At 41.6% G+C, this 72,089-nt stretch overlaps 3 protein-coding genes across 5 annotated transcripts in view; all 3 read left to right on the top strand.

The window, feature by feature from the left end:
• tbc1d13 (TBC1 domain family, member 13) overlaps positions 1 to 2,198 on the top strand; it is a 19,195-nt gene extending 16,997 nt beyond the window's left edge. Inside the window, exons 10-12 of the mRNA XM_028601747.1 lie at positions 1 to 46; positions 1,396 to 1,453; positions 1,565 to 2,198. The exon at positions 1 to 46 is cut by the window's left edge and continues 115 nt beyond it. Coding sequence (XP_028457548.1) covers positions 1 to 46; positions 1,396 to 1,453; positions 1,565 to 1,630 — 170 coding nt within the window. The 3' untranslated portion in view covers positions 1,631 to 2,198. The remainder of the gene's footprint in view (positions 47 to 1,395; positions 1,454 to 1,564) is intronic.
• A 10,856-nt stretch (positions 2,199 to 13,054) lies between these two features.
• thnsl2 (threonine synthase-like 2) lies at positions 13,055 to 49,698 on the top strand. Of its 3 annotated transcripts, none has more exons than XM_028602574.1 (9): positions 13,055 to 13,129; positions 19,022 to 19,255; positions 21,818 to 22,012; positions 24,337 to 24,489; positions 24,579 to 24,818; positions 45,241 to 45,389; positions 46,490 to 46,615; positions 46,756 to 46,910; positions 49,277 to 49,698. In XM_028602574.1, exons 2-9 carry the CDS (start codon positions 19,033 to 19,035, stop codon positions 49,500 to 49,502), a joined length of 1,467 nt encoding a protein of 488 aa, XP_028458375.1. In that variant the 5' UTR covers positions 13,055 to 13,129; positions 19,022 to 19,032; the 3' UTR covers positions 49,503 to 49,698. The 3 variants fall into 3 exon arrangements, with proteins under 3 accessions (XP_028458375.1, XP_028458372.1, XP_028458374.1); XM_028602571.1 differs by having other exon boundaries at positions 13,060 to 13,169; XM_028602573.1 differs by having other exon boundaries at positions 13,088 to 13,165.
• A 6,689-nt stretch (positions 49,699 to 56,387) lies between these two features.
• dqx1 (DEAQ box RNA-dependent ATPase 1) overlaps positions 56,388 to 72,089 on the top strand; it is a 23,068-nt gene continuing 7,366 nt past the window's right edge. Inside the window, exons 1-4 of the mRNA XM_028601457.1 lie at positions 56,388 to 56,745; positions 62,071 to 62,461; positions 66,748 to 66,941; positions 68,561 to 69,014. Coding sequence (XP_028457258.1) covers positions 62,120 to 62,461; positions 66,748 to 66,941; positions 68,561 to 69,014 — 990 coding nt within the window. The 5' untranslated portion in view covers positions 56,388 to 56,745; positions 62,071 to 62,119. The remainder of the gene's footprint in view (positions 56,746 to 62,070; positions 62,462 to 66,747; positions 66,942 to 68,560; positions 69,015 to 72,089) is intronic.

Raw genomic sequence — 72,089 nt, 5'->3', positions numbered from 1 at the left:
AGGACAGATTCCACTTCCTCATCCTGGTCTGCTGCGCCATGCTCATGTGAGCTTTTCACATTATCCTCCCTGTAGTCCTATAGCATTGATAACCTCCAGGGTGTGTTTTGTGAAAAAAGCAGGGGGGGGGGATGTTTTTTTTTGATCACGCACAACAATATAAAACATGAATTAAATCCCCCCTTTCAATACCATCGAATTAATGAATTGTTTATTTTCATGTCTGGCTGTTTACACAGCCCATCCATAGAGTTCCAACAGTTTGGTTCCGGAAGTAAAAATCCCATTGATTTTCTCCATAAGGATTTAAATTATCAGCCATAATGTCTAAACCATTCGAGGTAGACTGACCACGAGCTACGTGGTTGTGAAACGGAAGCTTCTGCTTCTGTAGAAGCTAGAAATCAACCTTGTTTTAAGAAAAACATGTCTTATCCGCAATCTTATGGAGAAATACTACACTACCCACAATCCTAAGCATAACAGCAACGTCTCTGAGTGGTCCAACTCGCTGTTACCATAGAAACGTTTACCGTACCTGCGAAACTGCGAATGGCTAGAGCGACGCAAGCTTCTGCCATTGAAGTCTATGATAGTTTCTGTACACGGTCTTCTTACCTTTCCCTTTTTGCCGTTTTTTTCAAAAACTGGTTGGCTTGGTTCCAGAATTCAAACTCTTTTATATAAGCAATATTCAAAACATCAATGAAACAATTGAATGGGGAAAAACACATCTGGAACCAGAGCCATTAAAAAAGTGGGCGGTCACTGTTGAGCTCTATTATAGGATTGTTCAGACACATTCAATGAACTTTCCTAGTGCTGACACTAACAAAATATATACAAAAAGGTTACAAGTATAAAACAAAAAAGATAAAGAGTAAATACAGGTAGGGTACTAACACAAAGTTAACATTTCAACATAAAACCCTTTCAGACCAAAATAAATTATAGTAGAAGTTAGGGCTGCGCAATATTTTGTATTATTTATTTTTTTAAATCGTCGTCAAAATATCAACTGGCGCACCAAACACATGGCAAAAGTCTGCGACACACCCAGAGAGTTTCTGCGTCAGCCAAAATCAAATATCCAACATCTGCTTAACGCAAGTTATGTCGTTATCGCGGTATTAAACAACGTTATAGCCTATAACATAGTTTTCTCATATCGTAGCAGCCCTAGTACAAGTACAAAATAAACAGATTACGAAGATACTGTAGGTATTCCAAATTAGAACTAGCTTTTGTCCCCACTGGGGATAAAAAATAATTCAGCAGAGACAGGGATATATAGACCAGAAATGGAGAAATCTCACCCCCGGAAAAAATCGGTACCCTGGATACCCCTGACTCTTTATGTCAATCATTGTTTCTGTTGTCTTCTCCTGTTCACAGATTAATCCGAGATAACTTACTGGCAGGAGACTTCACAGTCAACATGAGATCACTGCAGGTAAGGCTTTTTTTATTTTTTATAATACACCGTGAAACATAAAAACCCCAAAGCTTCATATGTAGACATGCAGCGGTGACGATGTTCTTATCACGATTTTTGTTTCTTCAGGATTACCCTATCTCAGATGTCCACACCATCCTGATCAAGGCCAAAGATCTGCAGGACAACTCCTAACCTGTTCCCTTTTTTTTTTTTTCTCCTGCCTTTTCTGCTCCGATGTGGTAGGTGAGAGTTTAAACATTACAAAACATTGTCACGTCAAACATGTACCATGGAAGGACTTGATCGATGAAGAGCTTGGACAGAAAACCCAGCATACTGCTTTGTACTTGATGTCTGATGATTGCTCAGTGGGGGACTGCCATGAAACCTTTTGAGGACAGGCTGAAACTATTCCTTTCTTGAAGCGAAGAGAAGATGCCACTTGCTTTTTGATGCATTATGGGAAAAGGCTACCTTGGTACGTGGTCCTCCTCCTCCTCTCACAGCCATCTCTCCCATGGAGACTTGTTGTGTTCAGATAATGATGATTGCACTGAACATCTGAGGGAGAGGGAGCCACATAAGTCCTACACTACAGATCTTAGTTTATCATGAAAACCTAGCAGAAATCTTTAACAACAGAGCCAAGGAATCAGATGGAGCAAATGTTTCATTGGGTTGAGCAAAGTGTTGTAACGCTGTCTGACGGCTCCACCGGTAGCTTAGCCTAGCACAGAACCTGCAGGTCACTGGTTCCAACTAGCCTACTGCTCCGAATAAGTGACAAAATAACGCCAACATGTTCCTATTTACATGTTGTGATTTGTAGAGTCACAGCGTGTACAAAAAACAATGTAACATGAGACAGACATCTTCTAACCGTAAACAAACCGGGAACTATACTCTCAGACAGGCTTGCTGCAAAGCAAATCATTCCGCCCAAGTACTATATTCTTCCGCCTGAGAATATAGTTCCCGGTTTGTTTACGGTTAGAAGATGGCTGTGTCTCATGTTACGTTGTTTTTTGTACATGCTGTGACTACAAATCACAACATGTAAATAGGAACATGTTGGCGTTATTTTGTCACTTATTCGGAGCAGGAGTAGGATTGCTGGAACCAGTCGCCTGCATGTTCTTTGCTGGCCTGATGCCGCTGGAGCCGTCAGACAGCCTTACAACACACACGGAGATGAGAAGGGTATGTATCAACTTGTCTAACTCTGGGGGTTACGGTGAATAAGGTCAATTCCCAATAAGTCGGTGTGTTCCTTTAAGATTTTTTTTAGAAGTTGGACGTTTTTAATGTAAGAAACTTGTATGCCTTATCTGTTTTAATCATGTGAAACAGGAGACAGTATTTCTGGGTACATTTTCTGTTTGGATAAAATAAATCAGAAGTGATGGGCCTGGCCTATCGAATATTTTATTATTAACATTATGTATCAACAGAATGCCTTTTGTCCCATTGGAAATTTGATTTGATGGATTTCCTTGTAAAGTCATATATTGCTTTGACAGAACAAAGTACAATTTCAAAGAACCATCTGAAGAGATTGTTGCTTTTCACACTGAACATTATTTACTGAGCTTTTTTCTCCAATCTGGGGTTACAAGTATCTCTATAGTAGCTTCATTACAATACTTTGTACCAAGGCCATGGTAAATCATTCCTTGTGATTGACCATAGGGGGTACGCTATTTACATGTGTGGCATAGCAGCACCATCTCTATTCATAAGTTAACTCCTAGTTGCAAGGCTGCTGGTTTCTGCTGTTCCTAGCCTACAGTAATTAGGCTCAGTATTGTTTTGAAATGTAGCAAATGTTAATGAAATACAATGCGGTTCCAACATTAGCACCATCTACTAGCCTAATCCTGGTAAAATATGCAAGTGGCAGGTAGATCTTCTTCTTTCACCAGCCAAAAAAACAATGTTGATCTATTGAGTGGCTGGTAAAATTTGAACATACACTAGCCATTTGGCGGGTGGACAAAAGTAAATTTTGGACTGGGTACCAATGCACAAATGAGTTTTGGTACAGATACTACAATTGTACTTTTTTTCATTACTATGAGAAACATAACTATGTTTTCCTACTATGACAAAAGACGCCTACATTTTAAAATGTTAATATGTCTAAATACAAAGCAGCTGGCTAAGAATTGTGCCTAAAACTTTGATTGACATTGGAATTATGTAATAAAAGAATTAAAGAAGCAGAACAGATCACTATTCTGACCAGACATTCAATGCCAACTGTTGATGCCTGACCGTTTTCAATCCTCTGTGCTAAGGATACATTTCAGTCAGTAACGTATAAATTGACATTTGAGAGCCGCTAATGAATCTACAGTTTGTTGGGGAAGGAAGTAGCATTTATTTTGTTTCCAACAATTATGTCAACACCACAAAATGTCCATTTAATGGGATGTGTTGAGTCAAATATTTGATCACTGGCAACATTGAAAATGGCCTAAGCTAGATAATTCCTTCACCCTGTGCTATTATAAAAACAACAAACACCAAACATAGGCTTAAACACTTAGCAACCACAAATATACATTATAATATACATTATAAAAAATGAGTGGAAATTGATTTTAAAGTAAGTCATAATATTTGCTTGTATATTGAAAGCTAACCTATGTTCAGATGTGATACCATAATACTAATTTGATGATGTTATGGTAGCTACAAAAGGCTACCATGACTGAAAATTGGGTATCAGTAAGAAAAATAAACAGAAATTTGGCCCAAGACAGCATGTGTGTATGGGGACTAGAAGATGTTGTATGCATGCCTCAGCAAAATGCATATTGTTGAGAAAAATGTGGTCAACTCTCTTATTGCTTATTTTAAATGTGAAACTTGTCAATCAGTGTTTCCCAAAGCCCAAGATACTAAAGATTTTCAGTTCACTGGCAAAGAGGATGGAAGAAACTAGAAAATATTTGCAACCAAAAATCAATTATCAAAACCGTTGGCAGTGAATTGAATAGTTGACAACTAATCAAGTAATCGATTAAACTTTGCAGCTCTATCTTATTGTTTAGCTAGCAGCATTTGTTGGAACAAAGGACATAAAAAGGACCGAAGTGGTAATGTTAAGCGCAAAAAAAGCCTCTTAACATGATTAGGACGAAACTCCCACTCTTTACCCTTTCCCTTTTTATCGGTTAGCTTACATAGCAAAAACGTAACAGTGGAGTGACAAGCAAGCTGAAGGAGCATGACTGAACAACATTTCAGTTCTAAACTCCTGTTTCACACTGGAAACAGGGCTACACCTGGTTGTTTTTTGAGGCAGTAAAAAGCCTTGTTAACCTGGAGTTAATATCTTAACTACTCCAGGGTTAATGGTGCAGCTTAACCTTTGGTTAAGCGCCATAATGTTCAGTAGGAACACCAGCACAGCTTGACAGTGTTTTGATTCCCATCCCTTGTATTATTGGATCTTGTTTTGTTCACATACTATATGATCTATATGGCAGACTGCTTGTGGCTTGATTAAGTCTAGATTATAATTTGAATGTAAATGTGTATCTGCAAATTTATGTCCAGTCACAAGTTTGGAACATGTTAATAAGGTTAAGGAGTTATTTTGCTGATTTAAAATCCAGCTCTGTGCCATGGCAGTGTTGGGAGTGTGTGCAGATGAACGGTGTTTAGCTTCCTCCTGTGGCTGCAGCGCACAGAGCTCAGTGCAGCCCAGGTCTGCCGAGATCTCCTGGGTGATTTTGGCAGACCTTGGCTGCTCTGAGCTCCGTGTACTAGCGCCATGGAGGGAAGCCACACATAGTTTGCCACACCAGGAGGACACAGAGCTGGATTAAAAGTTGACAAAATATCCCTTTTAATCAGTGGGGAAAAGGACAAGAAGTCTTCTCAGACAGCTGTGTTTAAAATATGATGATGCTACTTTGGTTTATTGAATCATTGAATGCATACTCACATGTTGGCATGTAGATTGGTAATGAAATGTTTCTCCATCTTACATATGAAGAAGGATGTAACCAAAATTGTTGCTGAAGAGGTCGTTGTAACTCACTCAGTGTCCTCTCATCTTGTACAAAGTTCAGGATTTTTTAAAATATGAGCCTTCACATACAGGTCCAAAATGGTAACATACAATTTCCAGGGCAACTGAAGTATTTCTCTAATGTATCATTGTAAAATAACCTTTATAGGCACTTGGATGGGGCATTAAAAACTATTTTCCCTGTCTTGCTTTTTCTGCTGCCGAAGATGGCATCAAATCTTACTTGATCATTGTAAATCAAAATACACATACACTATTGAAATGTTCTCTTTAATATTGTTGAGGGTTGTGTATGTGGAAGCTCTGTTTATGTTTAACAAACCGTATGGGACAATGCAATGCTTCTAATTGTGTTAATAAGCTGCTCAAAAAGACAAATTTTTTTGTGTTTTCTTTCATTACAACCTAAAAGGATATTCTTCTAAATTGTGTCAAGATTACTTTGGATAAAAGGCTTGGGGATAGACTGGATCCTCTGTGAGTCCAAGACTAAAACAAATACTGATAGCTTGAACAGATTTGAATATAATTTAAAAAGATAAGTGACTAAAAACCCTTACCACTACAATTAAGACATTTCCCAGCTTCTAGAGCCTTTCCTCAAAAATGCAATGTCTGAAATAACAACCTTTTCAAGTTGACTTTAGCTAGATATCTATATCAAACCACTTAAAAATGTCCAGAATATTATGTTCAGTTTGAAAGAGCAAGACTGCATTCTGAGACCAAAACAAAGACGTTTTGCATTTGAAAGTTTTTTTTTTTTTTTTTTTTTTTTTTTTTTTTTTTTTTTTATCATGTGCAAAAGTGTTTGGGTGAATATTTTTTTGATTGACTGTTATAGTTGATGGCCAACACATGCTTCTCTTTTTAATCTGTATTTATTTCTATCCTGGTGTGCGTGCGTGTGAGTTTGTTGGGAGAGTGATGTTCACTATACTCTTTGTCTTATGTTAGTTATTTGCATGATTCCAATTTTGTAAGCACATTTTTGTAAAGTCTCCAGTGTTAAAACTTGTATGTTTTTACATGTTTGAAGAGTGCATTAAAATGAAAGATGGTATGAATCAAATGTCCTACTTTTGTGAAGTGGTGTTACTAAACAGCAATAATAACCTGAGAGGAAGTATTCCCGTCTCAGTGGTTTAATTCATATCTGAAAAAATGCCTCAGGAAATGTTTCAGCTCCATATTGTTCCAGGATGGCTTGAATTAAATGTATAAATGTATGTACAGCGAAGCATGGTGCATGCTTCTCATCTTTTTCAAACCTTAGGACACATAACACATTTACTGTCAAACACAGGTGTAATTGTAATGGCTAATGGCTGCATTCCATTCAGGTGTGCCAAGTCATGGTATTGTGCAACCTGGCTTACTGGGCTGACTTAGACGTCCGGTATATTCGCCGTTCCCAACCTGTCGCGCGCCAGTATGACATCATGGGAGCGCCGTAACTATTTGTAGTTGCGCGTGGTGGTCGCTGTCACTACCCGATGTGAGTCGAGTGCAGATGTGAGTCGCGCATGCTCAGATTTAAACGGTTTACGGCATAACTTGTCCTACCCGACGTTAGCCGAGTCAGACCGGCTCTGGTCGAGTGCAGACGTGAGTTGCGCATGCTCGGATTTAAACTGTTAACGTCATAACGTGTCATACTGAAATTTGTGAAATACATAAAATAATACTTTTCTCTTTACAAACAATAACAGAAGATGGAAATCATGGAAGTCACAAAAACGTTTTAGCTATCTATGATTGTTTGATTGCTATCGTTAGCTCAAAACGCTATTCAAGTGACGGCCTTTGTTGTGTTTGATTGCTAACTTGTAGCTAGCAGTCATTTCAAAAACGTTAGCAATCTAGCTCAAAATGCCATTCAAGTGACAGCCTTTGTTGTGTTTGATTGCTAACTTGTAGCTAGCAGTGAACGAATTTCGTTGTAGGTAAATTTTTACTGTATTGACATTAGCATCTTGTAGGCTACTTGTCGCAAAGTGACGTATGCGCGACTCACATCTGCACTTGACTCACATCGGGCAGTGACAGTCGCGACACTAGTTGCAGTCTTTTCCTGAACAGAGGTGGCGCAACTCAGGAAAGGCTACCGACTTTGCTATTTCTACGGACTAGAAGAAGAAAAAGGTAAACAATGGCGAAGAGAAGCACTTTGAATAGTTCAGAATGTCTGCACAACGATTCAATGACCTACTTGGTCAAGTCGGATCAAGCCTTTCATTCACCAAAAAAGAACTCCTCTTAACCCAGTAGGTTTACAAGAGAGACTTAGAGTCACTCTGAGTCCTGGCATCATGTTGCCCTCAAACTCATCCATGCTTCCTGTTTCTGCTTTGTTGTGCACTGCTGAAAAAAATAGAGTGGTGCGCGACCTCTGGTCCTGGCGCACTAGCGAGATCCACGTCATTTTGACGACAGGTCAGGTGCGGCGACTGTAAAGAGGCCTTTACCGGGACATGCCTACCATACACTAGAAGACTCTGAAAAGTCTTTGAAAAGACTAAAGTCTGAAACCATCTCACGTCTAAAGACAATCTGTCATAATGTCACTGACTTAAAACTTAACAATAATATCACACACGTTTGATTTTGTTGGAACGTCTAGACAGAAAAAAAAAATGACAGTTGGAACTGAGTTTTATGACCACCTCACACCGCATCTATTTTGCCTGAAATGACAACTGAGTGCAGCAGAGAGACGACGACTTTAAAGGTCCCATTGCATGAACATTTCACTTTATGAGGTTGGCGATAGGTGTAAACCGAGCCCTGGGTTGTCAAAATTCTCTACATGCCATCTGTTGGTGATTTTAGTTAAAGGTCCCATGACATGGTGCTCTTTGGATGCTTTTATATAGACCTTAGTGGTCCCCTAATACTGTATCTGAACTTTCAGCCACACATGTGTTCTGTACACAATAAGCTTTTAAATCAGACAAATCGCAGTTAAAATCCCTCCGATTCAAAATCAATAAAAAGTTTATATAAAACGTCATCATGTTGAGTTGATTCTGAACAAATCAGCTGTTCGATCAGCTGAGAGGCCGGCGTTTCCCAGCATGCACCGGGTCCGCCTGGCTCCTGCAGTTGGTGAAAAGCAACTGCGGCCGCCTTGATCTCATGAGGTCATCGTTGCCCACGTGTGCGTGATGTCAGAGTCAAGTCGAGATCAAGTCGGACACAAATCTAACCGGCGTGCATTGGGCGGCGCTCGCCGGTTATCGATTCTGCGCAGACCTGTCTCATCTCGAACGAGCCTAATGAAAGCTCAGATGGGCCGATCTGGAACAGTATTAGGGGACCACTAAGGTCTATATAAAAGAGACTTCAGATACAGTATTAGGGACCACTAAGGCCTATATAAAAGAGACTTCAGATACAGTATTAGGGGACCACTAAGGTCTATATAAAAGAGACTTCAAATACAGTATTAGGGGACCACTAAGATCTATATAAAAGAGACTTCAGTACAGTACAATTGTGTATCCAAATACAATACTCATTTTCTATGGGCTCTTAAGGCAAAATATCGGATATGTGGAAATATTCACTGGTCATGTGACAAGGACTGGGAAGATTTTTTGTCACAAAAATGTATAAAAATAATGTGCAATACACTTACAATAAACTTGCCTCAAACTTCAACCAAGAAAACCTTGCTGTACACAGTTTCAGATAATAGGAAACAGAACAGACTTAAAGTGCATTCTTAACAGATGCCCGAACCACCTCAACTGGTTCCTTTCGACGCGAAGGAGCAGCTGCTCTACTCCGAGCTCCTCACGGATGACTGAGCTCCTCACCCTATCTCTAAGGTAGACGCCAGCCACCCTCCTGAGGAAACCCATTTCGGCCGCTTGTACCCTGGATCTCATTCTTTCGGTCATGACCCAGCCTTCATGACCATGCCTTCTGGCTCAGCTCTCTTTTCGTCACAAGGTGCGATACATTGAATGTAATACCGCACCTGCTGCGCCGATTCTTCGACCAATCTCCCGCTCCATTGTCCCCTCACTCGCGAACAAAACCCCAAGGTACTTGAACTCCTTCACTTGGGGTAAGGACTCATTCCCTACCTGGAGTAGGCACTCCATCGGTTTCCTGCTGAGAACCATGGCCATAGATTTAGAGGTGCTGATCCTCATCCCAACCGGTTCACACTCGGCTGCGAACCGATCCAGTGAGTGCTGAAGGTCGCAGGCCGATGATGCCATCAGGATCACATCATCTGCAAAGAGCAGCGATGAGATCCCCAGCCCACCGAACTGCAACCCTTCCTCACCCCGACTACGCCTTGATATCCTGTCCATAAATGTTACAAACAGGATTGGTGACAAAGCGCAGCCCTGGCGGAGGCCAACCCTCACCTGAAACGAGTCCGACTTACTGCAGAGAACCCGGACACAGCTCTGACTTTGGTCGTACAGAGATTGGATGGCCCTGAGAAGAGACCCCCTCACCCCATACACCCCTTTTCCAGATCCACAAAACACATGTAGACCGGTTGGGCATACTCCCAGGCTCCCTCCAGGATCCTTGCGAGAGTGAAGATCTGGTCCGTTGTTCCATGACCAGGACGGAATCCGCATTGTTCCTCTTCAACCCGAGGTTCGACTATCGGCCGAACCCTCCTTTCCAGCACCTTGGAGTAGACTTTACCAGGGAGGCTGAGAAGTGTGATACCCCTGTAATTGGCACACACCCTCTGGTCCCCCTTTTTAAAAAGGGGAATCACCACCCCGGTCTGCCACTCCTTTGGCATTGTCCCAGACTTCCACGCAATGTTGAAGAGGCGTATCAACCAGGACAGCCCCTCCACACCCAGAGCCTTGAGCATTTCTGGATGGATCTCATCAATCCCAGAGGCTTTGCCACTGTGGAGTTGTTTGACTACATCAGTGACTTCCGCCTGGAAAATTGACAAAGGATCCCCCATCATCCTCCAGCTCTGCCTCTAACATAGAGGGCGTATTAGTCAGATTCAGGAGTTCCTCAAAGTGCTCCTTCCACCGCCCTATTACCTCCTCAGTTGAGGTCAACAGTGTCCCATCCTTACTGTACACAGCTTGGATGGTTCCCCGCTTCCCCCTCCTGAGGTGGCGAACAGTTTTCCAGAAGCACCTTGGTGCCGACCGAAAGTCCTTCTCCATGTCTTCTCCAAACTTCTCACATACCCGCTGCTTTGCCTCTTTCACGGCAGAGGTTGCAGCCCTTCGGGCCCTTCGGTACCCTGCAACCGCCTCAGGAGTCCTCTGGGATAACATATCCTGGAAAGACTCCTTCTTCAGTCGGACAGCTTCCCTGACCACCAGTGTCCACCACGGTGTTCGTGGGTTACCGCCCCTTAAGGCACCTAAGACCCTAAGACCACAGCTCCTCGCCGCAGCTTCAGCAATGGAAACTTTGAACATTGTCCACTCGGGTTCAATGCCCCCAGCCTCCACAGGGATGCACGAAAAGCTCCGCCGGAGGTGTGAGTTGAAAGTCTGTCGGACAGGGGCCTCCTCCAGACGTTCCCAATTTACCTGCACCAACTCACCACCAGATGGTGATCAGTTGACAGCTCCGCCCCTCTCTTCACCCAAGTGTCCAAAACATACGGCCTCAGATCAGATGAAACGATTATAAAATCGATCATTGACCTTCGGCCTAGGGTGCTCTGGTACCAAGTACACTTATGAGCATCCCTATTTTCGAACATGGTGTTCGTTATAGACAATCCATGACTAGCACAGAAGTCCAACAACAAACAACCACTCTGGTTTAGATCAGGGAGGCCGTTCCTCCCAATCACGCCTCTACATGTGTCTCCATCATTGCCCACGTGCGCGTTGAAGTCCCCCAGCAGAACAATGGAGTCCCACACTGGAGCCCCATGCAGGACTCCAGTCAAGGTCTCCAAGAAGGCCGAATACTCCGAACTCCTGTTTGGTGCATATGCACAAACAACAGTCAGAGTTTTCCCCCCCACAACCCGCAGGCGTAGGGAGGTGACCCTCTCGTCCACCGGGGTAAACTCCAACGTAGCGGCGCTCAGCCGGGGGCTTGTGAGTATCCCCATACCCGCCCGGCGCCTCACACCCTGGGCAACTCCGGAGAAGAAAAGAGTCCAACCCCTATCCAGGAGTATGGTTCCAGAACCGAGACTGTGCGTAGAGGTAAGCCCCACCAGATCTAACCGGTAGCGCTCCACCTCCCGCACCAGTTCCGGCTCCTTCCCCCACAGAGAGGTGACGTTCCACGTCCCTAGAGCCAGTGTCTGCTGCCCTGGTCTGGTCCGTCGAGGCCCCTGACCTTCACTGCCACCAATGTGACAGCGCACCCGACCCCAGCGGTTCCTTCCACAGGTGGTGGGCCCATGGGCTGGAGAGATGGGAGCCACGTAGCTTTTTCGGGCTGTGCCCGGCCGGGCTCCGTGGCAAACCCGGCCACCAGGCGCTCGCCCGGCGAGCCCGCCATCTGGGCCTGGCTCCAGACGGGGGCCCTGGGCTTCCTCCGGGCAGGGTCACTCCATCTCTACCTCGTTTATTCATTGGGGTTTTTGAACCATTCTTTGTCTGGACCCCCCCCCCTGAGACCACTTTGCCTTGGGAGACCCTACCAGGAGCACACAGCTCCAGACAACACAGCCCTCAGGTTCACAGAGACACACAAACCTCTCCACCACGATAAGGTGATGGTTCACGGAGAAGGTTCACGGAGTTCAATATATTTATTCTTTTAAACTGGCCTCAAAAACAAAGTACACAGTTGCCATACAATGTGTGTTTAAAGTATACAGTATACCCATTAACCAAACGGAAAGGCAGCGATTGGCAGAACAGGCAGCAAAGTGACAGAACTCTGATCCAATGGAAATCAAATCAAAATCAAACAGCACTCTAGGCCAATGGAGGGGGGTGCCACCTTGCTGTCTGACAACCAGGTTGTATTGTGTGTTTATTTTACAAAATTAAAACATGTCTTAACAATTTATGTCTTGCTGCTTCCTGTTGCTCTGCATGGCTTTTTGAGAAAGCTTATATGTTGCTCTAGCTGTCTTTATGGTGTCTCATATGGTGTCTCATAGCCGGCTGGCTAACACTGGAACATTTACAGCAATGTTGACTAATGTGCGTCGTCTCCGTCTTCATATTTGTCACATACTTTTGAGCCAGGTTTATCTGCCCATTTTCTGAAGCCATTATATATTTTGCTTGGAACTTTTGGAATAGCTGACATTTTCAGTGGTCTGGATACAGAATAAAAAAAAGTTGAGTTGTTTTCTCATAGTCAACCAAGTTCTCATTAGCAACTAATTGAAAGACATTAAAATAGATAATGAATGGACCCATTCATTCATTATCTATGTTAATGTCTTTCAATTTGCTTGGCTTGGAAAGGGTAGCCCTTTATGGGGAAAAAAAACTGTTGTATGAATTGTACTCTATATTCACCCAATCAGTGTGTCCCTAATGTTGACTCTGTTTAGGAAAGAAGTCCCGCCCCCAGCCTTTTGAGCCAATGGAAACACGCAGTAAGACAGAGTCCTCTTAGCCTAGAAATCTAGACGCACCCTAGCGGCAGCAACATTATTTTGCAGCCAGGGGATGGGTCTGGCTTGTCAGGCTACAGTCCTCTGCCACTGCGAGGTAAGCTGGAAGCTATCAACAGCAACTCGGCAAAAGGCAAGTGAGTCATACTGTAGCCTGCTTTCTACTTTCTTCGACCACTACTAAAAGCTCATTACGCCTTTTCAGAGATGTAACGAGTCCCGAAAAGAAGTTGCCTGAATCATTCAGCACATTACCTCCGATATAAACCAACTAGCACTCAAACAGTGGCTGAACTAGCTAAACGCTAGAACAGTAACGTTAGGTCGAGCTCTGCTGTGGAGCTTTCTATAGTTGCAAGCCTCTTTGCAATTGATAAATACACTCCATATGGGTAGACACATTTATGTAACTATGTATCTATGCAAGGAGCACTGAACTTGGCACTAATATGCTGATATCAGGTATTCAACCAGGGGTGGAAAAAAAACGGTATTGTGTATTTACTCACGTAACGTTACTTGTACTTGAGTATTTGCATTTTATGCGACTTTATACTTCTCTCCACTACATTTCACAGTGAAATATTATACTTTGTACTCTTTATCTGACAGCTTTAGTTATAGCTGTTGGGGTTCTTGACTGAGTGGGTGAAACACTGCTGTTTATTCTAGAATAACATTATTAAAAACCAGTCATGTAACAGTGCTCTAACTTGACAGAGACTTTTAATTTATTTGCAGCAATTAATAAAAGAACTGTGAGTAGCATGTAGAACAGATAGGTGTTTAAGCAATATTTTTAAAAACGCTAACATGATCAAATTCATGGGAACCAAAAAGCTATATTTTGACTATCCATAGAGAAAACCAGCGGCATGTGGATTTTCTATGAAATGAGAAAATAATGCACTTATGGATTAGTGAGAAAATCAGGGGGCAGGTAAATCATGGATGCATTTGCTTAAAGTGCTCATATTATGCTGTTTGGCTTTTTCCTTTTCCTTTTATAGTGTTATCTTTTTGTGCACGTTATAGCTTTACAAAGTGAAAAAGCCCAAAGTCCAGCCCAAAGGGACTTACCATCTCCAACAGAAAACACTGTTCACAAACTGCTCCAAACAGCTCTATTGGAGTCCAGCCTTTACTTCAGAGACAGACGTGGTCACTTTGGAACACACGTTATAATACTCGCCTAGCTGACAGCGTGGCACGCCTTCATACTCTGCTTCTGACTGAAACAGCAGCTAAAACAGAGAGCTCAACACACAGGGTGATAAGAGGAGCTGCAGCAATGTGCAGTACAACAACAATATTATGTTTTTTGAAAATGAAAACATGTAAACATATTCTGATATAACCTCTAAATACAATTATGAAACTGAAAATGAGCTTAATATGAGCACTTTAAGTAAGATAGCTAGTAAGCCATTAGGTAGCCTAAGTAGTTCTCTGGGTAGGTTGTTCCAAAGTTCAAGTTCAACTTTTATCTTCCTTGGGACAACAGCTTGTCAATAGAGCTATCCCTTGCAGTGTAGACAATTTGGCTGGCAGTGTGTATAGATTTGTTACCTTTAAAAGAAATTGAAGAGGAAAGAGATCTTTTTGAATCCATTTGACTTCATAGTGGTACGTATTACACTCTGTGTGGTAGTATAATAGATATAGTAGTAGCCTACATACTGTCTGTGCTGACTTGGCAGGTATGATACGATCATGAGTCATGGGCTCGAGTAAAGTGACATTTCAGTAGTGTTGAATGTCCAAATACAGTTTTGAGTTGTGATTGTAAGGGGTCAGTGGTGGAAGAAGTATTCAAATCCTTTACTTAGGTAAGTACTATTACCAGACTGTGAAATACTCTGTTACAAGTAAGTCCTGCATTAAAGTATTAAAATTAAAAGTACTCGCAGAAAAATCCTCACATTTTAGAAACTGGAAACGATCCAAACAGTTCTGTCAATCAACACAGTGTTTAATCGGCTAATGATTTCAGCTGGACTTGTTGGAATATATATTGTTGGATAGTTTAATTTATAATAAAACATCATATTTTATAACTTACATGTGTTTTGTGTGCAAACATCTTAATTTGTAAAGTAACTAGTAACTAAAGCTGTCAGATTGATACAGTGGAGTAAAAAGTACAATATTTCTCTCTAAAATGTAGCGGAGTAGAAGTAGAAAGTGGCATGAAAAGTACCTCAAATTTGTACTTAAAGGGGCTGTAGGTAGGATTGTGAAGATCCAGGACTTACCCAAAAAATTTGAACATCAACAACTCCTTAGTCCCTCCCCCCTTTCTGCTAAAGCCCTAAATGGTCTCCTAAGCCCCTCCCCCCACAAGGGAGAATGAATGCGTGTGCATGAGCAGTGATTGACACGCAGTTAGACACACCCCCTCGCCCTGATTGGTACATCTGAACTAAGGCATGGATACCCGACCAGAATCCGACGGGACCCGCCGGGCCGGGTTCGGACAGATATTTAGAAATTATTGTCAGGTTCGGGTCGGGCTCGTTCACATCAGCGTGATAAGGCATTTGTTGTAAAATGGTGCTGCGGCTCCTTTAAGAGAGCTTGGTGTGTGTGTGTGTGTGTGTGTGTGTGTGTGTGTGTGTGTGTGTGTGTGTGTGTGTGTGTGTGTGTGTGTGTGTGTGTGTGTGTGTGTGTGTGTGTGTGTGTGTGTGTGTGTGTGTGTGTGTGTGGAAAGTGGGCAGAAGAGAGATAGAGAAAGAGGAAGCACACGTGTTGTATGCAACCGGAGCAGAGTTGGTGGAATAAGTTTAAGTTTTGTACACAGTGTGTGCGGTGTCCGAAATAAACCCCAGACTGAAAGCCAAGTTCATTCATTTGCTCACCAGAAACAGGATTTTAACCCCGACGTTATTAATTTTATAACATCGGCCCTGGAGGTAACCAATCTCCCCTGGTTTCTGACCACGGTCGGAAATGAAGCGATCAGGAAAGGTTAACACGTTGAACATTTTAACAGCTTCTTAACGTGCGCTTGTTGCCCCGTGTGAGCTGATGCCTCATCTGTTGACATTTTCGAATGCCTTCCTACAGTTGCTTAATAAAAGCGGTCTTTCTACACAAAAAAGTAGCCTACATGTGTCATTATTATGAGAAAGAAATGAGATTTTAACTGTGTGGGTCTCGGGTCGGGCTCGGACACAAATTTCTTAATGCCTGTAGGGCTCGGGCCGGGTTTGGTCACGGCTCTGTCGGACGCGGGCCGGTCTCGGACAGAAAAATCCGGCCCGATCCGGACTCTAATCTGAACAGAGAGCGATCAGCAGATTTTTGCAAATTGCACTACAGGCTGTAGGTGGTGCCAGAGGAGCTGGATTTTTTTTTAAATGACTTGCTTCATGTAGTTCTACTGGAACATAGGGTCAGTTTCAGCAAATATGACAGAAAGTTAGTTACCTTACCTACTGCCCCCTTAAGTACAGTACTTACAGCTATATTCCACCACTCTAAGGGATCATTACTGTCTGACAATTTATATATAATACCTCATTACAATTACAGACCAGATCTCATAAATGTTGCAGCATGCTTCAAACTAAATGCTCAGTTAATGGAAATGTTTGTGGAATTATGAAGTTCTGCATTCACACACTACCTAGTTTTTTTTTGCTGTGATCAGCCCGGTGTGCTTTTATTTTGAAATGCCAGAACAATTTAATGACAGTTTACATTGACTTCACCATAAAAAGCTTCAAGAAAAAAACTGTCTGTGTTAGCCTATATCCACATTTTTAGCACTTTCCACCATTTTGAATTAAAACGTTAAATGCTCAACACAGCAGGATATGATTAAATGGTGCAATTAACATATCAGATTTACACATACTCTTATTACTCTTAATAAGAACTACTTTGTATACAGTAAGGTACTTTCTTTCAGTGCCGAGCCACTTGCCAGAAATGCCCATTGGGAAATGTATTTTGGGCTGCTAACAATTCACAGACATCTGAAATGTGCTTAAATGGCTCCAACCAGACGGAAGCCAAAAACAAGCAAATGCTTATAAAATCATCATATGCAAAATCTTAATCTGAAAAATTTCAACTATAAAAGCTGTAATATGAATGAAGAGGAGTAGAAACTACAATATTCCCTCTGACATTTAGTGGAAGAGAAGTAGAAATTAGCATAACATGTGAGTCCTCAAGCACATGTATGATACTTGAGTAAATGTACTTGGTTACTTTCCACTATGGCCTATTGACCCACCGCCTACCGCCCCTCTATGCATTGTGTATTTTTTTTCTCCATGTTTCCACTACGTCCAGTGTAACCAGTACTTTTGTGATGGAAGAATACTTTTTTTTTTTTTGTTAATTTGTGGCAATTTTCATAATTGTACAGTAAGCATAATATAACTTAAGATGTATTGTGAAGCTCTTCAAACTATATTTTGATACAGCAAGGCCATATTGTACTTTGTGATGCAAATTATCTAATAAATCTGCAGTTATAAATTATATTTGCAGTTAGATTTAGTTAGTTAGTTTTCAGCGGTGATCCAGAATGAAAATGGGCTAATTTTTTGCTTGGGTTGGAGATGTGTTAAAGGAGAATTCTGGCCGATTCTTACCTGAATGTTGATCACTATATACCTCCGAGTACTGTCGAACCGAATTCAATGCTTTTTACACCGACCGAATTGCCGACTGAATTGCCTCTAAAGTATTGAGTATTGAAAAATGCCTCGTCATTTGCTACCCAATATCAAAACCTAAGGAGTAAATCTCATCAGCGTCAGACGTCAGTGAGCCAATAAGCATGCAGCTCACTTCTACCAAGATCTAATAATGTTTGCGATTGGCTAGCCTCTCTTTGCCAGACCTTCCTCCACAGCGCTTGTGGAGGAGGGTCTGGCTAGTCCACATAGCATTCCGGGATGTGAGAAAAACAGGCTCTGGTTTATTGGCATTTCTTTAAACCAATCCCAATTGTCTTGGGCGGCGCTAAACGTCAGACTCAATGATGGCTGCCTCTGCAAAAAAGCCTCGGGAAGGAACTTGTTTTGGTAGTACATGTGTACGTTCAAAAGTAGTTTTAGTCGTTCGACAGAAAGCACAGATTGGACAGATAGTCTAGCTAGCTGTCTGGATTTACCCTGCAGAGATCTGAGGAGCAGTTAACCATAGTCCTCACAAATCCACCGGAGTTTAGAATGCCAACACAAAGAAAGAGGAATGTGATGGACATCCGGCCAAAAATTGGGACATACGGCTGAATTTCCAGCGGCACCTGAACCATCTAATAAATTAAACGTTGTCGATATAGACCAGTCCCTCCAGAAAAACGTGATTATGCGATCGCATAATTCAATGCATAATCAGCCAAAGTCTGCATATTTATGCGGGGGCCGCATTTTTTTCAAATACGCCGCACTTTCGCCGCATAAATTGCCTATTTCCGCGCAAAATATGCGCGGCTTTCATGATTTCATAATCCCCGCATTTACGTTGCAAAAAAGTCACATATATCTTAGCAGAAAGTTGAAAAATGTTGCGTTTGCTTCACACAAGAGCAGCCATTTTCCGTTGCCATGGGAACATCATCGAAAAGCAGGGTGTTGGGGGAATCACTTTTTTTTTCTCTTTTTTATCAAACCGCAGTTTGAGTTCCCGCAGTTTTTGCAAGTTCCCGCAATTTCATCGCATAAAATTGCATAAATATCCCGCATATTCTATTGCATTTTTTAAGAAAACGTGCCGCATAATCAAGGATTTTTGCCCCCAACAATACACACTCACGTATTAAGAGCTGAGATTTGTGCAGTAATGTGTAATGTTTTAATTTCTATAAAATTGGTATCAAAAAAAGTATTTTTTAGGAACCGGTATCAAAGCCGTGGTATTGGTATTGGTAACTGTATTGAATTTTTTTAACGATACTGAGTCCTACGTAAAATAGGTACACAGATATGTCAATGGCCTGTGTGTATTTAAGATTCTTGTCTTCATTCAGAGGTTTGTCCGATGCAGTACTGCAGTACTCGGGGTGGGGTCCATGGACGGGACTTCCGGGACGTGCTGTTTTCAGGCTACGCTCCAGACGGGGGGATGTTCATGCCCGAGAGTGTGCCTGTGCTGAGCCCGGACACCCTGAGGGGCTGGATGGGGCTGACCTACACCAAACTGGTGGTGGAGGTTGCCTCACTGTTCATCCCGACTCAGCTGATCCCCAGAGAAGACCTGGAGGGTGAGCTGGTGAAATATTGACTGTTAGCAGAACATGCCATTTGATATTAAGGGATGTTTGGTTTCCATACCATAGGGATAAATGAAAAAAGAAAACTTGGTAACTGTTTCAAATGCATTCAAAACTGGTCTCAAAAATGTAAAGTATTCATGGTTAAGACTAAAGATGCATAAAAGTTGCAAAAAACAGGTGTTGATTTCTTAAAATTTAACAAATGTTTATGAAAAAATCTGATCACAATTGTTCTGTGGTTTGTATCCTATCGTCTCCTGGCTTGATGATTGAGTTGATTCTGAAAGCAGTTATGGGTACTCTGAGAAAAAGTGACGCAAAACAGGGTTCAGTTCACAATGTTCTAAAGGCACACCAGGATACATTTACTAACAATTGCTCCATTCTCTTCGATGTAAAAAAGAGAAGATAGATAAGCCAGGCGAAAGATGCGTAGGCTTTCGGCCGTCCTGATGTCAATGGGGAGGTCATTCCACCATTTAGGGGCCAGGACAGCAAGCAGTCTGGGTTTGGTTGAGTCATTAGTTGTTAGGGGACAGCAAGCAGGTTGGCTGATGCAGAGCGGAGTGGGCGGGTTGGGGTATAGGGTTTGACCATGTCCTTGATTTAAGCTGGGCCTGATAAGTTCGTGGCCCTGTATGCAAGTATTAGTGTCTTATACTGGATGCGGGCGAGACCCTAGTACACACATTACGTACACGTTTTTAATATGTGTGTGTATCATTATATGCAAATTTATGATACCAATTAAAACCGATGAGAGATTTTGTTCAGAGTTTTTACCGAATGAAATGAAACGTATACAGTGCCTTGCAAAAGTATTCGGCCCCCTTGAACTTTTTGACCTTTTGCCACATTTCAGGCTTCAAACATAAAGCTATAAAACTAATTTTGTGAAGAATCAACAAGTGCGACACAATCATGAAGTGGAACGAAATTTATTGGATATTTCAAACTTTTTAACAAATAAAAAACTGAAAAATTGGGCATGCAAAATTATTCAGCCCCCTTAAGTTAATACTTTGTAGCGCCACCTTTTGCTGCGATTACAGCTGTAAGTCGCTTGGGGTATGTCTCTATCAGTTTTGCACATCGAGAGACTGACATTTTTGTCCATTCCTCCTTGCAAAACAGCTCGAGCTCAGTGAGGTTGGATGGAGAGCGTTTGTGAACAGTTTTCAGTTCTTTCAACAGATTCTCGATTGGATTCAGGTCTGGACTTTGACTTGGCCATTCTAACACCTGGATAGGTTTATTTGTGAACCATTCCATTGTAGATTTTGCTTTACGTTTTGGATCATTGTCTTGTTGGAAGACAAATCTCCGTCCCAGTCTCAGGTCTTTTGCAGACAACATCAGGTTTTCTTCCAGAATGGTCCTGTATTTGGCTCCATTCATCTTCCCATCAATTTTAACCATCTTCCCTGTCCCTGCTGAAGAAAAGCAGGCCCAAACCATGATGCTGCCACCACCATGTTTGACACCGGGGATGGTGTGTTCAGGGTGATGAGCTGTGTTGCCTTTAAGCCAAACATAACGTTTTGCATTGTTGCCAAAAAGTTTGATTTTGGTTTCATCTGACCAGAGCACCTTCTTCCACATGTTTGGTGTGTCTCCCAGGTGGCTTGTGGCAAACTTTAAATGACACTTTTTATGGATATCTTTAAGAAATGGCTTTCTTCTTGCCACTCTTCCATAAAGGCCAGATTTGTGCAGTATACGACGGATTGTTGTCCTATGGACAGAGTCTCCCACCTCAGCTGTAGATCTCTGCAGTTCATCCAGAATTATCATGGGCTTCTTGGCTGCATCTCTGCATCTTCTTCTCCTTGTATGAGCTGAAAGTTTAGAGGGACGGCCGGGTCTTCGTAGATTTGCAGTGGTCTGATACTCCTTCCATTTCAATATTATCGCTTGCACAGTGCACCTTGGGATGTTTAAAGCTTGGGAAATCTTTTTGTATCCAAATCCGGCTTTAAACTTTTCCACAACAGTATCTCGGACCTGCCTGGTGTGTTCCTTGTTCTGCATGATGCTCTCTGCGCTTTAAACGGACCTCTGAGACTATTACAGAGCAGGTGCATTTATACGGAGACTTGATTATACACAGGTGGATTCTATTTATCATCATTAGTCATTTAGGTCAACATTGGATCATTCAGAGATCCTCACTGAACTTCTGGAGAGAGTTTGCTGCACTGAAAGTAAAGGGGCTGAATAATTTTGCACGCCCAATTTTTCAGTTTTTTATTTGTTAAAAATGTTTGAAATATCCAATAAATTTCGTTCCACTTCATGATTGTGTCCCACTTGTTGTTGATTCTTCACAAAAAATTACAGTTTTATATCTTTATGTTTGAAGCGTGAAATGTGGCAAAAGGTCGAAAAGTTTAAGGGGGCCGAATACTTTCGCAAAGCACTGTACACAACACTAACTGAAGACATTTTACATATACAGCAAGACATCGACGACAGAACTGCAAATACCAAGAAGGTGTGAAGGTGTGATTTTCCCCTCTTTCATCCTTTTTTTTTTTTTTCCTGTCCCAGTCCTAGTGGGTGAAGCCCTGTCTGGTTTCTCAGTGCCTGAGGTGTTGAGAATTGCCCGGCTAAAGGAGGGTCTGTCAGTGCTGGAGCTCTTCCATGGAGACACCTTGGCCTTTAAGGACCTGGCTATGACCTGCACTGTGCGCTTCCTTGACTACTTCCTGCAAAAAGAGAACCGCAGAGCTACTGTTCTTGTAGGTAAGACTAACATCTACAGGGCTCCAGACTTTTAAAACGTATGAAGTAGAAGCTTTTTTCATTGGTTACACTTGTGCGCCTAGCTCTTTCATTTAAGTGCAGCAGCATGTAATTTAGATGGGCTTTTGGCACAGCGATAACGCATGGCGTTACCATGCGTTACCTTTTTTTCAGTAATTTCTTAACACATTATCAGTGGCGAAGTGCAATTTGTTAAAGTACCGGAGCGCACCTTTGATGCGCACGGTTAAATTGTGGCTTGTTTCGACTAGGGATCGACCAAGGCCGATACTGATTATCAGTAGTTAATGAAACCGATAACAGATATTTGGAACCAATATGCCTATAAAGTGAAAATGAAAATCTTTAAGTCAAAATTAAGATTTTGAAATGTTTCAAAATCCAACACAAACCTTTTTTTTTAAATGCTGTTAGGAATTATTTAATAAATTAGATTAGATTCAACTTTATTGTCATTGTGCAGAGTACAAGTACAAAGACAGCGAAATGCAGTTTGTGTCCAAACACAAGTGCAAAAAAAAAGCATAAAAGTGCAATGTGATATTCAAGTATAGACAGAAGGTGCATTAGTAGGTTAATTGTCACCGGGATGCAGAGCTAGAGTTCAGTAGGGTGACAGCCACAGGAAAGAAGCTTCCTCTGAGCCTGCTGCTACGGGTGCGGAGAGACCTGAGACGCCTCCCGGAGGGGAGTGGGGTGAGAACAGTCTTTGATGATGCTGCGCGCCTTACGCAAGCATCGCTTGCCCTGGATGGCCTCGGTGGAGGGGAGTGAGGAACCGGTGATGCGTTGGGCAGTTTTCACCACCCTCTAGTTGCCATACCAAACTGGGACACAGTTGGTGAGGATGCTCTCGATGGTGCAGCGGTAGAAGTTCACCAGGATCTGAGGAGACAGGTGGACCTTCTTGAGTCTCCTCAGAAAGAAGAGACGCTTGAGAAATGAGAAACTTTCAACATGATACCCAGTAAAAGATAGTGTTGTGGGCGGGACATGAAGTCAGATTCAGTGGTGAGTGAAACCGAAGCAGAGGGACGGACACAGAGCTGCAGCCGAGCCAAAGTAGACCACTTTTTAATAAAGGCCTAAAATGCCCAAAAATGTTCTGTAATCAATCTAAACATTAATTTTTAGGAGAAGTTTTTGAGATTATTTAAAGAAACTCTGAAACTCTGAGTTGAACTTAAAGTGATGATTCGGAGTAACTTACCCTGGGGTCCTTTGCACCATGACCTCGAGCCAAACACCCCCCCAGAAGCTTTTTTCACCTGGGTCGAACATTGGGAGAGTTAGCGTAGAGTAGCGTTATCAGCTGAATAGCTTAGCGCAGGGGCTAATGGAACGGAGTGTCTCTTAACATTACCCCACTTATAATGCCCGAAATGATACCAAACGTCTACAGTAGTACAAATAGGTTATACACTCATAAAACGATGGATTGGAAAGTTTGTAAGTACACCGGAGGTTTATGTAAATAACACTTGCCTGCTGGCTTCTGCTCTCTGCTGTTGTTGCTGCTGCCGGCAGTAAGACGAGTGCTTATCATTTCGGGCATTATTACCGGGGTAATGTTAAGAGACACTTCGGATCCATTAGCCCCTGCGCTAAGCTATTCAGCTGATAACGCTACTCTATGCTAACTCTCCCAATGTTCGACCCAGGTGAAAAAAGCTTCTGGGGGAGTGTTTGGCTCGAGGTCATGGTGCAAAGGACCCTAGGGTAAATTACTCCGAACCATCACTTTAATGAAGGACAGAATCCGACTGATGTGATACATCACAATAGCACTGCAGTTTCAATACGGAGTGGAGTCAGATAACAGATTAAAGTCAAGTATATCACTACCCAGTTTTGTATTTGTTTTCTTTTCTGATTTAAACGTCTGTATTACAACAACAAAAGAACCATAAACAGATTTTCATGATCTGTTATTTCCCCCATCCACAGTTTTGCAATATATTGAAAACTGAGTCAAGTTACATGAAAAAGGGCATTGTGTACAGTTTAGATTTTAAACAGAGAAAAACTAAAACAAAAAAAAACAGAACAGCACAGATCATCAACTTTTATAATAAAATGAATGGGAGAGATTGGCCCTGTTTAGACCTGGCCTTAAAATGCATCCTGGGGGATCCAATCACAAGTGGTCAAGTACAGTTGTGAATGCACCCAAGATAAACTGAGCACTTATTGAGATTTGATCGCTCAGACCACATTCGGAGGTATACAAAATGTCATAGATAGTATCATAGATTATAAATGTAATGTATCTGAATCAGTCCATTTGTGGGTTACACGTCCAGGTACATCAGGGGACACTGGTGGCTCGGCCATCCAGAGCGCCAAAGGTCTCAGTGGGTTGGATGTGGTGGTTGTTTACCCCCGAGGACGCATCACTCCAGTCCAAGAGAAACACATGATCACCTGCCTGGAGGACAATGTCCATGTGTTTGCAGGTAAATTAAAAGATCCGAAGGGACTCGTGGCTGATCTTTCACAATACAACAATCAAAATCAAATCAAGTGTTTTTTTTTACATCTGTAGCAGACGGCAGCTCAGATGACATAGATCAGCCTCTGCGCCATCTTTTTGCCGACCAGGAGCTGGTCAGGTCTCACGGCCTGATGAGCCTCAACTCAGTCAACTGGTCTAGAGTCATGATCCAGCTCGCCCACTTCATCTACGCTTACCTGGAGCTCAGTGGTATGGAGCAGGCCGAGACCGATGGAGACCTGCCTGAGCTGGAGGTGGTGGTGCCCACTGGAGGGGCAGGAAACATTGCAGGTGGGTTGAATACTCGCTCCAAAGGGGAACTATTACATAGCATTTTCAGGTTCATACTTGTATATTGTGTTTGTACTAGGACATGTTCCAAAATCACTTTATTTTTCTCATACTGCCCATGGCCACTGCTCCTGTATTCACCCTCTGTCTGAGAGGAGCCAGGGCCGGTTCTAGACCTTTGGTTGCCCTAGGCGAGATTGAGATTGAAGGGTTTCTGCTCATGTGCAAAACTTTGTGCACATTCAAAATACAGTATATCTCATCTGTGTTCTCTGAGGTTTGGAGGAGTTGTGATACTGTCAGAAAAATAAAGTGATAATACAATACTATATATATAAGACTATTACAAGAATAAAGTCACTATATTTCAGAAAATAATCCACATGCACCATAGTCTGCTGTGCATTACGTGATTGCTCTGCTGATACGGTAGATGTCAGACCTCCTGACAGACACGGAGCCCCGTTTGAGACGCTGGTCTCTGAATGAGACAGTTTAGGGGAAGTGGCTGTAGGCTACGCTGCTCTACATCGGAGGTGGAAACACAATACTACGCAGAAGTAGGGACACATCTGCCGCAGCATGCCCACAGCAGAGCGCGTCCATTATGAACCTGAAGCTGCAGAGACCACGGAAGGTGTTCTTGCAGCAGCTCCGTGTCTGTGCCGCTGCTCGTCTCTATTTCTACAGCGAGAGTGGACGCTAAGTGTGTTTGAGTTTGACACGTAGACTGGAAAAGTTGCGTAATGAAAGGTTGACAAGTAAACGTGTGGCTGAGGCGGCGCCCTAGGATGATCATGTTTAATAAACACGTTTTATTTTGCTTGTCGTTCTAATTCTATTATTAATGGGAAGTAGACCTAAGGGCGACACGGCGCCCCCAACACTTAACACCTAGCAATCGCCTAGGTCGCCTATGGCAATCGCCGGCCCTGGTTGGAGCCCCTCTCTCTTTAAGCCCCTCTCCCGAGAAAGCCCAGTCTGCTCTGAATGGTCAACAGCCAGAATGGAATCTCCGCTCCGCTGTTGTTTCACTAGTTGCAGCGGGAGCTACTGCAACGGAGTACACGGCCGGACTTTGTACCGTGTAAAATCACCAATAAAGGCTTCTAAACGAAATATTACACAAGCGGACATGTCCCAGCAGTAATGCGACCCGAAATTGGAGAGAATTTAACAACTTTGGCAGCCAAGATGACATCTTTTACTGCAGTTAACACCAACAGTAGTTTAAAAAAGTAGTTCCTGCTTGGAGCTGATGACCAATCCCATGTCCCATAGAAGGCCGGCTAACTGTTATGTGACTTCTAGTCTATATCCTCGACGTTCCACTTCTGGGATTGCTCCGGTGCTGCAGTAAATTCCGCCGGATGCATGTATTTTCGCCGATGTCCATTTCCTTCCTCTTTCTCTGTGTTGTAGTGTTAATTTCGTCAGACGAGACAAGACTAAATATGTTCGTCAACGACCTTTTTTTTCCATGACTAAGACGAGACGATAACGAGACTGCACCGTTGTCCAAAAACGCTGACTAACACTAAATTAACATGCATTATTGTTGACGAAAAAAGACAAGACTAAAATGTTTTGCATAAAAAATAAAAAATAAGATAAAATCTCTCTTAATTTTCGTCTACAATTGTCTCTTCTTTTTCATCATGAGATAGAATATTCAGCTGTTACCGAGACCCGGTGCTACGGCACCGACAGATGCCCTAACGACCGTTATCTACCGGACCGAATAGCCTGCGCTTCTCTCTGATGCTCCTCAACGGACGTTAGAGTCAACCGAAACATCGCTGCACGGGGCGCTAGTTAACACTACACTTGGCAGCAGGTAACGTTAGCCTACCGTTAGCTAGCAGTTGGATTTAACACAGTTAAAATGCTGACAGCTAAACGGTGTAAAGGTTTGTCTCTATTTCCAACACGAGACGTACGACAGTCTGCAGCTGCCGTTGTCTGAAAAACAACACATGTTGCGTTCACTTGAAATACGCCTCGCCAGTTTCGTGCTGCATTTATTTTATTGTAAAATATCCTCCCATACAGTGGTTGTTTTTGTCGTTTACTGGTGAAATAAGGAAGAGGCTCAATATTTATATAACTTTATAGCATTTATTTATTTTTATAACTACCCAGTAAGCACACATACGTCGGCACGACGTATGCAATTGATCGCGGGTCATAAAGAAAAATAATGAAGCATCGTTTATTGAGCGTCTGGACGTCTTATTATGATTGCAATCTATACATCGCAGCGACGTATTAACTATGTCGGTGAGATGTATTAACAGTTCCTCAGTTGTTCGCGGGTCATAATGAAGCATCGTTTATTGAGCGTCTGGACGTCTTTACTGTACACACACACTGTTGATGTGAAGGACAGTGAATCTGAATTCTGCCCAGCAACATATTCGCGCCACAGTCGATAAAGGAAGGGGAAAAAAAGTTGCCAGTCTACGAAGGGTTAGGATGGAGACTTCTTTGCTGCTGTCAAATACCATGGTAAGCACTATTTCATCTTAACGTAACGTTAATACAAATATTTGGTTGGTGTTCATCAGACTAATAACAAGATGTATAGTAAGTTACGCCATGTCATGGTTTAAAGTAACTTAAGAGCCGTTAGATCAGGCTAACATTGCACTAGCCGCCCTTTTTCACATTCATTTAAAATTAAAATATCCGTGCTCTAGCTAGTTAGCTTGTTATATGTACTAATCTGACTGAATCTGAATGTAAAGTTAACATTAGCTGCTAGCTATGTCAGTTGCCGTACATGCCAGTAACGTTAGCTAACGTGTGGCTGCTAGCTATAGCTAGCTAATTGAACGTTACCCGATATCCCTTAACGTTAATTTTAGCTAGCTAGCTAACAGTAACTGAGTGCCGCACCTCAGTCAAACTTTGCTCATATCGGTTGTTTTGACTTTAATGGAACTGAAATCTCAACAGGGAACATTTAAAGCTGAAGACTTGTTATAGAATCAAAATGTAGCTATCTAAAGGTAAATTCGGCATATAGCGTGTAATCTGCCAACTAACGTTAAATCATATTTTAAAAAAGGTGAAGAGGTAAAGGGGCCGTCTAATGGCAGGCTAACGTTCGTACTTATTACATTGTGATTGTAATATTTTATTTTTACCCTGCTTATTAACTAAATGACACTATGTAAAATTAGTTTAGGACAGTTTAGCTAGTAAGACTGTGGTTCGCTTCTGTACACTCTGCATTAAATCTGGTTAACAACTGATTTTGAAAATGGGGTTGGGAGTGCCAACAGTCATAAAACATCAGTTAGCTAGATGGTGCGAGATGAGTATCGTCACCTGTTACCATGATTTTCTTGCTGATATATCACTATATACACGTTAATTAAAATAAAAACAATTTACCTGGCAAGCTAGCGTTAGCTTAATGTAGTTACTGTCCAGTCACTTAACTTTAAGTTTTACTTTTTGTTGAAGCTAAATTGACCATAAGCCTAGCTAACGTTTCATAAAACTGACATTAGCGGTTTATAATCGGCTTTAACAGGGACTAAACACGTTCGATGGACATATTGAATCACATTTCACTTTGAGATCAATACAATTATCAATATCACAATAATTTAATTGGTATATTTCTTTTTTTCCGTTAGAACGATGTAGCTAGCTATATGAGTGCATCTGTAAGATGTATGAAATACGTTGGAACGATGTATATATGTATACGTCGCGGAGAGAGCGGCTATATGTCGCTGAAACGTAGCGCAGCGAAGTCGCGGGGACGTCGTGCCAGTGAGCAAACTACCAAAATACTACGTATCCCCGATGCATTCTGATTACATTGCCAATACGTCGCCGCGATGTATGTGTGCTTACTGGGTATTTGACTGAAATGGTTATCAGAAATAATTTATTTAAAAAAAGACTAAAATGTTTTGACTAAAACTTGACTAAAATGGCGAGACTTTTAGTCGACTAAAACTTGACTAAGATACCTTGAGTTCTCTTTTGACTAAAACTTGACTAAAATGGCGAGACTTTTAGTCGCCTAAAACTTGACTAACAAAAAATGTTGGCACAAGACTAAGACTAAATTAAAAATAGGTGACAAAATTAACACTACTGTGTTGGCGAGGACTTTGGCTTACTGCTCCTCAGATCTCTGCATGGTAAATTGAGACAGCTAGCTAGCTATTTTGCAGCGGCTCCGTGCGCAGCTTAGCACCGCCCATTACGATTGTGATTGGTTTTAAGAATTGCAAATTAACCAGAGCACGTTTTTCTCCCATCCCTGAATGCTATGTGGACTAGCCAGACCTTCCTCCGCTTCGCAGCGTATGGATGGTCTGGCAAAGCGAGACTAGGTGACACCTAGCCAAGAGTAGAAAAAACTGTTGAAAACGGAGGGTTTAGAACAGTTTGAAATTTTAACGGTTTACCTCATTACATGAAAATCTGACATTATAACATTGTAGATATGACAGAAAATACAGAAAAGCATAATATGTCACCTTTAAGTCACAGAGCCCACACGTGCTGTGCCTCCGCGACACAAACTATGCAGCGGCAGTCCGGAGAAAGAACCTCAGCCAGCAGCTGCAGCAACTCAAACCCAGCCACAGCAGGAAGCACAAGCCCCAGCATCAGAAGTCTGATTCCTGACTGCCCCAGCTGACTGCCCCGCATCAGCAAACTAGTCGCTGCTATTACACTTGTTAGACCCAGCAACAGCAGCCACAGGAACTTGAAACCACCCAGCTGGGTCCAGTGGCAGCAACAGAATGTTTGCTTATCTGGTAGGGCTGTCCGGGATCAGACCCCCCAGCGATGCGACCGTGGTGAAGTTAGTTTGATGTTGGATATTCGACAGATATTCAGATATTCATTTTGGGTTCATCAGCAGTTCCTGCTGTGCTTTCACTCAGTCTTGGCAGAAAAATATAGGACACCCATTTGCTCCTAACTGTTTGCTCCTAACTGCTTGGTTTTTACCTAGGGACCGTCAATAAATTACGTTCTGAACTTCATTTATTTCCGATAGCTATTTCCGAACTGTTCTTCAATGTGGTACAAATGAGACACACTAGACTATAAATTAATATTTTGCATCTCCTTTTTTTATGAATTTTTTTAAGAACCCCATTCATTTCCTATGGACAATGGCTTTTTGCTCAATAGCTTCCATGTTATTGGACCCAAACACTCCAGACCAATGCAGAGCTATTCTGCTATGTGCTACAAATGAGACACACCTCTCTATGAATTAATATTTTGCACCTACTCTTTTATTTAAATTTTTTTAAGAACCCCATTCATTTCCTATAGAAAACAGCTTTTTGCTCAATAGCTTCCATGTTATTGGACTCAAACACCACAGACCACTGCAGAGCTGTTCTGCTATGTGGTACTAATGAGACATACCTCACTATGAATTAATATTTTGCACCTACTTTTTGACATTTTTGTCGACATTTTCCGATATTTTTTGTTTTACAACAATGTTTCTGCCTAAATATGAAGGGATTTCTGAGTCTCAAAGTCGGCAAATCTGCCAAATTCTGCTTGGAGTGTCGCGTAACTGCAGTTAAAAAAAACACATTCCACATTTACACCTTAAAGTTCCTTTACCCGTGTTTTTGGTTTTGGTGCACAGCTAGGTGGGCCAAAATCTATTGTGAACCTAAATTGATATGCGGGCCGGATCATAATCTGCAAGGGACCGGATTTGGCCCGCAGGCCTTGAGTTTGACACGCGTCGTAAAGGAAGTGAAATATGACGTTATCCCAGCCCAGTCTCACGGCAGTTCGTGAAATGGTCACGTTATTGAATCTATTGATTCGTGAACAGGACACCATTATGTCGGGTTTTTTTCGTGTGGTGATTACGAATTTTAATTGAATGTATTTTAATGGGAAGCATATTTCGTGATCACAGAACATAGTTGAGCATTCGGCAGCTAAAAAGCCAGATTTTACTCTCACCAGTAGGCCTGTAGCGATAGTCAATACATGGACTAAGCGCACGATATATGGAAATGAGCTCGGTAGCTTTTGGTGACGCAATATATTGCAATCGATAATTGCTGTTGTTGTTGCGTGCCACAGAGACCGCGTGTTTTTCTTTGGATAACCAACATGTACCTCCAGACAAAAACCTATATTTAGTATATTATATTTAACATATAAAATAATTCGAGCCAACTTATATTTTGGGGGATTGGGATGCAAATGAGTGTTTGTCCCCTGATTTATTCATTAAACTATATTACACATGACTGTAGTGCAAATCAACATTTAAACAACAATACACCAACAAACATGACATCCTTTTTATGCATTTATTTTAAAAGATTATTTGTGTAGCTACTGTTTGTGTGTATGCAGTAGTTATTATATAGTTGTGAGGACTAGTTTCAGTTTCCTCACATCGCAACAGGAATTTTTTGGGGAGGCGGTGTGCAGACATCCCACCATCTTCTCTCCTACCAGATGGACCTCCAGTGGCATGAGGGAACCCATGACGACCTTCGTCTGGCAGGAGTTTTAGGGGATGCCGATGGTCCGGGCAGTTGGACTCCACCTGTGCCTGTCCCCAGGTGCAGGTTTGTCTTTGGGGTTTGCCCCCCTAGCCACTGTACCCTCCCGAGTTAACCCACGTGGCTGTGGGGTTGCCTTCTTCCGCCCTTCATAGCTGTTGTGATGGTTCTCACACAACCATATTCCACCTGTGCTGCCATTAGGGTCTCACTATTTACACATAGCTGGGGCTATTTACCCATAGCTAGGGCTATTTACCCATAACAGTGGTTGACGGGCATCAGGGCGTTTCCATTCACCGATGGGCCTCAATACCACGTCTCTGGGGCCCACTGCTGCTCCGAGATCCCGTACAACTTAGCCTGGAGCCACAAGGGACCAGTTACCATGTGTGCCACGGGGAAGTGTGTACGAGATCTTGGCATTGGAGATGCTATGTACCGGCTGAGGAGGCTTACACACTCGGCTTACACACTCGGCTCTTCTTTTCACCCCTGAAAACAAAGGGCTATCCGGTGAGAGTGGCAAGCAGAAGCAGCATGTAGCATGCAACTACAAGCACTACTACTCAGAGGTGTGGACTCGAGTCATGTGACTTGGACTTGAGTCAGACTCGAGTCATGAATTTGATTTTGCAAGACTGAGTTGCAAGACTTGCAACTCGACTTGGACTTTAACATCAATTACTTGTGACTTCACTTGGAATTGCGCCTTTTTACTCGAGAAGACTTGCTACTTCCCATGAAAACTGGGAAAAAATGTTCACAAGGCCACGCCGCTCTCAGTTTATCTGCATCTGTGAAAAAAATGTGCAACACCTGTATGCATGCAGAGAGCATGCGCGCTGCCTGCAGCCAAGACAACCAATGAAGTGCAACAAGCAACAACGCGCCAGTTGGCAAAATGATACCGAAGATAGTTTCGTTTGGCTATAAAAATTACGAGGTTGTCAACAAAAAACGAGTTGCAATTTGCAAAACATGCGGGTCGAAGATTACAGACGGAGCTGCCACAACGTCCAACTTTGATCGACACCTGAAGTTGCACAAAGAAGGGTAAGTTTTGAACGAATGCTAAGCACCTTATCGGATGTACCATAACTTACTAGCTGCTGCATACTGTATCAACGAGACAGTAAACGCACGTCTCCCTTGCTGGTTCATGCTTACAAAAATAGGGATTTTTGAACCCGGATTATATGAGGTACATGAGTGTAGCACACTCAGATGGAAAACCTCGCCAACATCATGTTAACGTCTGTTTTCAAGTACCATAACACAGTCACAGTAGATCCACCATTAGCCTTCCCTTTTCATATCATGCCCAAACAGCAGGCAGCGCATGGACATAGAGTGCTACGTAGTCTAGGTCTGTGAGGCAGCGCACCACTGGGATATTTACAGTATATAATAAAATAATAACAATTATAGTAGTAATGTTCAAAGATGCAATAGATTATCATAGTGCAGTTCTTAACTAATGGGAATATTGTTTAGCTTATTTTTGGTTTAATTTGGTTTACTTTAGTTATTTAATTTATTGAATTATTTTGTTTTGCTATACTTTTCATGCCAACTTGCCATGGCCCCCCTAGCACCACCTCGCGGCACCCAGGGGTCCCTGTCCCCACTTTGAAAGCCACTGCTATAAAGCATATGAGTTCAGTTTCTTGAGGGAAAGGGAGTTCTTATGACTTTTGAAGCAGTGAAAATATTCTTAATATTGCATACACTGAAACTGAAATGTATTATTGTATACCGTAGTGTACAATAGACAATGAATATTAACACAACAACATTGATATGAGTAAAGAGTAGTTTCAAATACAACATGTGTGGCTATAAGGGATTTTCTGACATCTGTTTCATATTCTTCTCTGTTACAGGTATGAAGAATACCAGATGAACAAAAGCATCGTAGATGAATCACAACAGCCTTCAATCTCACAATTCCTGGACACTCGTGTAGGGCGTTACAGCATGAGCCACCCACAGCAGAAGGCCATCTCCAATTCGATACTGTCTGACTTGATTATTGATTGCAATTTTCCTCTGTCTATTGTGGAAAATAAGAACTTTCGTCACTTTTTGGCTGTGCTGGACAGCAAGTATACCCCAGTCTGTTGCCGAATGCTGACCACAAAAACAGACAGCCTTGCTGAGGAGAGACGTTCAAAGTTAAAAACTCAATTGAGCAACACTGACCATGTTTTAGTCACTGTGGACATTTTGTCTGATCGAAAGATGAGGGGATTCCTTGGTGTCACTGTACACTGGATGGAGAGAGATGCAGAGAGGGTACAGCTAAAGACTAATCTCTTGGCCTGCAACCGCTTCAAAGGCTCTCACACAGCGGAGCGCATCTGTGACCAATTTGAGGCAATATGTGATGAATACAACATCAAAGCTAAATTGGACTATCGGTATATCATTAGTCACAATGCTGCTAACATGCACAAGGCATTTACGGTCTGCTTCCCCAGCAAACAGGAGGAAGATGATGATGCTGGAGATAATCTTGATGATCCTGAGCTATGGCATGACTTAACCCTAGAAGACCAGCAAACCGTTGATGCTGCTATGGCAAAGAAACAGCGCCTGCCGTGTTTTGCACACACATTGCAGCTGGTTGTGGGAGACGGTTTGAAAGAAACAAAAGCGGCATGTCCTTCTCTCTCCAAGTTATCAAAACTTAGCTCCCTGCTCCACACAAGCACAACGTTTAAAGACATCTTCGATGGTGAATTTGGGGAGCACAGAGGCATCCCTGCTGCAGTGAGCATGAGGTGGAATTCCACACTGCGGCAGGTGAAAGCAGTCCTTCATTGTGATCAGCAAAAGCTCTGCGCAGTTCTTGAGAAGGCCGGGCATAAAGAACTGTCATTCACATCATGAGAGTGGAATCTGCTGAAGGACTTGGTGGACATCTTGAAACCGTTCGGAGAAGCAACTGATTTGACACGGGGAGAAAGTCATTACAATCAGTGCAGTTGTTCCATCCGTCTTGTCCCTCAATCACCATCTTGAGAAGCTGAATCCTCAAGTTTGTTTCCTGAGCGGCCTGATCAGAGATCTGCAGGCATCCCTGAAAAAAAGATTTCTTGGGATCTTCATTAATGTGAAAATGGCCCAGTCTGAAGAAGGGATTACTGCCCCCTTTTCAAACACCGTCTACCTGAAAGCAGCTGCCTTGGATCCAGCCTTTTGTCTGCTGTGGATTGAGCCCCATGTGCTGGTCAACCGTGACATCAAGGCAGAGGTGGCACAACGAGTTAAAGGTAAATATTATTGACTTGCAATGCAACTTAAATGCAACGTAAAATAATTTGATCCTAATCTGATCTAGGATCTAATGTGATAATAATTAAAATGTTCAGTCTTGCACAGTATCATCTACATTAGTAATGGTAATAAGGGCTATTTTGTTTCTGCTGTTGTGACACGTTTTTTTTTAGAATTGATCCTGCAAGATGCTGCAGAGACGGAGCAACCTGTGCCTGTGCCGGTGCCTGCTGAAGAAGAACTAGAGGACATGGAAGGAGAAGGGCTGTTTGCTGCATACCATAAGAGGCAGAAAAGGGATGTTGGGACCCCATCAGCAGTACAGCTAAATCACTACATTGACATGGCCGAAGGACAGAATGCCCTTTTGTTCTGGGCACTGAACAGTAACACTCTTCCTTCACTCTTTCAAGTAGCCTTCTGAGTCTTGGCAGTGCCTGCTTCTAGTGCTCCAGTGGAGCGAGTTTTCAGCCATGGTGGCATTAATCTGCGTCCCCATCCTGCACAAATGACTGACAGACTTTTGGCCAATTTGATCTTTCACAAATGCAATGCAGTATAGGGGCCTCCCTCCACCTGTCCACAGCACGCATGCGCACACACACTCACTCTCTGCTCATCACCTGTCTACACAGCTCTCTCTCACTCACTCACTAACTCACTCACTCACTCATTCATACACACCAGTCTCTATGGAGTCATTTCAATATATATTATCAGGTTGGTCCAGTTTTTCAGAAGTGATAATTTTGAGGAGTGAGGATTTTATTGATGACATGTTTAAAAAAGTTTAGGCTAAAAGGACCCATGTCTATTTGAAAGTTAAACTGTTTTGCAATATGAGGTCAATACAATACAGGGCTGAAGCTGCTGTGCATTGTTCTAGTGCAATATGCTGTTGAAATATAATCATTTTTTGTGACAATTGAATTTTCTGTTTTTTACTGTATTTGGTTAATGTCATTGTATAAAAAGAGGTTTAAATAAATACAAATCTTACAGACATACATGATTTGTATACATTTTCTGTGGCAAGAGGACTTGAAATGACACAAAACTAAAATGGTAAGACTTTGGACTCGACTTGAGACTTGTTGGCTTTGACTTTTGACTCAACTCGGGACTTGCTTCATCTTTGACTCGAGACTCGAGGGCAAAGACTTGAGACTTACTTGTGACTTGCATAACAATGACTTTGTCCCACCTGTGCTACTACTCCAACACTACTGCACTGACGCATCACATGCCCTGCGTGCAAACGCACACACACACACACACACACGCTCACACACACACACACACACACACGCAGACCCACACACACACACACACACAGACGCACACACAAACACACACACAGACCCACACACATACACATACATATACATACAAACACACACAAACACAACCACAAACAGACACACACACACACAGACCTACACACACAGACCTCCCCCCCACACACACACACACACAGACTCACACACACACAAAGACGCACACAAACACACACACACACACACACTGAGACCCCCACCACCCCCCACGCACACACACACAATTCAATTCAATTTTATTTATAGTATCAAATTATCTCGAGACACTTTACAGATAGAGTAGGTCTAGACCACACTCTATAATTTACAAAGCCCCAACAATTACAGTAATTCCCTCAAGAGCAAGCAGTGTGACAGTGGCGAGGAAAAACTCCCTCTGTGGAAGAAACCTCGGACAGACCCAGGCTCTTGGTAGGCGGTGTCTGACGGGCCGGTTGGGGATATAATGAACAGTGGCGATAATAGTCACATTAATAATGGAACAGTGACTTCAAATGGTAGTCGTAGTAGTTCATGTCATATCAGGGCGCTGCAGGGCGTTACAGGATGTAGCGTGGCCCAGCAGAGCATGGATGGACGTAGCAGGAAGCAGCAGGGTTGAGCAGGACGCAGCATGACATTGCAGGGCACCGCTGAGCTCAGCAGGGAGTGCAGCAGGACCACGGCGACAGCTGCAACCAGGATCTTGGTGCCAACGTTCTCCAAGGAAATACGCTGGGTAAAAAAACATAAGGACTCCAGGGAGTAAACTCCCCAGAAGCTATGATTAATAACAAGCATTTCTGGGACGGGATGCACACAAATGGTAATAGAATGGGAGAGGAGAGAGCAGCTCAGTGTGTCAAAGGAAGGAAGGAAGTCCCCCGGCAGTCTAAAACTATAACAGCGTAACTAAGAGAGACAGGACATAAGGAGAGGTAGCCTGTTCCGGCTTTGAACTCTCCCCTGCCGGATCGGGCTGTGCTGGCCTGCCTCCCTCTACTTTTGTTATATATTATTAATCTAACAATTATGAAGAGAAGCAGGTGGGCCAGTTAGGTGGACACTGCAACTCCTCACTCCCTAACTATAAGCTTTATCAAATAGGAGAGTTTTAAGTTCATTCTTGAATGAGGTGACAGTTTCTGCCCCCCGAACCCAGATCGGGAGCTGGTTCCATAGGAGAGGAGCCTGATAACTAAAGGCTCTTGCTCCCATTCTACTTTTAGAGACTCTAGGTACCACAAGTAACTCTGCATTCTGGGAGCGCAGTGCTCTAGTGGGACAATAAGGTATTATGAGCTCTTGTAAATATGATGGTGCTTGACCATTTAGAGCTTTGTAGGTCAGGAGAAGGATTTTAAATTCAATCCTGGATTTTACAGGAAGCAAATGCAGAGAAGCTAATATAGGAGAAATATGATCTCTTTCTTAGTTCTTGTGAGAACACGCGCTGCAGCATTCTGGATCAGCTGGAGAGTCTTAAGGGACTTATTTGAGCAACCTGACAGTAGGGAATTACAATAGTCCAGCCTGGAAGTAACGAATGCATGGACTAGTTTTTCAGCATCGTTTTGAGACAGAATGTTCCTAATGTTGGCAATGTTACGAAGATGAAAAAAGGCTGTTCTTTAGGTTTGTTTTAGATGGGCGTTAAAGGATATATCCTGATCAAAAATAACCCCTAGATTTCTGACAGTAGTGCTGGAGGCCAGGGCAATACCATCCAGAGTAGCTATGTCTTTAGATAATGACGTTCGGAGGTGTTTGATATTACCAAGAGGAAGCATATATAAGGAGAATAGAATAGGTCCAAGCACTGAGCCTTGTGGGACGCCATGGCTAACTTTAGCGTACTTGGAGGCAATGTTCCCTCTAATTTTTCATGTGTCTGGGCATACACACAAGCTCCCTGAGCACACTGTGGATCACTGTGAGCAACATCAGTTGTGCACGCTGTGGCCACACACCAGTATCATACCTGTTCAACACCTGGGATCATAGCAAGTTACATGGCTTATTAAAAGAATCTAATTACAGCAGCAATTTCCATTAGTTTACTTTTAAAATTTTCGAGGGTTTACCACTCAACCGCTGAGCTACCGGCTCTGGCCCACTTAAAATGAAAAAGACAAAAATCTTGTTGTTCCTGAGATGTGTAGTATGTTATACTACACTACAGAATCCTGCTTTGGCCATGGGAAGAGTCCTGCTGTGGCCTGGGTGAGGGTCCAGTTGTGGTTTGGCTGAGGGTCCAGTTGTGGCCTGGGTGAGGGTCCAGTTGTGGTTTGGCTGAGGGTCCAGTTGTGGTTTGGCTGAGGTTCCAATTGTGGCCTGGGTGAGGGTCCAGTTGTGGCCTGGGTGAGGGTCCTGCTCTGGAAGAAATGAAACATACACCTTTCAGACATAACATTTTGTTCACATTAAAACATTCACATTTTGCAAAATGACATGTGTGCTGTAGCTTGTGATACAGTGTATATTCCTGTAACTCTTTGTCTGTAAAATATCTAATTACACTGTTTTTATTAGCATTTCTACTACCCATAAATTATCTAGTAGTAACAGCATTTAATGATTAACATCCATACATAAAATATCTTAATGTCACTAGAATATGCACAAATCTGACTTAAATTTTACCTTATTTTTCACATCTCACTTCTCCAGTGGTTGTACACTTTGTCCAGGTTGATGGCTCCGTCTGCTTCTTGCTTTGACTTTATGCGCATCAGCTGGTCCAAATGTGCCACTTCAAGATGATTTCTGGATGCTGTTTTGATATGATTCATTAAACTAAATCCTCTTTCACAATCTGCACTGGAAGCTTGAAATGTAGCACAAATATCCACAAGCTGTGAGATCTCCTTTAGCTCCTCACATCTAAGTGCTGCAGCCACCATATCTGAGAATGTGCTGATTGACCCCTGTTTAAGTTTTTGCTTCATTATGTACTTGAATTCAGCATATTGACTGTTAATGGCCTCCATAGACTGTGGGTGGTGGAGAATGGCCTCATACTTTTTTTCCAGTGTGGCAATGTCTGCTGATCCATAGTCAAAACTGATGTCTGAGCTCAATGCTTCAATGTCAAATGCAGACCACTCCTTTAATCCATCCTCTGGAAAACGAGCATCCATGTGATCACAGAGCTTACTAATAAAAAGAGTAATCTCACCAGTATTTCTGCCATCAGCTGATGAGGTCCCCATTGCCTCTTTGACACGGTCACTCCAATGTACATCCTTCTCCTTCAAGTATTGGGAACGCAACTTCTCAATCTTTGCTCGACCCTTCCATCACAGTCAGGTTGCGTCTTTGTAAAGAGAGGCAGAGTTGTGCTAGCTCACCCAAAACATCTCCCAGAGCAGTGATAGTAACCTTGAACTCTGAATCACTCAGCTTTTTGTAGCAGTACTTTGCCACTGGATCTCTGTTATAAGTGAATTCTCTTTTGCAGAATTCTTCAAGCACAGTGTAGTTCCTCAGAACAGCATTGACAGCTTGGTGCCGCGACAGCCATCGCACTTCGTTCAGAGGCCTGAATGACAGTGTATCTTCATCAAGATTCTTTGCTATGTCCTCCATTTTGCCCCTCTTCACAGTGGACCGAGAAAAAGTGGAATATACAGTTCTAAGAAGAGTTTCCACATCTCGCATCAAAGGCACATCTTTCCAGGCATCATCAATGCCCAAGTCCTCTCTATGGGCCACACAATGTTGTTCAGTTAGGTGTGGTATTTGGCGCTTTAACAAAGCTGCAACTCCGTTGTGTCTTCCTAGCATTACTGCGGCACCATCGGAGGTCAGCATCACCATTCTCTGCATGTCCAGTCCATGTTTGGAGTAAAACTGAGTTATTGCCTGCACAATATCCTTAGCAGTGCATGCTGTCAGCTGGATGATGCCACCAAACACAGATTTATAGTTGACATCATTTTCCTCCCTGTATTTAATATATATGACTAGCATTTTGTGTACTGTTATGTCTGTGCTCTCATCTACTATCAGGGTATGCCAAGGTGCATTTTTAACACTGCACATAGTCTCACATCATCTCATTGATTGAGTTCACAAATTCAAAGGCATAGTTTTTGCTTCGCCAGCTTTCTGGTATACTCACATACTTTGCCATGTGATCGTGGATTTGTTGAACTGACAGCATTGATGCATTCATTTTGATGGCCAGTAAAATATTGTCAATGAGAACTTTAACTTGCTCGGGGTCAGATTTTGTTTTGTGCAACAGCTCGTTCCTTTTCTCCCGGTCTTTTGCACTCTCCCGCAATAATGTACCAATCCCCTGTCCCATCTTGAGTCTCCGTATAATTCCAACAGCTTTCAAATGAGTTTTCTGCTGAATGTGACGCTTGAGGTATTCCAACTTCCATTCAGTCCACATTTTTCCATCCGAAAACTCGCTTGTTACTTTGGCTTTGCTACATGTTTTGCAGAGCAGACCTATCTCACTCGAAAAAGAAAAAATCTCACCCAGTTTCACCACTTGTTCTCCCGTTTCCACATACTCCGACAGCCATTCCATCTTAAAAGAACCGCATTTCTTTTTTACTTTGGCTTGGTGGGTGGATGTGTCACTGCCCGTTCGTTTCGCCATGATAAGGGGTTTGCATTTGCGTCGCCGTCTCTTATCTCTGCCGTACTGTTGTTAGCTAGTTAACCTTCACGGTGTCACGGCGCGTATGTGCTGGGCGCGATATTACGAATCCCACTATGGCCACGCCAAGACCCGCCCTTCAATAGCATTCACACACTACAATTGGCCAGGCGTCCATGCACTCGAGGTGAACTGCCTAACCCCAACCAATCGAGCTGCTTCGTAGGGTGGGTTTTGGCGTGTGATTCGTAATTTTGCGGGCAGGGCATATACACAAGCACTGTCAATGCTATGATTGGCTGCGTAGCATAAGTGAACTGTATCGTATCATTGGATGGATACCTGTCACTCACTGAGTATATGCGCTGCATAGATGTTCTTGTGCTCTGACAATGTGCGAGCGGTGCGCGATTGCGCAAGCGCACAGCTTAGAGGGAACATTGCTTGGAGGATTTATCATTAACATTAACACATTGAGATCGATCAGAGAAATAGGACTTAAACCAGCTTAGGGTGATTCCTTTAATGCCAACTAAATGTTCCAATCTCTGTAACAGGATTGTATGGTCAATAGTGTCAAATGCAGCACTAAGATCTAGTAAAACAAGAATGGAGACAAGTCCTTTGTCTGAAGCAGTTAGGTTGTTAGTAATTTTCACCAGTGCCATCTCTGTGCTATGATTCTTTCTAAATCCTGATTGAAAGTCATCAAATAAACTATTGCTATGTAGAAAATCACAAAGTTGGTTAGCGACTACCTTCTCAAGGATCTTGGAGAGAAATGGAAGGTTAGATATAGGTCTATAGTTTTCTAAGACCTCAGGATCGAGGGTGGGTTTTTTCAGAAGAGGTTTTATCACAACTACTTTAAATGACTGCGGTACATAACCTGTTATACACACACACACTATACAAGTACAAATGCATGTTCTTTTCCTCAGCCAGGGAAAAGCTTTCTATACCACTTCTTCTTCTTCTGCTTTTCCATGATCTGGCTCTGAAGATCTACCAGCTTGGACCTCAGGCTGCTCTCCGTCCTCTCCCACTCCTGCTCCTTTTCCAGCTGAGTCAGCTTCAGGCTTTCTGTGACCTGAAGGAGGGATGACTTGTCCTCCTTCCACTCCTGGAGCCGACTCTCCAGCTGCTGCTCAGCCTTCTTCAGAGCTACCAGGAGGCTCTCCAGCTGGGCTCTATGGGAAGCCTGGGATCTTTCCAGTATTGTCTTTTCCTCTTCCTGTTTTAGGAGAGCTTCCTCCGTCTTGCTCAGTTTATCCTTCAGCTCCTGAGCGTGAGCTCTCTCCATCTCCATCAGATAGCTCTCCAACTCTAACACCACATTGGTCTTAGCTACTGCAAGCGTCTGTCTTTCCTTACGAAAATCCATCTTCTGGGTCTCCACTTTATTTTTAAGGGCCTCTTTCTCACTCTTCTTCTGCTCCAATTCAACTTTCAGGTCTTCAGTAATGAAGTACTGCAGGTCGAGATCTTTTTGGGCTTTTTGCAGCCTGTTGGAGATTTTTCCCAGCTGGGATTTCAGATACTCTGTTTCCCTGGGTGGGGAGTGGACACGTTCAGCCAGAGCCTCTTCCAGCTGGGCTCTATGGGAAGCCTGGGATCTTTCCAGTACCTCCTTTGCCTCCTCATCTTGCTTTCGGAGAGTTTCCTCCATCTTGCTCAGTTTATCCTTGAGCCCTCTCAATTTCCAGATAGCTCTCCAACCTCACGTTGGTGGTCTTACCTACCGCGAGCATCTGTCTCTCTTTACAAAAGTCCATCTTCTGAGTCTCCAGTTTATTTTTAAGTGCCTCTTTCTCACTCTTCATCTGCTCCAATTCAACTTTCAGGTCTTCAGTAAATAAACAATAGGTTATTGACTTGCTTTTGTTTCATTGAAAAAGTAAAATATCTTTGACTGTATTACATCGCTGCATGTCGCTTTTTTGACATCGCTGTAGCTCTGTAGTCATATTTGTATGTTTTTTTTCCCGACTTTTTTATGGCTTTCTCAGATTTAAATTGTCGCCTTTTTTGACATTTTTGTCGCATTTTCCGAAAAGATTTAATGCTTTTTGTTGCATTTTTGTCGACATAAAGCCCTATGAAAGTCAGCAAAAAATGTTCCTTAGCCATCATAGACTTTAGCAAATCAAGCAAAAACTTTTTTTTTTTACAACAATGTTTCTGCCTAAATATGAAGGGATTTCTGAGTCTCAAAGTCGGCAACTCTGCCAAATTGTGCTTGGAGTGTCGCGTAACTACAGTTAAAAAAACCACATTCCTCTGTTTTTGGTTTTGGCGCACAGCTAGGTGTGCCAAAATCTATTGTGAACCTAAATTGATATGCGGGCCGAGTTTGACCCGTGTGATCTACATGGAAACGGAATAAACGATTTCTGTGGCTTGCACAGTAATAACGTTACTGAAGGCTAGCTTTAGCTTGCACTTGGAGCAGCAAGTTCAGCTGCCTGTTTCCCCTCTGTCTGTCAGTCTCGTTCTTTCCAACTCTTGAGGCTAGTTCTTCGTCTGTATACTCGGGTTCGAATAAATAAGGACGACCATCAAACTCAAAAGGCTCTTCAGTGTGTTGTATATCTGCTATATTCTCCATAGTTATGTTACTCCAAGCTTCTTCCCTTGTGAACACCTGCGCTCTTCACTCTTCACACACTACGCTCCGATCTGCACACTGCTGTTTACCTTTTCCTGCTACAACTGAATTCCCAGGAGACAGTGCAAGGCTACAGCTAGGCTTCAGTAACGCTATTACTGTGCAAGCCACAGACATCATTTATCCCGTTTCCATGTAGATACATACTCACTGATATGGTCATAACCACTACAGTGCTCAATTACCTATTTTTGAGGGGTAAATAAACTACAATTTCTCACCGCGAAGGCATGATCTGTCCTCTGGAGGACATACACCAGACCACCGGGTGCTCGGGGGATTTTTGTCGGCTGCGGGAGTTATCACGGACAGCAGATAGCAGCTAACAGCTAGCAGCTAAAAGGCCAAGCTACCCACCGGCAGGATCAAGACAGGGTAGGTGGATGTCTGAGTTGAAAACGCATCTTGTTGTCACGTTAGGGCCCTGTTCATGTGGCAAAGATAGCCTATATTAATTGCATTTTGTGTCTGTTAAAAGGCACAAAGGCACTCTAAAACTTGCCCCAACAACTGCCGTTTTAGCTCAGTGGACGCTTGTACATGTAGCTGCTGCCACTCCAATTTGCTAAGACCAATCCAGGTCAGGTTTTTTTCTATCGAAAGTACTCGCATAGCTATAGCGATCAAGATTAACGTAAAAAATTGGCCGTACTTCTCCTTTAATGATGACCAGCTTGATACATTTCTAACTGGAATGCTTGAGATTAGGCCTACCTTATGTGTCTTTAACAGTAGGATGTTTACATCTACAAAAAATGTGCGCTGATGTCCAATAGGTTAAAAATAATAGAGTATGGAAAAAGTATGGAATTTTGAAATGAGAAATGTGTAGGAACCCTGGAAATGGTAGGTGCAAAATATTAATTTATAGTGAGGTGTGCATTGGTCTGGGGCGTTTGGGTCTCATAACGTGGAAGCTATTGAGCAAAACATTGTTTTCCATAGGAAATGAATGGGATTCTCAAAAAAAATCATAAAAAAATATTAATTTATAGTTAGGTGTATCTCATTTGTACCACAAAGCAGAACAGCTCTGCATTGGTCTGGGGTGTTTGGGTCCCATAACTTGGACGCTTTTGAGCAAAACGCTGTTTTCCATTGGAAATTAATGGGATTTAAAAAATGTTTAAATAAAATAGTAGGTGAAAAATATTAATTTATAGTGAGGTGTGTCTTATTAGTACCACATTGCAGAACAGCTCTGCATTTGTCTGGGGTGTTTGAGACCCATAACTTGGACACTATTGAGCAAAAAGCCGTTTTCCATAGTAAATGAATGGGATTTAAAAAGAAATGTAAATAAAATAGTAGGTGCAAAATATTAATTTATAGTGAGGTGTGTCTCATTTGTACAACATAGCAGAACAGTTCCGCATTGTTCTGGGGTGTTTAGAACATCTGATATACAAGCTATCGGAAATAAATGAAGTTCAGAACGTAATTTATGGACCCTAGGTAAAAACCAAGCAGTTAGGAGCAAATGGGTGTCCTATTGTTTTCTGCCAAGACCGAGTGAAAGCACAGCAGGAACTGATTTTGGTTTGGTTTGGTTTATTTATGGATATAGAGAGACAACAAGGGATAACATGTAAAAGTGAGAAACACTTTTTTTCCAACATGGTCCCCTGATGAACCTGAAATGAAATATCTGTCGAATATCCAACATCAAACTAACTTCACCACCCAGAGGCCCAGCTGCCAACCAATGGTCCTTTTTAATGGCCGACAAAATGTACACAATAGAAATACAGTACATCTTGTGGACTCTGTGTTGAGGTGTGTGCCGGTTGTTCGTTGACGTTAGCGGACTCCATCTCTAAGCAAGCGTTAGCTAATGTTGCACGCCGTTGGTGCTGTAGGGGAGCTGAAGAGAGGCAATTGACTCAGGTCGTGCATAACAGATATTTCAAAAACAACGGACACATCACTTTTTTCCCCAATTATGATAACATCTTTCTCCCTTAACAAAAGTCTAATGAGTGTTTTCTGTCTGTCTGTCTGTCTGTCTCAGCTGGCTACATTGTAAAGCAGATGGGATTGCCCCTGAAGCTGGTGGCCATGGTGAATTCTAATGACATCGTGCACAGGACAGTAACCAGCGGGGACTTTTCCATGGCAGCTAATGTCACACAAACTTTGGCCCCTGCCATAGACATCCAGGTAACACAGTCACACAGGTTATAGTTACAACTGCTCATATCAACGAGATGTCAGTCTGAAGATTACTTTTGATAAGATCATGATATTTTTGTGTGTTCATCCACACATAGTTTTAAAATAGTATAGTTTTTTTTTTTTAGTTTTTTTATTTGAAGCCGCTATATACTTCAACTATTTCTTGAGAGCCCCACAAGTGAATTAACATGTTCAGAACATTTCATGGCAATCTTCCTATTATAAAACATATAATTTGTGAAATATTTACATATAGACCCGTGGTGGTCGATATAAATCTCATTGAGTCTAAAAATATCTGAGGAGCACAAATCAGATCAGTAACATGCTGCAGTGAGCACATTAGATTTTAAGAAGTGCAAAAGTTTTTGGTCCATTAGGGGCACATAGGAAAGGCCAGAGGATCACTCAAAAACATTAGGATTTATTTAGGACAATAAATCTCTGTATGATTTTAGATGGCAATCTGGCCAGTGGTTGCCATGGTATGGACCAAACTGTTGGACAGACTTATCCATTCACATTGCCTTCCACACAGTTAGGCATAAAGTCATTAATTTAAAAATCCACAGCAGCACCGGCAGGATTCTATTTCATGGTACACACAAGAACCTCAGTAACTTATATTTGCAGAAGAGTCATGCAGAAGGCCAAACACCACACACAGCCACACATAGTCACACACATACCCAACTAACAACCAAACTAATATAGGCCCATCTACGTGCGCTTTATAACTTGTTCGGTGATCCATTTTTTCACAGTTCTGTTTACACATGCTCACTGTAAGGTTTCACTACAAGTCGGAGACAAAAGTACAGTTCTGGGGTCAACCGTTTTATTAAAACACTCAAAACAATGCCGAGTAAACTTACAGATGTGTCACGTGTCACAGAAAACAGCGATGTCACTCCCCAATAAAAAACAACCCTGGCAACCACAGAGACAACCACAGAGATACATAACCAAATAATGTACGCACGGTGTGTACAGGATTACGGCTGCCGGGCGTTACTGTGTGCACTGGTTGTGTTTACATGTTTGGTCATCCAGGATGCTGTGTCTGCTTGATTTCTGGCCTGTAGGACCCGTACAACATGGAGCGAGTGTTCTGGCTGCTGCTAGGCAGAGATGGAGCTTCAGTGAAGAACATGATGGAAGAGTTTCAACAATCACATAGACACTCTCTACAAGAAAACAACCGCGAGCTGGTACCAACCATTCAACATTTACTGCACCCGCTGTACACTTTCAGGCATGCTTATCTTCTATGTGTGTAGCAGAACTACAACCCCTCATCTACCAAGCTAATACTTTTTATGATCTGTCCCCTGATCTGTTTTACTTCTAGTTGTCACAAGTTTTATCCTCTGGAACAGTGACTGATGAAGGGATCCTGGAGACCATGAGGAGATGCTGGGAGGAGAACCAGTATGTCCTGTGTCCTCACACAGCTGTGGCTGTATGGCATCACTACCACTGTTCTCACAGCCCCAGGCTCAACAGGTCAAACATACTGTGTTCTTCTATTTAACCCAGGGGTCTTCAACGTTTTTTAAACCAAGGTTCCCTTAACTTAAAGAGAGACGTAGCATAGAATACTAAGCTGTTAAAATAATAATTGTCGGCATGACTTTATAAATCATCTTTCAATGTTACACATACGTGTGGTACAGTGAATCTTTAGGATGAACTGTATCTGTGGATGTATATTAGTGACTACCTTTATTTATATTTGCTAATAATATGTTGGATTCATGTTAAGACATTTTCAATTTTGAAAAAACTTTGCAAAATTAACAATAATTTGGAGGCCCCCCTGCAGTGACTCTGAGGGCCCCCTATGGGTGCCAGACCACCTGTTGAAAATCTCTGATTTAGCCACATATATACACACAAGACATTTGTGACTTCACTGCAAAACACAGACTAACAGGGTTTCTGCGCTCTTCAAGCCTAAATCCCAAGACACACTATGCTGATAATCGGCCGTGGGACAGTCTGGCGAGGTCAGTGACTTGAGTCTGTTCGGTGTGTTCCGTGCCCTCGTCCGTCCAAGGGGTCATCGGCCCTCATTCGGCCGATTTGACATGTATAATCAGCGGGGCGGGTACTGCTGGCAGTCAGACTCAAATGACCCATCTGATTGGTAGAGTGCTATCGATCTGAAATGAAGACAGGTTCAGAAACTGCACGGCCTATTTCTCGCTTAAAATGTTTTCAGAAACCCGTTTCGGTGAACTATTTTAGTACAATATGAGATCGTATTCTGAACAAGCCACCATGACAGTCTGTCTTTGAATTTCCAGAGAAACCAGTCCCACGTGAAGCGTTCGTCCAATCAGCTGCCGGTTTTCATTTTTTTGGGCATGATGCGCCTGGCACATGTGCGTTTAGGGCGTGTACGGATCTACTTCTGCTGGTTTAACAGTGGAAAAAAACGGTCCATGCACCAGGTACCATTAATTCATAGGTATGTTTTGGGCGTAACATGCAATAAACCAATCAGAGTGTTATCTCCCATTCCCTTTAAAAGCCAGGCGTGTTTGGACCTTGGAGCATTGCTATTATGATGGCGGATTTACACATAATATTTTTATTTTTAATCTTTTGCATGTTTGTGTACTGCTGCGCTTTCCTGTGTGTGTGTGTAACAAGCATAGTGTGCACGAGCCTAAGCCCATTTTACTAATGCGCTGTTAAAATAACAATGAAATGCTGCGTTATTGATTTTAGACCAGATTTTTGTTGGTCAATGGTGCAATCAAATTCCGCTGCCTCAAGATAGAAATACGCCAAGAATGCACCTGAACACACCTCCCTGTAAGACCATACAGGTAGGTGTGTTCATGAGCACAGATGGGCGCAGGTGCATTTGCTATTTAAACGACGTGGCCGCTTGACAATAATTAATATTAGGGCTGAAACGATTCCTCGAATAATTTTATTACAAAAAATCCTCGATGCAAAATGACTTGCCACGAAGCTTCGTTAAATCAATGTTACCAACGTTGTATCGCTGACGGACGGTGTTTCCGCACGGAGCATTATTACTGTCGCACACCAGACGCAGCTCAGTCTGCTGCTAGCGACACATGCTAGAGCGTAAATAGCGAGGGACTAAGAGAAGAGACAGGCTGGAGAAAACGACAGAAAGTGTCCAAAGTTTGGAATCAGTTCAAACGTTATTAAAACTAAAACTCTGTACAGTATGTCGACTGCAAAATCAAACTAGCTTACCACGATAATAGCACGACGTCAGTGCTTTAGCATCTCAACACAGTCTAACTTAATCCTCCATTCCACGAAGAGGACCGACAAAAGTACATCACAGAGTCGTATGGGCGATGAAACTACACCAAACACAACAACTACCGAAATCAAAGACAAGAAAATACGTAGTGGTGACCACGATCTGATCTAAAGAGCTGACGCGTTGACTATCCCTTCAGAAAAACAGCCGATTGTTGCGCATCTCTCTCTCTCTCTCTCTCTCTCTCTCTCTCTCTCTCTCTCTCTCTCTCTCTCTCTCTCCTCCACGGAGAAACCGCTGATCAACGATCTAATAGCATAAGTGTAACAGAACTGTGTGACATTATAATCAAATATATAAATGAAAATAGGTTGAGTTTAACTAATATTTACATATAGGCCTAATTTAGGTTATTTAAAAACGAAAAAAAAAAATGTATTGATCGATAAAGGGCTAGATTAATCGATTACAAAAAGAATCGATAGCTGCAGCCCTAATTAATATGCTGGCATGCTAGCCAAAAAACAAAAAAATTACGACAAAATTGTTCTTTGATTGACTTACTGTAGCAAAGGTCTTATCCAGTTTCCTAAGTAATTACTAAAACTTTTTTTTGCAGGTGTTACATTGCAACAGCATCTCCAGCCAAATTTCAGGCAGCAGTGCAGAAGGCTGGCCTGACCTTTGACCTACCTGAGGCAGTGCTGGCGTTGGACAAGTTGGCTATCCGTTATGAGAACCTGGAGAGAAGCCAGAACTGGTCGAAAGACTGGGAGGACAGACTGAGAGAGAAAATCCAGTCTGTGAGTTTAGCCAGGAAAAGCAGAGGGACTTATTACATCTGATTAGGAAAAATTCAATTGTAAAATAGGGTTTTACTTCAAAAACAATTAACAATTTCCCTGAGGGGCTCAATAAAGTAATCAGATTCGGATTCCGAAAACCTGATTGGCCATGAAACTGTAACGTCAGGTGACTCTGTCAGCTTGTCCTTGATCTATGTACCTCTTTATCTTCTACAGTGATGTCATACACCACAAACCAATCAACTTTTCACAATGTTCAATCTTCCTTCCACAACTATAAATGAATGCTGAATAAAATAAAACTGAAGTTGAATTGTCTCAAAAACAATAATCACTGTAATTGCACACATCTGAGACCTACCATTCAAAAGTTAGGTTTCCGTAACTGACTGATATAAAGGAATACAGCTGATGTTTTTAATGAGTGCAACAGAACCATAATGTTCTACATCCACCACCTGGAATCATCAAAGAAAAGTTAAATGGAAGGTGAATAAAGATGTTTTAGGTATTTGTATTAATATGTCTTATCTTTAAAGTCAGTGGAGGGACTTATACGCAATGTATGTTTAGTTTGGTTTCATTGTCATTCCAACCATATCCATATAAGAACACATAGGCAGCAGAATGAGGTGTTGTTCATCTTGGAGCAGGACAGACAAAGCATATAAACATCAGACAAAATCAGGGATTTAATACACATGGTTGCCCCGTCTCTGTGTCCCACGAAGGCACGTCTATTAAAAAGGAATAAAAGTTTGGATGATATGGTGATAGCAATTATGGGATAATCGTATTTATTTTCCTCTAGAGGGGCAACTCAGGCAAAGAGGGAAAATTGGTGGTTGCTCGGGTAACTATAGCCCTGCCTTGTGCACTTCCCTGGTTAATTACTTTGAATGTAAAATCTTAATTTGTAGTAACCCTGGCGATCAAATATGCAATATTTACCTCTGAAATGTAGTGGAGTAAAAGTAAAAAGCAGCAGAAAACAGATATACTCAAGTAACGTATAAGTGCCTTAAATTGTACTTTAATTGTATCTTAAGTGCAGTACTTAGTTACTTTCCACCACTGCTATCATACATATTATTAGTAACATATGGGCTTATTCTTCTATGACATGTCAAAATGTCTGCTGTGAATAAGGTAGGTTGTGTGTAAATGTATGCGTAAATTATACTGTAAATAATGCAATGGTAACAATGCAAAAAAAGCAAGAATATGTGAGGAAGTGTTAGATTTGGACAAAGGACAAGTACGCCCAGTGATTTCAAGGGCAATTGCTGTTGGACTTTCACAATGCTGAGACTGAGTGTGGTAATTATTGACTATAGTTATCTGCACTGGTGTCAATATATTATTCAATATATAATATTTTATATATATATATTATTTATGTATTTACTTCATCTCAATATTTTGTATAATAAATTGTAAGTCTAGGGTCTATTCTTGGGGTGGCGCCATAGCTCACATAAAGCTCGTCAGACAGTATGAGACTGTAGGTTGCTGGTTGTACTGATTTTTTTAACTTGATACCTAAATGCAACACCACGTCCGAGATATGTAAAATACGCTACAGGAGTTAGCGGAAGATCATAGCAACCCTTTATTTAGATTGTAATGAATTAAATAAACTTAAAGTGTTGTAAGGACATGTTTTAAATGTTTTTGTGTGTGTGACTGAGTCATGCAAAAAAACATAAATTTCATGAAAAGATTAACAACAAGGTGTATTACATGTGTAAAGTGAGAAGAAAACATAGGACATCAATGGATTCAGCTAAAGAACAGGGTCACATGAGGCGCTGAGGCCGTGTTTCTCGCTGAGGTCGGTCTTATTGGTTGAGAGCACAGAAACGGAGTGTGTGTAGCTACGCCTAGTTAGTTGCTTGTAATATACATCTACGGTGCTTGTGTGGTTGGATAGTGGTTTAGGACTGAGTATTGTCGGGAACAGTTAGTAGGAAGATCGGCCGACGGCCTGTATAGGTCCGGTATCGGTTTTTCTGCTTTGTTCTTTGCAAACTCTGTCAAGATGGCAGGGACGGAGATTGACGGTGGCGAAAGTAGTATGTTGAGTGAGGAGGAAGAGAGAAGGGAGGTAGTGAATAGAACAAGGAAGGAGAGTGGTAGGAAAAGGAAAAAAGAGCAGACTTGCGCTAGTGGGTTGGATAATGATGGGAGAGACGTTGGGGGGAGAGGTCAGAACACTGGAGTGACTAATATGGTGGTGAGATTTGAGGAAGAAGGGGGAGTGAAGAAGTTTGATCCTCTAAAGTTGACACAAATCATTCAAAGGCAAGTTGGTGAGGTGAGGTATGCGAGGGTTTTGGGGGATGGGAATTTGCTAATAGGCTGTAATACAGAAGAGGAGGTGGAAAAGGTGAAAAAATTGACTAGCGTTGGGAAAGTTAAGATATCCCGGGTTGTACAGGTTGGGGAAAAGAGGTTCAGTGGTTGTAAGGGGGTGGTTTTTGGGATTTCCCTAAATGTCAGTATGAAGGTATTGATAGAGAACTTGAAGGTGAGGAGTAATTCTATAAAGAGTGTGAGGAGACTGACCGCTGGAGTGGAAAAAAGGGAAACTGAAGGTATCGTGATAGAGTTTGAGGGAGAGTTGCTACCTAAGGAGGTATATCTTGGCTTTCTGAAGTATAATATAAGAGAGTTTGTGCCGAAGCCTATGAGGTGTTTCAATTGTCAAGAGTTTGGGCATGTGGCTAGAATGTGTAAAAGAAAGAGGAGATGTGCCAGGTGTGGTGGGGATCATGAGTATGGAAAATGTGGAGAGGGTGTGAAACCAAGGTGCTGTAATTGTGGAGGCAGTCACAGCGTTGCTTATTGGGGTTGTGAGGTGTTGAAAAAGGAGGTGGAGGTGCAACAGATAAGGGTAAGGGGAAAAGTTTCATATGCTGAGGCAGTCAAGATGGCAGGCCAGAAAAGACAGGTGGAAGGGGAAGGTGGCAGAGAGAGGGAAGCAGCAAAAGAACAGCAGGAGAAACAGAAAGTTTGGAGAGAGAAGAAGAACTTGGTAACGTTTATAGCGGGAGTTATTAATGCGACCTGTGAGATTAAATCTAAAACTGAACGGATTCAGATTATTGTGAAAGCAGCAGAACATCATTTGGGTATGAGAGGGTTAAAATGGGAAGAGGTGAATGATGAGCTTAGAGTGCAATCTGGCAAAGAGGTAACGTGTTTGAGTTGATATTAATAGTGTTGTTAATTCTACAATGGAATGCAAGGAGTTTATTATCGAATGGACAAGATTTCAAACAGTTTATTGTAAGTAGGAGAGATAAACCAGACATTGTTTGTGTTCAAGAGTCCTGGTTACTTCCTAGGCTAGACTTTATTTTATATGGGTATTTGGCGGTGAGAAGAGATAGAAGAGACGGGAGAGGTGGAGGATGTGCCACTTTTATAAAACAAGGCCTTCCTTATAGAGTACTGGGTATAGGGAATGAACAAGAATATGTGGTAGTGAAGGTGTGGGCTGTGGAAATGGAGTTGGTAATTGTAAATTATTATAATCCCTGCAAGAGATTAGAGTTACGCTTACTTGAGGAGGTAGAAGGCCAGGATAGTAGGAACATTATGTGGTGCGGTGATTTTAATGGGCACAACACGTTGTGGGGGAGTGATAGCACAGATAAAAATGGATTGGTGCTTGAGGAGCTGTTAGATGAGAGGAACCTGGTTTGTTTAAATGATGGTAGTAAAACGAGAATAGATATTACGGTGGGTAAAGAATCTGTGCTTGATCTCACATTTGTATCTAATACTATAGCACCAATATGTGATTGGTTTGTGTATCAGGAAGGGACTATAGGAAGTGATCATTATCCAATCTGGTGTAAGATAAATGTTAATACCTCGTTGGTTAGCGAAGGATCAGGGGGGAAATGGATCCTTGAAAAGGCAAATTGGGGTAAATTTTTGCAGGTCAGCGATAAATGTCTAAATCAGGCCAATGCAGAAATGTCTATAGAGTCACTTGACAGTTACATAAAGCAAGGCATAATATTGGCAGCATTGGAATCCATTCCTAAAAGTAAAGGTAGTAAGAAGAGGAAAGTAGTGCCATGGTGGGATGATGAGTGTAAGGAAGCTGTGAGGAATAGAAACAGGGCTTTCAGAATAGTGAAACGGACTCATAATTTTCAGCATATGATACAATATAAGCAAGCTCAGGCTGTAGTGCGGAGGACAGTGAGACATGCTAAAAGGTCACATTGGAGGAATTATTGTGATACGATTGGTAGCAAAACGCAAGTGGGTGAGGTGTGGAGTATGATAAAAAAGATGGGAGGTGATAGAAGGGAGTGGAGTTACCCAGTTCTGACTGAAGGGGATGTGACAGCAGTAACTAATAAGGAAAAGGCAGAGTTGATGGCAGTTACATTTGCTAAAGTGCATAGCTCGGATAATTTGTCTGTAGCTGAGAAAAGAGGTAGAGGAAAAACAAAAGCGGACAACATGGAGGCTCTATGCAGGAAAGTTAAGTGTGATGGTGATGGGCTGAGTGTCCCTTTCAGTATGGGGGAATTGAGGAAAGTACTGGATAAGTCGGGTATGACTGCGCCTGGTAAAGATGAGGTTTGTTATAGTATGATAAAGCATTTAAATTCTGATGGCTTGGAGAAATTATTGTTGTTATATAACAAAGTTTGGGAGGAGGGGAACATGCCAGAGAGTTGGAAAGAGGCGTTGATTGTACCAATACGGAAACCAGGTAAAGATTCAAGCAGGCCTGGGAATTATAGGCCAATTGCATTGACTTCACACATTTGTAAATTAATGGAGCGTATGATAAATGAGAGGTTAGTACATTTTATTGAAAGTAGAGGCATGATGGCAGCTTATCAAAGTGGTTTTCGGAAAGGTAGGAACACTATGGATCCAGTGGTGTGTTTAGAGGATGAAATAAGGAAAGCCCAAGTAAATAAAGAGACAGTGGTTGCAGTGTTTTTTGATGTTGAGAAAGCTTATGATATGTTATGGACTGAGGGGCTGCTAATAAAGTTACATCAGATTGGAGTTGGGGGGAATATGTTCAATTGGATAATGTTTTTTTTGGATAAAAGGACCATACGAGTGAAGATAGGTTCTGAGGTATCCAGCATGTTTGTTGTTAAAAATGGGACACCTCAGGGGAGTGTAGTGAGTCCGACGCTTTTCTCTATTATGATAAATGATGTGTATGTGAATATTCCGATGGAAAAAGGTAGATCACTGTTCGCTGATGACGGAGCTATGTGGAAAAGAGGGAGAAATATTGACTATTTGATTAAGAAAATGCAGGATGCAGTTACGCGAGTGGCAGACTGGGGAACACAATGGGGTTTTAAATTTTCAGTGGAAAAAACTAAAACTATGTTCTTTACAAGGAAGAAACTCCATGAGTGTAATCTGACACTATATGGAAATAAGTTGGAGAGAGTTGATACTTTTCGTTTTTTAGGTGTGTATTTTGATATGAGACTCACGTGGAAAGAACATGTTAGACAGGTGGTTAGTAAATGTAAAAAGGTGATCAATGTTATGAGATGTCTTGCAGGTTTGGAGTGGGGGGCGGATTTTACATCACTGAAGTATATATATCAAGTCTTAATACGATCTAGGTTGGATTATGGCAGTATTGTATATGGATCTGCAGCTAAATCTGTACTCTCTGACCTGGATGTTATTCAGGCCCGTGCACTGAGGATTTGTTTGGGGTCGATGAAAACTGCTCCAGTTTGTGCTTTGCAAGTTGAGGCAGGTGAAATGCCGTTGTGGCTCCGTAGGAAACAGCTTATGGCCAATTATTGGATAAATTTAAAAGGCCATGATGTCTGGCATCCTACAAAGAGGGTATTGGAGAATTGCTGGGAGAGGGGTAAAGAGAGAAAGGCAAGTTTAGAATAAGATAGTTGACATAGTTCAAGAATATTACGATTATAGAGATAGAAATTATGGTGGGTATGTACAGGTTTTTACTGATGGATCGAAAGATTTACTGACAGGGGCAACGGGGGCTGCAGTGGTGATTCCCAATTATCAGACTGGAGTCAGTAGGAGAACCTCAGACTATTTAAGTGTGTATGCTGTTGAATTGTTAGGTATTTTGTTAGCTGTACAATGGGTGGAAGAGGTGATGATGCGCAATGTACTCATTTGTAGTGACTCAGGTTCAGCGCTGTCGAGTCTCAAGTCAGGATCAGCCAGGAATCACCAAGAAATTGTGTATGAAATTTTGTTTACAAATTCAAGGTTTGTTGATCAGGGTGTGAATGTGGTGTTCATGTGGGTTCCTGCTCATGCAGGAATACCAGGTAATAAGCGAGTGGATAAATTGGCAAAGGAGGCGGTTAAGAAGGGTGCTGTGGAACTGAATTCTAAACTATCGAAGTCAGAGGGGAAAAGCATTGTGTGGGAAGAAATATGATTCAGGCTAAGGTAGGCCAAGGAGGGATGAGTTACAGTGGGTTTAACCGACAAGAACAAGTAATTGCCAGTAGGCTGAGAATAGGTCACAGTAGATTAAATGGTACACTTTTTATATTGGGGAAACATCCGACTGGCCTGTGCAATGTATGTGAGGTAATGGAGACAGTGGAGCATGTATTGATGTCATGCAGGAAATATGTCCGAGAAAGAGAGGTTATATTTGCTGGACTACGGAAATTAGGTTTAGGTGAACTCAGGATTACAGATGTCCTTGAAAGTGGTGTTATTATGAATGGACGGAAATATCTATTTGCGTTTTTGAAAGGTACTGGTGTTTTTAGGAAATTGTAGTGTATTGGTCTGAATAAATAAGATATTGAGAAATTGTCACTAGGAGGCAGTAATGCAACGACTTGGATGCCAACTGCCGTTAAACTCTAAAGAAGAAGAAGAAGAAGAAGAACATAGGACATCGGATCCCAAACCAGAATGCTGTGTTTTCCGAGGAGCCTTGAACGTAGCACGATGTTTGACAGCTGGACAGCTCAATATGGCGGCTGCTAGCTAGAGCATCAAGTCAACACCTTCGTCTTTTAATATTATTGCCAGCAGTCAGGAAATAACCAGGGCAGGCAGGGATTCAGGGAGAGAGAGAGAGAGAGACAGGTTATCGCCCATTTTCCGCCTTTCCTGGTTTTTATGCAGCCGTTGTCCGGAACGTGAAAGTGGTTTGAGGTGCCACGGTAGACGGAAGACACAGGGGTTAAGGGACACAACAACAGTGGACCGAGGGCGGACTGTTTGGGCTTGGTTTCCTCACCCCCCCGTCCGATATGTTTCCCAGGTAAGACACGGTTCAACCCTATGACCCACTGTATCTGTACTCGGTCATTTCTGTGTCTTACAGCGCTGTTATTTACGGCGGTGTGACTGTCAGCTGACGCATCGCTCTTGGCCGAATTTAAATGCCACTGAGAGAGAAATGAGGAGAGAGCGCATACCTGCTTGTTGTGATAACATACAGTCATTACACAATAGCATTTGCGAGCTTATGTGTCGTACTCCTCTAGAAGAAAAACTAGTTTGCACATTAGCCCCAGGCACTCAACTATACTATGGAGCTATTCTGGCCCTTATGCCTATTTGGTAAAATGTGCTCTAGTAATAATATACTGTGCTTTAAAAAAATAAAAATAGATATATATATATATATATATATATATATAGATAGATAGATAGATAGATAGATAGATAGATAGATAGATAGATATTTTATGAGAAAGTACTTTTATTTGTAATTTAAAATAAACTTTTGCCTTTCTCAGCATCCTTTAGTTTGTCTATAGTGACCTGTACACAACCAAATTATGACTCCACCCATTCTGATTCTTTGCACATAATCTCTCTTACTCCCCTGACATAGCAAGGGGACAGATTACTCACATTCTCAACAACAAAGGTAGCCTACATTGGAAGCTCTACAAAGGTTTAGTACTATCTATGACATAGGAATAGCAATACCCTTTCTAGGGATTGCCATTGTGTCAAACTTGGGAAATGGGTAAGAGTGTTCTTTACTGTAGGGAGGCAGTTTCCAGGAACCCAATGGCATAGCTACTGTACATGACTTGATAATGATGATGTCCATTTCTGCAGCACTCGACAGTCAACTGTACACAGTTTTCGGCAACAAATAAATACATGTCGTTTGTTAAGCACAAATGGCAAAAGTTGTCTAGTTTCAGCCTCTCAAATGTGACTACTCGCTGGTTTTCTTAGTCTTCTATGATAATGATTAGAATATCTTTGGGTTTTGGTCTGTTAATTGGGCGAAACAAGCCGTTAGCTCTGGAAAACTGTGCTTGGCATTTTTTTTATATTTTCTATTAATTACTAAAATAATCAACCTATTAACCGATGATTAAATAATTATTATTTCCAGCCCTACACTCCATCAATCAGGCCTTTATACAGTCTAGACGTGAGCTGTTCCTGAATAAAAGACATGGTGGTCGTTAGCATCATGCTATGGATGTGCTCTCAGGAGAAGGAGCCTGGAGACGAAAAGATATACAGAGAGATCCTTGAAAAACTCCTGCTCCAACCTAACCCAACACAAATTCATGAATAAAGGACAGGTCTCCATACATCCAAAACACAACATATATGTATCTAGATCAGTGTGTTTGTCCACTATGTACATCATGTTCATATTATCCCATACTTACTAGTATGATATGGGTTTATTATGTTCCTGTGTCCTTAAAAAACAAACTTGGCATCCTAAAAGCTCCAAACCTATTTGTAGAGTAGGTCTGACTTATTGACATGTGGCTTACGAGGCTTCTGTCAAGCAGGACAGCAACTTTTGTGAGGGGAGCTAAAGAGCTCATTTGAATATCCCGCTGCAGCTGGTATTCTGCTGAATGACTGCTGAGACAGCATGTGCTTCTGCTATGTGACCTGTACATTGTTAAGAGGGACGAGCCTGCAGCACTGTCTGGGCACCTGCTTCTGTTATTGTCAAGTGTGATCAATTTAATACTCTGCTATTCACAATGTCCGTGCAACTTAATACTGCATGCTGCACTGCTTTTCAGCTTCCAGGTTTTCAGCATACAGTCTCTGTGCAGCTCATTATAGCCTCTCTTCTTAGGGGTGGGTATGGTTTGATATAAATATACATAATATTTATTTATTCATATACATGGCATTTTTCTTCTTCTAAAAAAACACGTTTTTTATTTGACAAATGAAACCAAAGTTCTTAAGTGTGGTTTAAACAAAAAGCAGCCTAAGAAGAACTACAATACAGTCTGCAATTTGTAAAAATTCTGATTTAAATCAGTAGGTTTCAGATTTCAGGTTATATACTTTTACAAATGTGACCAGACATTCCTTACTTAAACCGTTTTTATAGTTTTTAGCTCTGAAACCCAGCCATCTACCATATCAGGGTTTTGATTTTACATATTCCAAAATTATACTTTTTTAAAAACCTTATAAAAGGGCTGTCACAATTTTCCAGAGCCCAAGATTATTAATTTTTTTGGCATTTAGGTCTTTTTTTTTGTTACAGCTCAGGCATTAAAATGGAGAGAGAAGGGAAATGACATGCAGGGAACCCTGCAGGCCGGAATCGAACCCACAACCTCTGCATCGAGGACTATCCCCCAGGACTATCTATATATGGCCGCTCGCTCTACCACTAGGCACCCAAATGTTTTGACATTTGCTTGTATAATTTATTCCAAAAAACAGATTTCTATCTATTGACTACTTGTATCAGCCCTACTGCTATCCGTAGCAGTATAGCCAAGAAGGCAGCAAAGTTAAGCGACGGTTACATTCATACAACAAAATACAAAACAAAACATTACACGCACCAACAGGAGAGGTTAAAAGTACACACAGTAAAATGACAAACATTTTTGAAGCATATACCTCTGTTTTGTCTGCTTTTCTGTCTCCCCCAAACATGAATGAACCAGCACAGCAGTAAGGTGCCTGCAGGCCTTCCACAGGTCATGCCTATAACAGCTGTCCAACACACACACATACACACACACACACACACACACACACACACACACACACACACACACACACACACACACACACACACACACACACACACACTCTCTCTCTCTCAGTGGTATCTGGGTGGAGACAAGCATTCCACAGTTGAATACCAAACATTCTACAGGTTCCTATGAAGGGCCTGTTTGAGGGACTGGAGAAAATGTTTATTAGAGAAAGAAAGTCCTGTGGCCCCTGAGATCTACCTTCCATCCATACTTGTGGTACCTGAAATACAAGACATATCCTTGCTTTTTTTCTTCTTCTAGCTGTGTCTGCATGATTAAGTGTCTCCTCTGACTGTACTGTCAGCTGAACGTCAAAGGCTAATTGCCGCGGGTGGGCAACTCATAACTTCAGAATAATTCCACTACCTAAAAAGCATTGAAGAAGACCTTACCCGCTGAAACAAGCTACCCATCTCATTAGTAGGAAGAATAGCTGCTGTCAAAATGATCATACTATCAAAATGAAACTAGGCCTATATCTTTTCAATGACCCCAGTTCAGCCCACCTTACATGGGTTTAAAACTACAGATTCCATCATTAATAAATTCTACTGGAAACACAAAAAAACATGAATTAACTTAAGGCCATTGAAGTGTTATAGCCGCCCCACATTTCAGACTCTACCCCTTTGCAAACTACCTCCAATATATTACAACATGGCTGCGCAAGCACCCATGGATAGATATAGAACAATATGAATGTCAGGAATTATCATTATCAGATCTACCATTTGTTCCACAATCAATCAAAAATCATACTTGTTTAAAAAAACAAACATTTATAGCAACAACTCTGACAGCCTGGTGGAAATATAACCAAATGACTGGAAATTCCCTGAGCCCGGACAAATTCACTCCCTTATAACGTAATTCAGATTTTTTAATCAATAACAAACCAATAATATTTAGCAAATGGGAAAAAAAATAGGCATCACAGACTAAGAACACTTGTTTGAAGACCGCTCGTTAATACCACAGGAAACAATCAGTAGTAACAGCTTCCTGCAATATTCACAACTGAGACACTGTCTTAAAGGAAGAAGCTCACATGTTTCTTGAATAAAACTTGTTTATGAGATTTAAAAAAATGTGACCCTTATTCAGAAATATGTTTTTCTTTTTAAACCAAATTACCCAAAAATACATGGATTCCATAGTGTACTCTTTCAAGTACAATTAATGATCATTACTTTTATTGAATATTTGGAAATTTTATTACATTTTATAGTCTTAAAATAGCAAAAACAAAACATGGTTTCAAAACAGTATTCTGACTAAACTTTGACATAACACAACTCTAACTCTATCATGTTACATAAATTAGCATCTCTAATACTATTAAATACTAAATAATTCATCATTTCTGCTTTTTTAACTCAAAACTTAGGTAAGATATCCTACAAAAGAGGTTTATTGTCCATGGATTCAAAAAATAGGTGTAAACTTAGGGGTAATAAGTACTGGTGTATACTGTGTACTGGTGGTAGGCTTAAAAAAAAAAGCATTGAAAACAGTAAGGGGACAAAAAGTTAAAGGTACAATATGTAACATTTCTGCTTTAAAATGTCTAAAAATTACCATACCTATGTTATATACTTTTTTATGAGTTGTGTTCTTACACTATCCCAAATGTTTCCAACAAATGTCAAACCCAGAGAAATCTGTTATTTTATTTTCAGACACGGCACGTTTCCTTTAGTCGCCCGTCAGTGGCGTCATATAACCTTTCACCCTCCAGTTACTCTAACTTCCGTCAGAATATGTCAATGGTCAGAACCAGAAAACTGGCACCAAGATGATACATTCAGGAGTAATTGTAAATCATACAATGTCGCAGAAAAAAAATACTTGTAACCGTAATGCTGCTTTTTTGCCATACAGCATCATTTTGTGATTAATGACATCCCACTTTTTATCACAGTAATACAACAGAGACCTTATCTATTTTGAAAGTTCAATATCGATACCAGCTTGACGTTACTACAACGTGCTAACGTTGATGCTAATGTTTTGTGGGTAACGTTATGAGGTTACAACATCGTTCAACGAGCTAATGAAGTTATTTTTAGTATGACTGTTATGACCACAGCTAACAGGACTGAGCTAACCCACGAATAACTTCACTAGTAATGTTAACGATAGCTGTAGATAGACGATTAATCTAATGCTAATTCAGCCAAAGTAGCACACCCCGGGCTGTCTGCCTCACTCCCCCGGCGCAGAGAGACTCAGTCGGGATGACAGCTGACAACAGCCCCGGGACATATAGCTAGCTAGTTACCATTAGCCCTCAGTCAGCTATCAGCCAGCTACTTTCATTACAGCAACCCTATATTCTAAGTTAGTCATGAATAAATTATGTTAAAAATGTATAAATTACTCATTCTTGACAAAAGGCAAAAGAGCTGTTTGCGTGTGCACATTTGAATAATGTCGGGCTTTTAAAAAGCTGTCAATCAAAATGTACTTGTCGGACTCAAGCCAAATTCTGTCGGGCTCGGGCCTTGTCCTTTTAAAGCCCGATTACAGCTCTAACTCCTTCCATTGCTTAATGTGACCATCAATCATTATTGTTTTTGCAGGTAATCTCAGGCCTCTCTGTGAACCAGCCCCTCACCTGCCCCCCTGCTGATGATGTCATCACCACCGGCAAAGCCCTCTGCCACCTCCCTCTCCCCTGGGTCCCAGATGCGGCCCTCGGCTGCCCTGGACTCCCTGTCCATGTCTTCGTTCCTGTCTGGGGATCTAGACGATGAAGGCGATGGAGAAAGAGCAGAAGAGGGGGAGGAAGGGCTGGGAGACCTAGAAGTGAACCCTTACGATGGTTTGCCCTTTTCTTCTCGCTACTACGCCCTACTGGAAGAGAGGCAGAAGTTTCCTATATGGAGTCTTAAGCAGAGTCTACTGGAGCACCTGGAAAGCCACAACATGCTGCTGCTCAGTGCACCCAGTGGTGCTGGAAAAAGCACCCAGGTAACTAGGAACCAACAGGGCCACAGGGAAAATAACATGTAGCGTCACCTAGATTTATTCAGGTCAAACTCGACATAAACATAGACATAAACCTTTTATATTCTTAAAGTAGACCTACCGTTTTCAGGTTTATGTTTTGTATTTTGTGTTTCTATTAGAACATGTTCACATGTTTTATTGTTCAAAAAACACTTTATTTTTCTCACAGCTTCTCCTGTACTATACGGTAATTCCTCTACTGTGCAACGGTAAGTCACTTGGTTATGACACAATCGTTAGCTTATTTTTACAAAAACGTTTGCTACGGAGCCATAACGTGAGGTACAAGGTAATGGAGCCGTTTATCTACTGTCGTGTTTCTTTAGAAATAAACAATGGACAAATAGTCTTTAAACACTTCAGATGTAAAGTTATTTGCAGTTAAGTGACGTAAAAAAAAAAAAAAAAAAAAAAAGGCGGTCAGTGTAATGCTAACGAGGTGATCGCTTTGTAGCAACAAAATGGCGACATCGAAGGTTCGCGTTCTGAAGCGAAGCTTACCCCCTTGTTTAGAACCGAGACGCCTCAACTCGGGCTAGTTTCCTGTATCTGTGTCACGTGGGCTCTGCCACGGCCACACCTCTTTAGGAGACTATCGGCAGGTCCTGAGCATAGATATAGAACAATGGTCCTGAGTGTATTGATTCCAACGGGAGAAGTGAACAGGAACACAGATTATGAGCGATTCTTTTGCCCAGTAGTAACCAAAGTAAAGATTGGACCCATTTCTCACAGGGCACTTATCTCTAGAACATTCTGACACTAAAATGGTATTTTCAGGTGGACACATCAGGAGAAAATGAACTTAGTTTGAGACCTGTTTCTGTCTCAGGACCAAACTCTCGCGAGATCTGGCAACACAGAGAAGCTAATGTCAGCTAACGTTCGTGAACGCCTTAACAAAACTAATCTCTGTGATGCTAAATATGTGTAAATATCTAACGTTATCAAAAGAACATATTAATACATTATTTAAATATAACTTTTCATCCATCCACACGATGTTCACTACACGTTCAAACAAGGCCCCTTTAGGAGACAGGGAGTGTGGACCGTTGTATACCATTGGCGCTGCTTGAAATGCACTATCTTTAGTATAGAGCATGGGTCTTCAACAGGGGGGCCTCCAAATCATTGGTAATTTTGAAAGTTTTTTTCAAAAAAATTAAAAAGTCTTAAGATGAATCCAACATATTATTAGCAAATGTAAATCCCCACTGATGATACGTTTACTGGCCTATAGGTAAGGTAGTCACTAAGGTAGCTCCATCTGTCTTTCGTCATCACCACCCACCCAAACAAAAATCAAGAAAAGATGACACGGTGACTGCAATATTTGAGACCATACACCAAAATAATAACAAAATAGACTATAAACCAAATAAACATGTCAAAGGACAACACCATAAGCCCATCATACACGTCTCTCCCCAGCACAAAGCTTCTTAGGAGTCCTCCAGAAAGATCAGGTACTTTCCCCATTTTCTAGTATGGACATCCAATCTACATCCTATCTGGCGAACCGTTTATATGACATGAGATACGTTGAACTATTTTATATACTGTTAATCTCTAAAAATGCAGAATAGGTTTACATGAAATTTTCAAAAAACACCATATTTTTATTGTACAGCACATTGCTGCAGCTCCTCTTTTCACCCTGTGTTCAGGTCTCTGTTTTAGCTACAGAGTGAGACCTCTCACTGCTCTAACATCTTTGTTGGCAGTCGCACATGCACAGTAGCTAGGTAAGGATCATATCAGCTAGCTAGCTGTTTAAACAACTTTGGTCAGTTACAAGGCAGGATTAGCCGGGACACTTCTTCTAAACGAGGGTGCACTTCCAACTGTGCGTGGAATACCTGCAGAACAGGGACATGGAAGTAGTTATTTTGTAGATTATGGTGAACTAGTGTGTGTTGTAGCAGTGTTTTGCCATTGAGAACGAGCTAGCATGCTAGTGCTAGCATGCTACGGTTAGCCCCTTCGTTTCGGCTAGTGACGTAGAAAGCCGTGCAGATTTTAAACAGCTCACCTGGAGACTAAAGGCAGAATACATTCAGAAACCGTATCTCACTCAGAACAGCATGGATGTTTATTATTTTTGCCAAGTTTGTATGCTTGTGGAAGCACCAGAGACACAAAATAACACCCCAATCCCAGAAAAAGTGTTTTTTTCATAATATGAGCACTTTAAGGTTTAAGTCAGTGCAGATGGCAGAAACCCAGAGTGGAAGCAGGAAGATGTTCCCAGAAACCTAACATAATCACAGTTATTGAAATACAGTTAGAATGGGTTAATTGGTTGATCTTTTGTATATTTTTGGGCATTTACTTGATAGCTGAGAGCTGAAGAGAAATTAGGGGAGAAAGAAACAGGATTTTATTATATTATAACCAAACCTATTACTCTAAAGAAGAAAATGAGAATGTGACAGTAGTCAACACGAGTGGTGAGATTCCAGTATCCAGAACTATACTGGTCCTATGTTGCTGTTATTTAAAAACACTGGCCAACATATCGGATGAGTACGTTTTTATAACTGTAAATACATTTTATATAGTATAGCAGTATACAAGAGTATATTTCATATATTATTTTGCTGATATTTCCAAGGGTTTTAATTAAAGACCATGCTGATGCTTTGAGCATTATACTGCTACTTTGTTTGTGTGTAGATGTGTCATTTTGTGTCAGGTGACTCAGGGCTTTCCGCGTGATGTCCTGGTTTTTATCATTACACCTGCTCATCGGCTCCACTCCCCTCAGGTTAATGGATGACAGCTTTAAACCACTCCAGTAGAGTCACACTGTCGTGCTTTAACCTGAACACTCGTTTCATCCAGAACCAGGCCACTCTCCCCTTTCTGGCGCCTTCTTTATCTTCACAGTTAGTGCTACTGCCACGTGTCTTTCAAGAAAAGGAAACACTTCCTACTTTGTCTTTTTACCTGCTGCATTCTTAGCATTTAGGCAACGCTCATACGTATTACAGCTGTCGTTGGGGCATTTTCACTTTGACCTTTGCACTTCTTTCTGTTGGCTGTGTGTAATGTCAATAATTTCTGCTACCTTTACTGTCTCTCAAAGTTGTAGTAAACTCTACAACTGGTATCTTGCTCAAAATGTGATTCAAATGTAATATTTTAGGCAAAAAATATGACACTAAGCCATGGAGATTACATTTCCACACAGATGGGACTATTTAGCACATTCTTTATTCTCAGTTCTTTATTCTTAATTTGAATTCCGATTCGCTTCCAAAAAGTTTGTTTGGTGTTTGTTTGAGAATTCAGGCTATGTATTTTAATGTCCTAATCAATAGATCTAATCTAAGGCTTTGATTAAATATTTATTCAAGGTCTGTTGTAGGGCCGCGTTTATTTCTTCTGTCCAGTCATCCATGGATGGCACTTCAGTTGCCTGTTCATTTATTACTGGAACGTGTGCACACGCCAAGTGGATAGCATGGGAAAAATGGCTTATGGTTGTGGATCCAGTCTAGTAAGCAAAGTAAATTTATTGCCATACGTTGTATGATCGTTTTTTTCATAATTGTAATTGTTTAATTGTATTATGATTACAAATGAGACCAACATGTAACTTATATTGCAGCCAATCAGCTTTCGTGTAATTGGTGCGAGTCTCTTTTTGGATTGTACCACAGACACAAAACTGATTTTATTCTTCAGCTATGGGGAAGTGCAAGTTTAGCGATACTTGGCTTAAAGAAAATTAATTTAGGGCTCCGTTGATGTTGTGATAAAGGTCTTAAATTTCATTCATAACTGCCTTAAAAAGTCTTAAACTTGACTTGATGAAACCTGCAGAAACCCTGGAATAGGCAACCATATGCTAACATGTTAGCCATAACAACTTTATAAAGGATGATATTAGTCAGTGTTTTTCAGGTTATTGAGTTCTTTTGCCCCCAAGTGGCAAAACAGTAATTTCATGCAAGTGTAACAACTTAAAACAAAAAAGAGCGAGTGCTCAGAGAGTCCTTATTTTAAGATTGGTGTGAGGTACTTGTACAGTGGATTGACTGTAAACAATCCTTGACCACTCTGACCTTACACTTTAAGTTGCATATGAAAGCTGAACATTGTGAGAAGTAAGAAATTGTCAGAGACATCCTGGGGTGTGTGATTCTGAAAATCTGAGTAAGACCCCAGTATTATGTTACTACTTCCTCGTCTTGTTGACCTCTGTCTTTCTTTTTTTCTTCCTCCTCTTCTCCCTGCAGGTGCCACAGTGGTGTGTGGAGTATGCTTTGTCCTATGAATTTTCTCAGGGTCTGGTGTGTTGTTCCCAGCCCTATTCGGTGACAGCGTCAAGTCTGGCCCTTCACGTGGCTGATGAGATGGACCTCAGCCTGGGTCTGGAGGTGGGCTACAGGGTGTCCCATGATGACAGCTGTACACCCGACACCCTACTGAGGTGAGGATGCATGGATAATGCACATAATGCACACAACTTTATTCATAGTATTATATCATAATAAGACATATAACAAATAGAGTAGGTCTAGACCACACTATGATTTACAAAGACCCAACAATTACAGTAATTCCCCCAAGAGCAAGCATTTAGTGCGACAGTGGCGAGGAAAACCTCCCTTTTAGGCAGAAACCTCAAGTGGTGAGGAAAACTTACTTTTAGGGAAAAACCTCAGACAGACCAGGCTCTTGGTAGGTGGTGTCCAACGGTGCCGGTTGGGGGTATGATGAACAGTGGGAATTATAGTTACAATAAAGATAATGGAACTATGACTAGAAATAGTATTTGTAGTAGTTTATGGTCGTAGCAGGGCAAGGCAGTGTGTAACAGGGCACAGCAGGGCGTAGCAGGGCATAGCAGGGCGCCGTGCAGGACCACTGCTACAGCTGCAACCATGATTTAGGTGCCACCCTAATCCAAGGAAAACTGCGGGGCGAGAAAACCTAAGGACTCCGCGGAATAAGTTCCCCTGAGCTAAGTTAGTAACAAGCATTTCTGGGACACAAATGCACACAGATGGAGAGGAGCTCAGTGTGTCAAAGGAAGTCCCCCGGCAGTCTAAAACTATAACAGCATAACTAAGAGCTGGTGGCTCTATAAGGATTGGTAGATGAATCTGACGACTATAAAGAGAAGCAGAGAAGAGAAGGGTTGCCTTGTAGCTATACACCCTCCCCCGCCAGTAATGTCATCTTATTATTTTCCCCAGTATTGGGTCATAACTCTCATTTTCAGTTGCGCTGTTACTGCCACTAGCAACAAAATGGAAATCATTTTTTTCAGAACAAAGCTATCCAGACATTTTAATGTTGAAGTTTATTTAATTTCAGTTATGTAATTAAACTACATCAAAAACTCCACCATAAACAGGCCACATACCAAGGAGAGTTTTCTACCTCCAACTTCCTGGAAGGAGACCACCTGAACAGGTCTGGTAAACTGTAGTGCATCCTGGGGATTTTCTTCACATAACATACTGTAATTGAGCGCCAGAGATGGCTTGAGTACAAGTGCAACACCTCTTTCAGCAAGATATCACGTATCAAAGTGTGCTCTACCAAACTGTAGGTAAATCCAGGTAATGAGTCATTCATTGCTTTATTTGCCGAGCACAATGCCGAACTGTATCATGTGTAATGGTCTCTTCCCCAGAGGCAATGTAGATGGCTTCATTTGATTTCACTACTTTTGTATTATAATTTTGCGTGGTCTTTCTTTTGCTTTCAGCCACACCTTGACTCTGTGTTTTCTGTTACCTGCAGTTTGCTGTGGCAGTAAAAGTGCTATAGCAGTGTATTCACTGAAAATGGATCCATGTGTCCCTTCCTGTGCTCCAGAATGATTATATAAATACATCCATAAAGATCTTGAGCATGTCACTTCATCTCTTAGTTACAGTATGTGTCAAAGGAGCCTTCCACACATCTCCTGGCCATTGAAGGTGGATTTTGTGTGCTTTGATCCACTGGGCCAACCTGCAGTCGAAATGCTTTAAAATCTCTATATGTTTTACAGATACTGGCTCTTTACTCATCTCTTTTTTCTTTCCCTCACCCCAGATTTGTTAGTGACACTCTGCTGCTAGAGGAAATGATGTCTGACCCTCTGCTGCATCAGTATGGCGTTGTGGTGTTGGACGAGATCCAGGAGCGTACCGTGCCCACTGACGTGCTCCTGGGCCTGCTGTGTGACGTCTGCAGGCAGAGGCCAGACAACTTCCGGGTGGTTCTCCTCACTCACCCTACGCTGGCCCCTCGCCTCTCGGCCTTCCTGGGACCATCGGTTCCTCACCTCTCACTGGACAATTTACTCACTGACCCCCCTTCCAGAGACCAGGACGAGGGGACCGAGGTAGAGAAGGACAGGAAGGCCGTTGAGTTGAACAGGGTGGAGACACTGTACCGGGAGCTTCCGTCTGGGAAGGAACCGGCAGCCGCTGCCTGTCACATGGTGCTGGATCTGCACAGAAGGGGAGAGGAAGGAGATGTGCTAGTGTTTTTGGCCAGTGCACAGGTACATACATACACATATGTATTTATATTTCAATTCCCTTTCCTGAGATAATAAAGTCTTTGTTATTTTTTTATCAGAATCCAATTGAAATACAATTTAAAAAGACATTCTTATCTGCATTTATGTCAAAACCTAGAGACTTTCAATCATCAAAATGTCATTTATTAAATGTATTTGTGTCAAAATGACATATAAACATCTTTTCGTATTCTATTTTGCCTGGAAACGCTTCGAAATGAAAAATAGGCGTCGGCCCTATTTCTAGCATGCACGCGTTCTTGACGCGCCTGAGACGTGCGTGTCACGCAGGCAGTGTGCAAGCTCTAACCTGTTCTAACACCACGCAGCTGACACGCTCACAGGAGCCCTTAATCCTTAAGATTATGGTCCATGTTGATTTTTATTTTTTATTTTATTGGTTTATTTAATAGGGACCATGCATATTTATAAACATTGTTGTATAAAAACACCATGTAAATATGCCAGAATTAGTAAAAATAACTACTTTCCATCTGCAGTCCCTAGGTAGGTGACATAAGACTAACATAGAGACAACCAGCAGTCATACAGCGCTCATTTACTATGCATTAAAAGATACACATATTGGTGACATATACATTGACAAAACAAAACAAAAATACATGATGACAAAGACATTATCCACCTCTATACTGTACTATTCTATACTTATCCACCTCTATATCCACCTCTATACTGCATTCAATTTAACAGTGAAAGTGTATTGGTAATGAAATGTGTGACTGTTTAAAGTGAGTGCATCTCTGGTTTTCTAGAAGCCACTGTTTTAAGTTAGTTTTAAAGGTGTTGAATGTAGGACACTCTCTTATTGGGAGGGGCAAGCTATTCCAGAGTTTACCTCCTATTATTGACAATACGTTTTGTCCAAAAGTGGTGCGTCTTAATGGTATTAAACAGTCCCCTTTTACAGAGGCACGTGTACTTCCTCCGCTTTCAAGTCTCTGGATGAAGCCATGCAGCGGAGGGGTGACAAGATTATATAACACTTTATATATCAAACAAGCATACCTGAAATGTTAAAAATGTTCTAAACTTAAAAATGTATGTATCCTTAAGATATCGCAATGGTGAAATGACAATGCCTTTTTATCAAAAGTTTTTATGGCTTTCTTAAATAGAGAATCAATGCTTTTAAGAGTAGTTATGCTAGTTAATGACCAGTTATTAAAACAATAATCAATATGTGAAAAGATCATAGTATATAAGAACAACTTGGCAGCTTTGGTGTCAAGAAATGGCCTAACTTGTTCTTTATATGCCACCTTTTTTACATGACTTTTGTCATACATGACTCCTAGATACTTGAATTCATTAACAATATCAAGCTCCTGTCCTCTAAGGAACACATTAGATTGTGACACCTTCATGTTTTGTCTGGGAAACGCCATACAAACAGTTTTTTTTGGTGTTTAGGTAGAGACATGACTTTGTGAGCCAGACATCACTGTGAACCATAGCAGATCTAAGTGTGGATGCTATGTATTGATAGTTCTTAACATGTGTAAAGATTACAGCATCATCTGCATACATCTGGACACACATTTTTACATGCCTCTGGCAGATCATTTATATACAGTGTAAACAGGATTGGACCAAGTATGGAGCCTTGGGGGACCCCTACTGGACATTCACACAGTGGGGACTTTGAGTCATTAACACAAACACATTGCTTTCTACCAGACAGGTATGATTTTATCCAGTTAAGAACTTGCTCAGAGAAATTAAAATATGTTAATTTAGATAAAAGAACTTAACAAGTATCAAAAGCTCACTTTAGGTCTAGGAAGGTCACAGATGTGGTTGCAGGTAGTAACAGCAAGTGTGTTTTATTAATCCAGAGGTCTGTTACTAACAAAACAACATGCAGGGCTGAAGTGATTAGTTGATTAACCGATTAGTCAACCGAAGATGAATATGCATCTATTTTGGTAATTGATTACTTATTTCTTAATTTTTAAGCAAAAATGCCCAACATCCTCCGATTACAGCTTCTCCAAAGTGAGGATAGGCTGCTTTTCTCAGTTTATATCATTGTAAACATTTTATGGATTAATCAGTAATGAAAATAATTATTAGTTTCAACCCTATACGGGTGTATTGAGCACTAAGGTTAAAAACACACTTTAAACTGGGCCATGAGCTCATTGTAGCGACCACAGTCAGAGCTGCAGGTGAGAAACTTTTACTGAAATGAATGGGGAGCAACCTTTGAACACAGTATCCATAAGGACTAAAGGACAGGTTCACAAAAGTTTCAAGTCTTTCTTAAAATAACATGCAACAGTCCCATATGTACGTACATTGAAACTGTTTTTGCTTGCTGAAATCATTCTTCCTGTTCAAATTAGCCTTAAACACTCGTCCTTATGCATTTCCAGTGTACATGATCAGGGGACAAAATCCCCGGGGTACATTTAAAGCTCAGATTTTAGAGAAGTGCACAGAAATCTCCCTTTTCAGTAGAGCAATGTGAACACACCTCTCTAGTGACAAACTTTGAACGTATACAAGTCAGTATAGTCAAGGTCAGACATTTTAGGGGAAATAAGAAAAACACATTGTTGAGTGGAGGGGATCTTTAAAAAGGCTGAACTTATTGGCCCTGTTGGCAGAGTTTACCTTGTGTGGAACTATTAATATGGCCTAAGTGCCATTTTAATCAGGCAAATGATGCAGCAGTCATCCATTGTTTAATTTTTGAGGCTGTATAATTGTGGTTTCTGTCTTTCTTTTAGTTGTTCAGTAATGAAGAACTCAACATTTCTATGTGCTAAAGTGCAAAAGAAAGAAATTAGTAGTGCAGGACTGATTTAAAAGTAAAACTAAACAACATAGCAAAAGGAAAACTTGTTATACCAATATTCATTCTCTTGTGTGCTGTAGAGTTTCACACACACAAATACACACTGTATCCAAATGAACACATAGCCACAATGTATCTGTCACGTGTTTGCAATCCATGTGCTAAGATATATGTACATATTGACCTATAGTACATCAAACGCTCTCACGCACATTAAACTCCCTTTATGTCAA

Source organism: Perca flavescens, chromosome 16 (genome assembly GCF_004354835.1).
Source record: "Perca flavescens isolate YP-PL-M2 chromosome 16, PFLA_1.0, whole genome shotgun sequence".
NCBI lineage: Eukaryota > Metazoa > Chordata > Actinopteri > Perciformes > Percidae > Perca > Perca flavescens.
This window is presented reverse-complemented; position numbering and strand designations above follow the sequence as displayed.

Coding starts and splice junctions, on each gene's coding strand:
- thnsl2 (XM_028602571.1), top strand. CDS start 13,088: ATGGGTCTGGCTTGTCAGGCTACAGTCCTCTGCCACTGCGAGGTAAGC. Junction 24,819..45,240: donor AGGGGCAGGAAACATTGCAG/GTGGGTTGAATA, acceptor TGTCTGTCTCAG/CTGGCTACATTGTAAAGCAG. Junction 45,390..46,489: donor CCCCTGCCATAGACATCCAG/GTAACACAGTCA, acceptor TCTGGCCTGTAG/GACCCGTACAACATGGAGCG.